The sequence below is a fragment of the Pristiophorus japonicus genome, chromosome 6, assembly GCF_044704955.1.
Source record: "Pristiophorus japonicus isolate sPriJap1 chromosome 6, sPriJap1.hap1, whole genome shotgun sequence".
Taxonomy (NCBI): Eukaryota; Metazoa; Chordata; class Chondrichthyes; family Pristiophoridae; genus Pristiophorus; species Pristiophorus japonicus.
Window position 1 is genome coordinate 159,479,886 of NC_091982.1, and position 59,720 is coordinate 159,539,605.

Here is a 59,720-nt window from a genome sequence, read left to right on the forward strand (position 1 = left end):
GTACAGTTCCTGTATATCTCCTGTATACATTGCTCAGTTCCTGTATATCTCCTGTATATAGTGCACAGTTCCTGTATATCTCCTGTATATAATGCACAGTTCCTGTATATCTCCTGTATATGATGCACAGTTCCTGTATATCTCCTGTATATAATACACAGTTCCTGTATATCTCCTGTATATAATGCACAGTTCCTGTATATCTCCTGTATATGATGCACAGTTCCTGTATATCTCCTGTATATAATACACAGTTCCTGTATATCTCCTGTATATAATGCACAGTTCCTGCACTCTCCTGCATACAATGCTCAGTTCTTGTATATCTCCTATACTAGTAATGTGCAGTTCCTGTGTACAGAGTACAGCTCCTGTTGCTGGCCCTCTGCCTTTATTTACTGACTGTGACACGAGTTGAAGTGAGAATCTCACTGCCGTAGACTAACAACCTGTTGTTGTGTTTATAACTGTGCCGATCACACCCTGTAACCATCGCTGACAGTCACCTACCTGAATGTCACAGCCACCGACACTGGTCAGCCACTGGAGAGACGGTAGGTTCCCGGTGGCAGCGGCATCGTGGGTCGGAGTCGCTCCATTTTTGGCTCTTTTGTTCGCGGGCAGCTTCGCCTGAGTGATGAGGAATTTCAGACAGTCCAGCCGGCCGGCCCTGGCTGCGTGGTGGACCGGAGAGGCCCCCAGGTGGTCCTCGATGTTCTCATTCAGTGAGCCGCTGGCATCCAGGCTCTTCAAGGTTTCCAGGTCCCCATCCTTGGCAGCAAGGATGCACCGGTGAGGAACCATCGCGGTGCACAACAATGAACATTTGTCTCGCTGCTGACTCCTGCCCCCAACTGAGAGCTGGCTTCTGTCAGCACACTGACACAGGACGGCTCAGTTACCGGATCGGGTGTAGTCACATAGGGAGGTTAAAGGTACAGTGCAATGTTCAGCTCACAATAAAGCTAATTACACTGAACTGGGGCTAACTCCTGCCCTCCAGCTCTGACAGCATCTGACTTGCTGACAAACTACTCAAAGAAGGCGCTGATCGTCTGGTTTTTTTATGAGAAGGAAGGATACTTGCCTCTCTGCCCTAAGTAAGATGCAGCCAGTGTTTCTTCTCTCTCTATATCAGCTTTCCGTTCACCCCTCCCTCTCCAGTTTATCTGCCATGCTGATAGCAGGTGCCGGGGGGAGGGGGGGGCAAGAGGCAGTGAAGCATCAACTACTGGTCATATTAGCCAGTCCTGCGGCTCTTGAAACAGGCAGCCCAGCTTGGTGGGATTTTCTTCCTCAGCTGCACCCGGGAAATCAGTGCTCCCCAAGCACAGTGAAGAGGAAGAAAGGGGTGTCGACCCATTGACTGAAACTTTAATCTGGAGGGGGGACAAAAGCAGGGGGGGCTAGTAGGTGGTTGGGAAACCCGTGTAATGTATGCACCTGTGAGTATGTTCACAGGTTTCTAGAGCTGTTGCATTGTGAGAGGCTTAGCCAGTCACATGATGTCCACAAGACTCAATAAAACCTCAGCCAGTTGGGTTCGGGGATCCACGATGAGGCAGGTGGTTGTGAGCCTGGTAGATGAACTGGTAATGTGTAGTGTGATTGCTAAACCTTTGCTAATAAACCAACTTGTTCTTCATAGCAATGTGTTGCTATGAATTCTTAAGCAAAGAACCTATGAAGCAAATACATTACACCGGTAGACCGGGTTTTCCATAGTTCCTATCGAATTTAACGGCAGGGCACAATTGCATTTCAAAGCTTTGTTTCCCAGTCACAGCCAGCCAGATTAAGAGGCTGGTTGGCTGCGGGGCGGGTAGGCCTGCAGCTCAAGGCCCCGAGAGGAGGGGGAGAGGGATCAGATGGGGCCTTGGGGAGGGATGAAGCTTCGGGGTCGGCCGGAGGAGCATGGGGGGGAGGGCGGGAGTCCAGGAGGGCAATTGGAGGACTCGCGGGGAGAGGTGGCTGATCGCGGCGGGTGGGTGAGGCCAGATCCAGGAGATTAATGTAAAGGCACTTACCTCCTAGATCCAGCTGTCCTCACCTACTTTAGTTGGCGGGTTCCCCAAGGCCTGAGAAACCCGACCAGCCAGAGTTAAGTTTGTACTGATGGTTAAATCTGAGGCATGCCAACCTCATTATAATATTTAAATTGGTGACCTGTCACCTGCCGCACCTCCCCCCTCCCCATTAAAACTCAAAGTGGGTGGGTTGGGGGCGGGATTCAGTTTTTTAACACTTTAACCTCCTACCACATCATTTCCCCCTATTATGTCAGATCTCTGCCCCCCTGGGCCCCTTCCCAACAGAAACTAGACTGACAGCTTAGACTGGATTTCAACACACGTCCAAGTGAGTGAAAGGACAGTGTGTGACCCACTGTACCACCCAGTCCCAGAGTGTGAAAGGACAGTGTGTGACCCACTGTACCACCCAGTCCCAGAGTGTGAAAGGACAGTGTGTGACCCACTGTACTACCCAGTCCCAGAGTGTGAAAGGACCGTGTTTGTCCTACTGTCCCTGGGACATTGTGCCTCATTTAGTTTTTGTGACAATCATAAAGTGATTACAGGGAGAGGCAGGAATGGAATTGTTTGGTATTTGCACCATTTTCTCCCTCACAATAAGACTGAGAATGACCATAATATGATTGCTTGGGCTGTTTATTGCAGGTAGTGAGGATGATCTCATTCCTGGACATTAATAATTAACAGAGCATTCCCATGGGCTTAATCAACTTTTTATTGTACAATCACTGGCTATTAACCAATTTGATAAGATAAGATTAAATGATTATATAACCACAGGCAGGTCAAAGTCTGCAGAATAAATTTGCAACATCACGGTGCTATTTCCTTACCTGTTGCAAAATTGTTTAGACAATTTGAAGTGTTTGTACAGAACAGAACCTAGCTGTAAGATGACTGGCACCATTCTCACATGGGCACTAAATGTGAAGCCAAGAAACAAACCAATGACTCTCCCCTGCCAGTTCACGCAAACCTGGTATCAGATCCGAGAGTGTCAGCTGTGACTCAGTGAGTAGCACACTCGCCTCTAAGTCAGAAGATTGTGGGTTGAAGTCCCACTCCAGAGACTTGAGCATGTAAATCTAGGCTGACACTCCAGTGCAGTGCTTGAGCTTCTTTCGGATGAGACAACAAACCGAGACCCCGGTGGAGGTAAAAGAAGAGCAGGGAGTTATCCCCGGTGTCTTGCCCAATACTTGTCCTACTGTGGGGAAATCGCGTAGTCATGCCCCAGATGGGCAGAGAGGTGTTCATCAGAAAACTCCACAATGAGCACCCGGGCATTGTCATGATGAAGGCAATTGCCAGGTCACACGTTTGGTGGCCAGGGATAGCCGCAGATCTGGAACTTTGTGTTCGCAGGTGCAACACATGTGCCCAGCTGGGCCATGTGCCCAGGGAAGCCCCCCTTAGTTCCTGGCCATGGCCCGTCAAGCCTTGGTCATGCATCCATGTGGACTACGCAGGTCCTTTCATGGGGAAAATGTTTTTGGTTGTAGTAGACGCCTACTCCAAATGGATCAAGTGTGTCATTTTAAATTCAAGCACAGCCTCTGCCACAGTAGAAAGTCTACGGGTAATGTTCGCCGCCCACAGTCTACCGGACGTCTTGGTCAATGACAATGGCCCGTGCTTCACAAGCACTGAATTCCAGGACTTCATGGCAGGCAATGGAATTAACCATGTCAGAACGGCACCGTTCAAGCCGGCCTCAAACGGCCAGGCAGAACGAGCAGTGCAGATAATCAAACAGGGGATGCTCAGAATCCAAGTGGGTTCCCTACAAACCACTTATCACGCCTCCTGTTGGCCTACAGATCCCGACCACACTCGCTCACAGGAGTTCCACCCGCAGAGCTGCTAATGAAAAGGACGCTCAAAACCCGGCTATCCCTTATACACCCCACCATGAAATAAATTGTCGAGAGCAGATGCCAGCCACAATATGACTACCATGACAGGAATGCGAGGGCGCGATGTATTGATGTAAATGATCCTGTTTTTGTCCTCAACTACGCTGCAGGGCCCAAATGGCTCACAGGCACTGTGATTACCAAAGAGGGAAATAGGATTCTGGTAGTTAAACTTACCAATGGACAAATCTGCCGCAAACATGTGGATCAAACAAAAAGGAGGTTCAGCAACCCCATAGAAGAAGCAGAGGAAGAACACGATGTAGAGTTCACTCCACCATAGGTGACCGAACACACGAACCAAAGGGAGGAGAGCCCAATCACTGTGGGCAGTCTGGATAGGCCTGAGGCACCGCAAACAGCAGACACTCAGGCCAGCGCCCAACAACCGGAGCCCCAACTCAGGCGCTCTACAAGAGAGCGTAAACCACCAGAGAGACTCAACCTGTGATCCCAATAAGACTTTGGGGGGGGGAGGTGATGTCATGTATTCAACCAGCATTGTAACCCATGTATAATCTGACCTAAGTTGTACACTGTGAGAACAATGGCCACTAGGTGGGAGACACTCCTAACCTGGACCTTCAGGTATAAAAGGGGGAGCTCCACCCACCTTCATCACTTGAGTGCTAAGGAGTAAAGGACAGGTCACAGACTGACCTTCTCTCAAGCATGGGCCTCGTGTGCATTTATACTGTATAGTAAGGATGTATCAATAACAAAAACGGTTTATCTGGTCATTATCACATTGCTGTTTGTGGGAGCTTACTGTGTGCAAGTTGCCTGCCGCGTTTCCCACATTACAACAGTGACTACAATCCAAAAGTACTTCACTGGCCGTAAAGTGCTTTGAGATGTCCAGTGGTCGTGAAAGACACTATATAAATGCAAATCTTTCTTTCTTTAGAGAACAGAGCAGATTGAGTGGTGGATTAAGAGCAGTGACAAGACCTGTGACCATAGTTACAATATTCCCACTGGTAGACTCTCGGCTCACCTCGGCACCGCCTCGCACCCAGATACCTCTCTCGTTTCAAGGGAAGGTCATTCATCTCCACTTATTGACATGGAGCTGCATTCTTATGTATCGAAGCTCCTCCCATTCCCCATCCTGCCCACATCCCTCATTGCACACAGAGTTTAGTGCACAAGGTACCTGAATAAAAAGACTCTCGATAAGAAGAGAACACTGTAAAAGATGTCAACTCTGGCATTCTCAACTATTAAAAACAATCATTCATTGCTAATTTGTATTCAATGGTTAGGGTTAGAATTCTATTATCGATAGTAAAGTAACAACAGGTTTGTGTTCGGGTTATAATTACGGCTAGGATATTTTAAGCTGCACATTAGGGTTACAGTAAGGTGACCATTATGTTATTGTTAGGGCTGGAATTAGGGTTAAGACAGTAATAATAGATGTCAAAGTACCATTGCATTTGTGTTGATGATTTGGTTTGTATTGTTATTGATATGTTTAGAATAACTCCACAAGACTGAGTATTGTAAGCTTAAACTGATGTGACAATCTCTTTAATACAACTCGAGTGCCAAAGCAGCATGGCAGACAACCTTTTATACTCGCTTGCATGAGGTGTGCAGGTGGTCCTTCGGCCTCCAAGCGGTGCGCCCTCTGGTGGCAAGTCCTACACAGTTATAATGTTTGCATACATAACAATTATACTTTAACTCACTTTATTATCGTTAAAGCTAGGGCAATGGTCAGGATTAATGTTAGTGTTAGAGCTAGGGTTAGGGTTGGGGCTAAGATTATGGTTAAATTTAGGTCTAGGGCTGTGTGTGCAGTTAAAACATCATGGTTTTAGGTTTAATGCTAGCTTTTGGCTAGGACATTATTGGAGATGTGTTAAGGTTAAGGTAAGGAAATTATTATGATTAGAACATTAGAACATGTGTTCGGGTTAGGGTCAGGGTTAGTAAGGTTAGCAATTGTGTTTGGGGTAGAACACTGTCATAGATGTGTTCGGGTTGAGCTAGAGTTGGTGTTTGGACACTGTGTTAGGATAGGACACTATTATTGATGCATTATAGTTAAAGTTAGCACCTGAGCTTTGATGCATTAGAGTTTGGCCACTATTACAATTGTGTTAAGATCGTCGAGCTACAGTACGGGGACGACGCCTGCATCTGCGCACATACAGAGGCTGAACTCCAGGACATAGTTGACGTATTTACAGAGGCCTTACGCTAAACATCCGTAAGACAAAGGTCCCTCCACCAGCCTGTCGTCACCGCACAGCACTGCCCCACAGTCATCAAGATCCATCGCGTGGCCCTGGACAACGTGGACCACTTCCCTTATCTCGGAAGCTTCCTATCAACAAGAGCAGGTATTGACGACGAGATCCAACACCACCTCCAGTGTGCCAGTGCAGCCTTCAGCCGCCTGAGGAAAGAGTGTTTAAAGACTAGACCCTCAAAACTGCCACCAAGCTCATGGTCTACAGGGCAATAGTAATACCCACCCTTCTGTATGGCTCAGAAACATGGACCATGTACAGTAGACACCTCAAGTTGCTGGAGAAATAACACCAATGATGTCTCTGCAAGATCCTACAAATCCCCTGGGAGGACAGATGCACCAATGTTAGCGTCCTCGTCCAGGCCAACATCCCCAGCATTGAAGCACTGACCACACTTGATCAGCTCCACTGGGCAGGCCACATAGTTCGCATGCCAGACACGAGACTCCCAAAGCAAGCGCTCTAATCAGAACTCCTTCACGGCAAACGAGCCAAAGGTGGGTAGAGGAAATATTACAAGGACACCCTCAAAGCCTCCCTGATAAAGTGCAACATCCCCACTGACACCTGGGAGTCCCTGGCCAAAAACCGCCCTAAGTGTAGGAAGTGCATCCGGGAGGGCGCTGAGCTCCTCGAGTCTCGTCGTCGAGAGCATGCAGAAATCAAACGCAACCAGTCCCACCCACCCCTTCCCTCGACGACTGTCTGTCCCACCTGTGACAGAGACTGCGGTTCTCGTATTGGACTGTACAGCCATCTAAAAACTCATGCTAAGAGTGGAAGCAAGTCTTCCTCGATTCCGAGGGACTGCCTATGATAATGTTAAGATTGGGGCTGAGGTGAAGACTATAACTGGGTTTAGGACACTATCAGAATAATTAAAGAACGTGGCACACTCTTTTCCCCTTACTTGGTGCTTTTAGCAATACAAAATACAAGTCAAAAATTCAACATAGACTAAAATCCACTTTTGCCACAGTGGGATTAGAAACTACTTGTTATGTAAAGGTTCAAACTGAGTACTGCTTAACTAAGCAAGGTACAACTTTGGCTCTGCTTTACTTAGGCCCAAAGTGCCTGACTTTCAAAATGGCTGGCCTTTTATACCTCAGCAGCACCATGTGCGTGCTGCTCAGTGGCCTCCAACAATGACGCCATCTGGTGGCTTCAAACAGAATGTACATACATGACAATACCCCCCTCTGAGATCTTATCACAGTCTTTCACACGTTGAGATGGTCTGGTGCTTTGCGCTCCCGGGTTGACCGTCTCAGTTCGATTCCAGCCTTGGGTGCGTGTGCGGGGTCTGTTGTGGCTGATAGCTGGATGACTGACTTGTTGGGGGTGGCAGTGGCCATGTCAGGAATTGCAAGTCCATTTTTATTGAACAGATCCGTGATGGAAATTCTGGGTTCACTGATGACCCTTGAGTCCTCTGAAGACTGCTGGTAGATTGGTTGGTCGTTGATAGTTTCTTCGTCCTACTGTTCTGGCTCGTTTGTGTGCCTCAGCTTTGTCTGATCCATGTGTTTCCTCAAGTTTGCCCATTCTTGAGCTTAATAATGAATACTCCGTTGCCCTCCTTGGCCATGACCGTACCAGCGACTTGGAAGAAAGGACCAAGTGTAATGTAGCCAAGTTTGCTGATGATATAAAGATGGAAAAGCAATGTGTGAGGAGGACACAAAAATGATAAGGGGATAAGGGGTTATGGGGAGCGGGCGGGGAAGTGGAGCTGAGTCCATGATCAGATCAGCCATGATCTTATTGAATGGAGGAGCAGGCTCGAGGGACCAAATGGCCTACTCCTGCTGCTATTTCTTATGTTCTTATGTTCTTAAACTCCTGAAACTGCTGACTGGTGAAGCACGACCCATTGTCGCTCACCGCAATGTCAGGCAGACCATGTTTCACGAACATGACATTGAGATTCTCTATGGTTGCCGTGGATGTGCTGGCTGACATGATTAAGCATTCTATCCACTTCGAATAAGCATCCACCACCACTAAAAACATCTTGCCCAGGAAGGGACCTGTAAAATCTACATAGATCCTGGACCAAGGTTTGGATGGCTAAGACCACAGACTCAGCGGCGATTCCACTGGTGCTTTGCTGAGCTGTATGCAAGTGTTGCACTGATGCACGCATGCTTCCAGCTCAGAATCAGTTCCTGGCCACCATACATGAGACCTGGCAATGGCCTTCATCATCACTATACCAGGATGTGTGCTATGTAACTCATGCACAAACTTCTCTCTCCTTTTCTTGGGCATTACAACGCGATTGCCCCACAATATGCAATCTGCTTGAATAGACACTTCGACTTTGCGATGAATGTACGGTTTGGCCTCCTTGCACATTTGCTTAGGTATGGCAGACCAATCCCCTTTGAGGATGCAACCCTTTATCACTGATAAAATAGGGTCCTGGCTGGTCCAGGTCTTAACTTGTTGAGCCGTGACAGGGGTTCCTTCACTCTCAAAAGCATCCATGATTAACATTAGATCCGCCAGTTGTGGCGTTTCCACCTCCGGTGTGGGCAACGGCAACCGGCTCAAAGCATCGGCACAATTCTCTGTGCCAGGGTTGTGGCGAATGACATAAGCATAGGCAGATAATGTCAGCTTTGGATGCGGGATGAAGCGTTGGTATTGATATCTTTGCTCTCGGAAAACAATGAAATGAGCGGCTTGTGATCAGTCTCTAATTCGAACCTCAGACCGAACAGGTACTGATGCATCTTTTTAACAATGTACACACATGCTAAAGCTTCTTTTTCTACCATGCTGTAGACTCTTTCTGCTTTAGACAACCTTTTGGCGTTATGTTGAAGTTTCCTCGACCCATTGGCTTGTTGGAGTACGCAACCAATTCCATATGATGATGTGTCACAGACCAAAACAAAATGTTTACGTGGGTCATAATGTACCAGCAGCTTGTTCGAGCAAAGCAGATTGGTGGCTTTCTCGATAGCTCTGTCTTGTGATGCGCCCCACACCCAGTTGTCGCCTTTTCTCAATAGCATGTGCAGTGGTTCTAGTAAGGTGCTCAATTTAGGTAGGAAATTACCAAAGTAGTTGAGTAGAACTAGGAATGAATGCAGCACTGTCATGTTCTGCCACTTGGGTGCATTCTTGATGGCCTTGGTTTTCACGTCAGTAGGTCTGATGTCATCAGCCACGATTTTCCTCCCGAGGAATTCAACCTCTGCTGCCAGGAAGACGCACTTCGAGCGTTTCAGTCTGAGTCCCACTCTATCTAAACGCAGTAGAACCTCTTCCAGGTTGTTCAGATGTTCCTTGGAGTCACAACCAGTGATCAGGATGTCATCTTGGAACATGACGCTTCTGGGAACGGACCTCAGTAGACTTTCCATATTCCTCTGGAATATTGCTGCAGCCGAGCGAATTCCGAAAGGGCACCTTTGTGCGTGTAATGCACGTAAGTCTCTTTTACGTCTCGACCAACTCCTGTGTCATATAGACCGACGTCAAGTTCAGTTTTGTGAATGACTCCCCTCCGGCTAGCGTCGCAAACAAAATCATCAGCCTTCGGTAACAGGTACTGATCTTTTTACGGTACATTGTTGATCATAGCCTTGTAGTCTCCACAGATTCTGACTGTGCCATCACTTTTCAGCACAGGAACAACGGGGCTGGCCCATTCATTAAATTCGACCGGTGATATGATCCCTTCACGCTGGAGTCTGTCCAGTTCAATTTCGACCTTCACCCTCATCATATACGGCACTGCCCGAGCTTTATGATGGATGGGTCTTGCATCTGAGTCCACGTGGATCTGCACCTTGGCTTCCGTGAAGTTGCCGATACCCGGTTCGAACAGTGAGGGGAACTTGCTCAATACTTGGGCACATGTATCGTCCTCCGATGACAACGCCTTTATGTCGTTCCAGTCGCATCTGATTTTCTCCAACCAGCTCCTGCCGAGCAGCGTTGGGCCATTACCTGGAACAATCCACAACGGTAACCCATGAACTGCACCATTATATGACACAGTAATTTGTGCACTGCCAATCACCTTTATCTGTTCTTTGGTGTACGTGTGCAGCTTGCCGTTAACAGGGCTCAGCCTGGGCCTCAGAGTCTTAATATCCCACAGCTTATTGAATGTCCTCTCGTTCATGATCAATTGACGCGCCCCCATGTCCAGTTCCATTGATACCAGTATCCCATTAAACTTCACATTCATCAAAATTGGTTTACTCTTGGTTATAAGGAGTACAGTCCATACACTTCCTCCTCTGGCATCTCGCATTGCGTATCCGGATCCGCGCTAGTCTGACTCTCATCCTCCACGTGGTGTGTCGCAGCTTGCTTGCTCATCTGCAGACACTTGCGCTGGAGATGCCCCACTCTCAGACAGCCTTTGCAACTATATTGCTTAAATCGGCGCTGCTGGTGCCGATGATTTCCCCCACAACGTCAACACGGAGAAGTCAGAAACATTCCCGCTGGCGGACTTTGGGCAGCTGCAGGTTTCACGAACACGGCCGGATAGGCCCTGCCATGTGCCGCTCTGCCGAACGCTGAGTCAGTCGCATTCACAGTACTTGCCGAGATTCGGTTCTTCACCGCTATTTGCTTTAGACTCCTGTCCGTCGTCATACATGATTGAGCGATCTGGATGGCCCTTTTTAAATCCAACTCCTCCACCGCCAGAGGTTTGCGTAGAATCACCTCGTGTTTGATACTGATAACAAAGAAGTCCCGCAGCATGTCTGCCAACACCGTCCCGAACTTGCACGGTCCCGCTAGACGTCTCAGGTCGGCAACGAATTCCACCGCGCTCTGGCCCTCCGCTTGAACATGTGTATAAAACCTGTATCTTGAGATGATGATGCCGTCATCTGGCTTGAGGTGCTCCGGTACCAATGTACACAACTCCTCATACGTTTTCTCTGTTGGATCACTAGGCATGAGTAGATTCTTTATCAGACAGTAGATCTTTGAATCGCACAGAGTGAGGAACACGGCCCGGCGCCAATCTGCATCATCGACCCCCTTCATTTTGTTAGCCACGAAGTACTAGTTCAAACAGCTCACAAAGTCTGCCCAATCTTCTCTCTCCACGAATCACTCTAAAAATCCAATCGTGCTCATTTTGCAAAGAAAGGTTCTTGTACTCTCCTCGCCAAATGTTATGTATGCAATTCAGGTTCAAACTGAGTACTGCTTATCTAAGCAAGATACGACCTTAGCTCTGCTTTTTTTAGGCCCAAAGTGCCTGACTCTCAAAATGGCTGGCCTTTTATACCTGAGCAGCACCATGTGCGTGCTGCTCAGTGGCTGCCAACAATGACGCCATCTGGTGGCTACAAACAGAAGGTACGTACATGACATGACTGAAGTGGAATGTGAGTGCTGAAAGCAGGATAGTTATTTTCACAGTAGCTCTGAGGGCATGGACACTGATATTAATTGGGGGTGACTTTCCATGGGGATTCTCCTGTTCGTCTGGGATAACTGCAGCGGAAGAATTACAGAAATCCCAGAGAAATGGTATGAATGCCACTTACACCATATTCCTACACTTTCCGTGGCTCTTGCGATGAAATTACTGGGGATGAGCGGAAGACACACCACCCCCGCCCCCCTTTATTTGATGCATTTTGAGCCCTACTTAGAGCTGTTTAATAGTATTTCTCTTGCAAGAGGCTACAAATAGTTTAAATGTGAAAATAAAAGTAGTTGTAGGGACTGCAGTAAAATTTAACAGGGTCCAGTTCCTTCCTTGGGTAATCAGACACTGTTCACAGGTTCACATGATACATCATGTTAATGTGGGAACTGAAACCTTTTTACAACATGCAGCGACACTAACCTCAACTGGCGGTCCATTCGACATGCACAGGGCAAAACTGGATTATCATCACATTGCTCCATGTCCCATGGCATTCCAGGGGCAGGGGAGTGATTGCCAGAATTAACCTTGTCCTGGTTTAACGATTTCAAACAGGCAACTTTTCATTTAAAGTAGGTGTGGTAAGGGTGAGTCAATATCAGTGCAACAAAATTGATACGTCCTTACTGCACAGTATAAATGCACACGAGGCCCATGCTTGAGAGAAGGTCAGTCTGTGACCTGTCCTTTATTCCTTAGCACTCAAGTGCTGAAGGTGGGTGGAGCTTCCCCTTTTATACCTGAAGGTCCAGGTTAGGAGTGTCTCCCACCTAGTGGTCAGTGTTCTCACGGTGTACAACTTAGGTCAGTTTATACATGGGTTACAATGCTGGTTGAATACATGACATCACCTCCCCCCCAAAGTCTTATTGGGATCACAGGTTGAGTCTCTCTGGTGGTTTATGCTCCCTTGTAGAGCGCCTGAGTTGGGGCTCCGGTTGTTGGGCGCTGGCCTGAGTGTCTGCTGTTTGCAGTGCCTCAGGCCTGTCCGGACTGGGCTCTCCTCCCTTTGGTTCCAGTGTTCGGTCACCTGTGGTGGAGTGAACTCTATATCGTTCTCTTCCTCTGCTTCTTCTATGGGGTTGTTGAACCTCCTTTTTGTTTGATCCACATGTTTGCGGCAGATTTGTCCATTGGTAAGTTTAACTACCAGAATCCTATTTCCCTCTTTGGCAACCACAGTGCCTGCGAGCCATTTGGGCCCTGCAGCGTAGTTGAGGACAAAAACAGGATTATTTACATCAATACATCGCGCCCTCGCATTCCTATTATGGTAGTGATATTGTGACTGGCGCCTGCTCTCGACAATTTCTTTCATGGTGGGGTGTATAAGGGATAATCGGGTTTTGAGCGTCCTTTTCATTAGTAGCTCTGCGGGTGGAACCCCTGTGAGTGAGTGTGGTCTGGATCTGTAGGCCAACAGGAGGCGTGATAAGCGGGTTTGTCGGGAATCCCCTTGGAATCTGAGCATCCCCTGTTTGATTATCTGCACTGCTCGTTCTGCCTGGCCGTTTGAGGCCGGCTTGAACAGTGCCGTTCTAACATGGTTAATTCCATTGCCTGCCATGAAGTCCTGGAATTCAGTGCTTGTGAAGAACGGGCCATTGTCGCTGACCAAGATGTCCGATAGACCGTGGGCGGCGAACATTGCCCGTAGACTTTCTACCATGGCAGAGGATGTGCTTGAATTTAAAATGTCACACTCGATCCATTTGGAGTAGGCGTCTACTACAACCAAAAACATTTTCCCCATGAAAGGACCTGCGTAGTCCACATGGATGCATGACCAAGGCTTGGCGGGCCTGGCCAGGGGCTAAGGGGGGCTTCCCTGGGCGCATGGCCCAGCTGGGCACACGTGTTGCACCTGCGAACACAAAGTTCCAGATCTGCGTCTATCCCTGGCCAGCAAACGTGTGACCTGGCAATTGCCTTCATCGTGACAATGCCCGGGTGCCCATTGTGGAGTTCTCTGATGAACACCTCTCTGCCCATCTGGGGCATGACTACGCGGTTTCCCCACAGTAGGCAATCGGCCTGAATCGAGAGTTCATCCTTGCGCCTGTGAAATGGTTTAAATTTCTCAGGGCATGCCCTGTACGTGGCTGCCCAGTCCCCATTCAGGACACATTTCTTGACTAGAGACAATAGCGGGTCTCTATTTGTCCAGACTTTAATCTGACGGGCTGTCACGGGTGAGCCTTCGCTTCCGAAAGCTTCAACAGCCATGACCATCTCAGCACCATGCTCGGTAGCCCCCTCAGTGGTGGCTAGTGGGAGCCTGCTGAGTGCATCGGCGCAGTTTTCGGTGCCCGGTCTGTGCCGAATTGTGTAGTCATAGGCAGCTAACGTGAGTGCCCACCTCTGTATGCGGGCCGATGCGTTTGCATTTATGGCCTTGTTGTCGGCCAAAAGGGTTTGTGATCTGTCTCCAGCTCAAATTTCCTGCCAAACAGGTACTGGTGCATTTTCTTTACCGCATATACACATGCGAGCGCCTCCTTTTCTACCATCCCGTAGCCCCTTTCTACCTGGGACAGACTCCTGGAGGCATAAGCTACCGGCTGTAACTGACCCTTGGCATTGACATGCTGCAACACACACCCGACACCATAGGACGACGCATCGCACGTTAACACAAGTTTCTTACATGGGTCATATAGCGTTAACAGATTGTTGGAACATAACAAATTGTGTGCTCTATTAAAAGCCCTTTCCTGGCTGTCCCCCCAGACCCATTCGCGACCTTTGCATAGGAGCACGTGTAGCGGCTCTAGCAGCGTGCTCAATTTGGGAAGAAAGTTACCAAAATAGTTCAGGAGCCCCAGGAACGAACGCAGCTCCGTCGTGTTACGGGGTCTGGGTGCTCTCTGGATCGCTTCCATCTTGGATGCAGTAGGGCTGATCCCGTCTGCTGCTACCCTCATCGCCAAGAATTCTACCTCTGGAGCTAGGAAGATGCACTTCGCCTTTTTCAGTTGCAGACCTACCCGGTGCAGTCTGCGTAGCACCTCCTCCAGGTTGTGGAGGTGTTCTTCAGTATCGTAACCCGTAATGAGGATGTCGTCCTGAAAAACCACCGTCCCTGGAATCGACTTGAGGAGGCTTTCCATATTTCGTTGGTAGATCGCGGCGGCCGAGCGAATCCCGAACGGACATCTGTTGTACTCAAACAATCCCTTGTGTGTCGTGATGGTGGTCAGCTTCTTCGACTCACTCGCCAGCTCCTGGGTCATGTAAGCTGAGGTCAGGTCCAATTTTGAAAAAAGTTTGCCACCGGATAGCGTCGCAAAGAGGTCCTCCGCTCTCGGTAGCGGGTACTGGTCTTGGAGTGACACCCGATTGATGGTGGCCTTGTAATCGCCACATATCCTGACCGACCCATCCGCCTTGAGCACCGGCACAATCGGGCTCGCCCAGTCACTGAATTCGACTGGCGAGATGATGCCTTCCCTCAACAGGCGGTCCAATTCGCCTTCTATCTTTTCCTGCATCACGTACGGCACCGCTCTGGCCTTGTGATGTACTGGTCTGGCGTCCGGGTTTATGTGAATCACTACCTTGGCCCCCATGAAAGTGCCAATGCCGGGTTGAAATAATGAGTCAAATTTGTCCAGGACCTGTGAGCATGATACTCACTCCACAGAGGAAATTGCATTGACATCGCCCCATTTCCAGTTCATGACAGCAAGCCAACTCCTCCCCAGTAGTGCGAGACCGTCCCCTGGGACAATCCAGAGTGGCAACCTGTTCTCTGAATCTTTGTGGGTCACGACTACCGTGGCGCTGCCTAGCACCAGAATGATCTGCTTTGTGTAAGTCCGTAGCTGTGTGTCAATCGGCGATAATTTTGGCCTCCTGGCCTTGGATGCCCACAACTTTTCAAACTGTTTGATACCCATCAGGGACTGGCTGGCACCCGTGTCTAACTCCATTGATACTGGGATGCCATTGAGGAGCACTTTCATCATTATCGGTGGCGTCCTGGTGTATGAACTGTATACGTGCTCCACATGAAGTCGCTGAACTTCAACTTCCAGTGATTTTCAGTGTCCATTTCCGCAATTTCTGCAGGTATTTTGCTCATCTCTGCAAACTCCGGCTGAATGTATGCCTCCACGCCTCCAGCATGAGTTACGGTTTGAAACAAAAGGTCCCTTGCCAGTCGATCGTCCCTGACTGCCCCTGTTATTGTCCTTGAGTGCACCATTAACAGGTGTTGATGGCCCCATTACTGGCCGCATTGTCCCTTGCAATGGCGTGAATCACTGTTCAGCTTGCCATTGTCTCTGTCAAACTCCCCCTCTGGGTTCAACTACATGTTGGGGCATGCCTGACTGCCCTTGTCTGCCTGGAGAACTGTGTGCTGCTTTAATAATGTTGAATCTCTGTCCCAACCATTCCTTAACACAGTACCTCTCGTCTGTTCTGCTAGTGGCCATGCTCGCGTGGTTTAAATCCCAGTTTCTTGTCACCATTGATACGTCCTTACTACACAGTATAAATGCACACGAGGCCCATGCTTGAGAGAAGGTCAGTCTGTGACCTGTCCTTTATTCCTTAGCACTCAAGTTATGAAGGTGGGTGGAGCTCCCCCTTTTATACCTGAAGGTCCAGGTTAGGAGTGTCTCCCACCTAGTGGTCAGTGTTCTCACGGTGTACAACTTAGGTCAGTTTATACATGGGTTATAATGCTGGTTGAATACATGACATCAAAATCTTAGAACAGAGACCTGCTCAAGGGTCACACCCAACCATTAAACCTGATGTTTCCACTCTTAGACGTCGATCAGCCTGCTGTGCATTTCAAACACTTTGGGTTAGAAATTCGGTTGCTTAGCGCCCCTGGAAAGGGTCAGAACAGAGAGGCTAAAGGGCTTGGAGCCGCAAGCACCGGCATTCATGCCGCTCGGTACATTCAGTACGCCGGTACCGGCGGCGTTGACCAGCACCGCCCGGGAGCATCGTGCCGGTGTGCAACATCCCCGCTTTCGACAGCGATTCGATATTAGGTTGCAGCGGCACCCATAGCACCCCGGGGTGCCATCGCCTGTGAAAGCCGGTGTGCATAGCTGTCCTGTGGCGCTACCTTCTCTGATTTATTTTTGCCATTTACCTGTATTTGGGGGGAGTAATTTACCGGGAATGTTTTTAATATTTTTTCCCCCGATTTTTTTCCCCCTCGCTTAGGGAGCTCTGAGGCCGGCTCTTCAGCAACGGATTTTCAGTTGCTCATGCGGCCTAGCTCCCGAAGAGAGGTGTGGAACACTTCCCTTAGCGCTCCGCTCCACACTCAGTGTCCCGCAACCGAATGTTTTGGCTGCCGCGCAAACCATTTCCCGGATCAAAATTTACCGTCCCTCCACCATTAGCGCCCTAAGAAGCCTCCGACCTAATTTCCACCCCTCTCTGTATTTGGACCCTGAAACTGCACAAGCCTAGATGTGACTATTGGTGATAATATTGGACACCGAACACATTCGTGTACCATCACTCTATCCGCTACTTTAATCCAGGCGCTAGTCCATTTAAAATAAACAGATGATCTGATGGCTTCAAGATCTGCCTTCCAACTGATCAGATTGCTTGACAACTTCCGATCCCAGTGAAAATAAAAGCTGATTCTTCTTGTCAACAAGCTCACACATGAAAGACTGAGCAAGAACGAGGCAGGACTAGAGAGTAAAGAGTGAGAATGAGAGGGACAGAGGAAGAGAGAGTCAGAGGACACAGAAAGAGAGGGAGAGAGAGAGAGATAGGCCGAGACTGACAAAGGAGAGAGGGAAAGAGATTTCAATGGAAACTTCAAAGGATTGAGGAATTATTACTGAAAGGTATCTCATTGGAGGACCATGGAGAGTTTTAAACTATAATTTTGAAAATGCCAAATAATTATCCAAGTGGAGGCCCTTTCCAACTTTCACCCCTTCTCTAAATACTCTCCCATCGTGTATTTTGAGCAGAGTGCTGTCAGATAAACTTCTTTACCTGTCCTCCCTCTGAGCCCTTTTTCCATTTGTAATATCCTATTCATAATTTATCAAATTCTTATACTGTAGGGTGTTCGTTTTCCACTCTACTTTGATTCATAGACCTCGGGAATTACAGGAAAGGATTATACGTAACACAATGTTTAGGCTTAACCCACTGTTAGTTTATTACACAAAAAACAACTAAAAATGACAGAACAAAACTTCTGAGAGAATTGCCCGAAGACTTACAATCACCTATCCAGTTAGTTGCTGGTGTTGTCGATTGTAGGCTTGTGTTCGTTGTTCCTTGACCGGTTGTTCCTCTCCGATGTTCCCTCTTTCTTGTCCTGCTTGTCAACCGTAGTCCTCCTTCTTGGTCTTCTTGATCTTTTTCCTTTTTGTCTTTCCCCTTGTCTGGACTTAAATGCTAGAGTCAATCTTCTCAATAGCCCTGCCTCAGTATTTTGGAGATTGTCTGGGTCATACCATGCTTCAACCTTTGCTCTGAGCCGTGGCAAACTGTTACCCATTATAGTTCTCAGCCAATGGTTTCTGGGTTCCCCTATTAAGCCTGCCCATATCAGATTTCCTCCAGTGGTCCTTAAATAAATAGGCCACAGTCTATCTGCAAATGTATCGGGTGATTCGTTTACTTGCTGCCCAGTCTGTTCTACTTGCCAGAATGGACTACCTTGACTGTACCCTAACGCTGCCAAGATTTCCTCCGTTAAGCCCTGTGGGGTTCCTCCCCCTAACTTGATGGCTGTTGACAAGCTCTGATATAGCTTCCCTTCCAGGGAATATTAACTTCACTATCTCCTTCTCTCTGCAGTTATTGCTACCCCCTATCTGCTCTATGTTGGCAAAATAAACGGAGGCATCCCCTCCTTGCTTTAATTTTGCCATACCCGTCAGCATCTCCTACAGCTGAAGCGGCATGTATGGGATCACATAGTCACTCTGTAATAGTTCCGGATCAACATTTGGTGGGAATGGACCGAACTTCTGCTGTCTTAAGGGACACATTGGTTTCGGGGGTCCCAGTCCCTCGGGAGCCGGCCGATGCTCGCTATACTGGGGCCCATCGTCTGACTCCTTTCCCTCTGGATCCCAAACTTCCTCGCCTTCCCCGGGTGCCATGAGACAAACCATCCCTTTGGCCCTGTCTAACTCTGCCGTTTACTGGCGGATCTTTTCTTTACAAGTCCGTGATCTGCCCTCTCATAACCCTGTTTCTGCGCTACCCGATATCTTTATCTTTCTTAGCTGTTCTTCTGCTTCGTTGGTTCTCTCGATGTGTCTTTCACTTTGCTCAATGTACGTCTGCAGCTGCCTTCTGCACTCGGTCACCTGACACTGCAAATATTCGAGGTGATTACGCAACATTTCTTCTTTGATACTTTGGTCCTGCTTTTCTCTCTCGAAGCTGCTTATCTCACCTTTTAATTCCCTATTCTCATCTTCCAGTTGCCATACCTTTTCTTTTAACAGTTGCGTTTGCTTCTGCAGGCACATGATCCAAATCACCTTCTCTTTTGACCGTTTGTGGTCACTACTAACTGTCCACTCTGCCGCTTTTTCCTGCGGATCTCCAGAGTGTAGCAGTTCTCGTATCTATGGCTCCGAAATGTCCAGTTTATTGCATATATATGCAGCTTCATTAGCCTCCATGGACTTCCTAAGACTAATCTTAGCCACTGGCTCTACCGCGTTTCGCTGCAGTGAGTCCATTTCCAGTGCCTCTGGCTGAGAAATGATTCCTGACGACCTTGGTCTCCCATGAGATCACCTCGCAGTGACCTGCGGTTTCTGTTACTCTGGCATCTCTCTGTGGCTACCCTAGTTGACACTCCAGCCTATCCGAGACTGTTTCTCTCCTCCGGTTGCCCTAGCCGCCCTTGAGATTACCTCGCTCTTCTCTGTGACTACTCCAGTCAACCCGAGATTACTCCAACCTATCCGAGACTGTTTCTGTCCTCCGGTTGCCCTGGCCATCTGTAAGATTACTTCTGGCCTCCAAAAGACCCTTTCGCAGACTATCTGCAATTACTTTTCTTGGTGGCTACCCCAGTCAACCCGGGATAATTCCAGTCTACCCAAGACTATTTCCGTCCTCCTCTGGTTGCCCTCGCCGCCCTTGAGGTTACTTTGGTCTCTCTGAGACCCCTTTGTAGACTACCTGCGATTATCTCTGGCCTCCCTGAGACCCCTTCGCAGACTACCTGCGATTGCCTTTCTCGGTGGCTACCCTAGTCAACCTGGGATTATGCCAGCCTACCCAAGACTGTTTCCCTCCTTCTCTGGTTGCCCTAGCCGCCCTTGAGATTGCTTATTTTCTACGACTACCTTAGCCGACCTGAGACTTAACCAAGCCTCCCTAGGGTTTCTTGTCCTTACTTTGTGACCATGATCCTATTCCAAACTCTGAGGTCCTGCCGCAGTCGCCATTTTCTGTAGGGTGTTCGTTTTCCACTCTACTTTGATTCATAGACCTCGGGAATTACAGGAAGGACTCCATGTAACGCAAAGTTTAGGCTTAAACCCAACTGTTAGCTTTATTACGCAAAAACCAACTAAAAATTACAGAAGAAGACTTCTGAGAGAATTGACCGAAGACATACAATCACCCATCCAGTTAGTTGCTGTTGTTGTCGATTGTAGGCTTGTGGTCGTTGATTCTGTGACCGGTTGTTCCTCTCCAATGTTCCCTCTTTCTCGTCCTGCTTGTCCTTCTGGTCCCTTCCATTCCTCTCGTTCCATTGTTTTCTTCCTTCCATTCCTTGTTCCCCTTTTGAGCTGCTCTCAGCTCGAACATATATATCCATTTTATGAATAAATCTCCTGCTGGGCTGGGTCTTCCGTTAACGGGTCTGGATCAGTTTCATTGTTTGTAGTTATCCGTTTTACTGGCTGCGGTGAAGGGTTTGGGTGGCTACACGGAGTTGATAGGGCAAAAGATAACTCCTTATCTTTAGTACCCCGTTATCCACAAATGCACGCCTTGTGGGACCCTTTGTTGTCCTGGTTTCTCGTAGACTTGTAGTCTCCTAGGGAACTGTTTTTCCCCCTGTAGCCAATCAATCCACGGGCTCCTCTGCCTGATTGTTTCAAACCCTTTGTCCCTTTGTATAATCAGGTCTAGCTCCTGACCGCAGAGATTGTATCGATCGGTGATGAGTCACCACCTGCCCCAGGCTGGTGCCATTTTTCCTGCCCAGGCAGTCCCAAAAGTTTCTTTAAACCATTTTTAGTTTGTGGCCTCTTCCTGTGTCTTTTATGAAAATGTGTAAACCTTACAATACATTGAGAGGAGAATCAGTATCACCAACAGCCTAGTTCAGGTGGTAGTCTCTCAGTACCAGGTTAGAATGCCGGATTCAAATTCCACACCTGACAAGGGATTAGAATTTAGACTGACATCCCAATGCTCCCTTGTGGGAGGTGCTGTTCTTTAGTTACGTTGTTAAACTGAGGCCTCTGATGGGTATTAACCCAAGGCTGCGACTGACTCCAGTGATGGCTATTAACCTAATATTGTCATTGCCTGCTGCCGTGAGTGTTAATCGAGGCCGCAACAGCCTGCGGTGGTGGGGTTGAACCAGAGGCCACAGCTGCCTGCAATGGTGAGTGCTAACCCTTGGCTATACTGCCTACTGTGGTAGGTTTAACTCAAGGTCATGGCAGCCTGATGTGGTGCGTTAACTCTAAACTGCGCTGGCTTCTGTGGTGGGTCCTAACCTTTGGGGGGAAGAGGGGAAATCGAGGGAGGGGAAGAGGAGAACCGAAGGTGGGGACTTTGGAGAGAAAAGGAAAATTGCAGATCCTTTCATATTCTTCCTTCTCAAATATTTATCCCCTTCCCTTTTAAATGAAGTTTCCGTCTCGACCTCAACAGTGACGAAGGAATCCATGGTCTACTAGTCACGTGTTCAAGAACCTCTTGGTTCTTCCAGTGAGAATCCTTTATTTATATTCTCTCGTTACTCTTTTGCCCACCAATGGAAACAATATTTACCCACAGTAAGGTCCCCAGGTTTCATTTACCCCCTGAATCTAGCTGCTCCTCTCTCAGCGCCGCTCCCACTCACCACCTTGCTGCTGCTCCCAGCTCTGCAGGTTAAAGTTGGTCCCCACTCCCACCCTATTCTCCCCACCGCTTGAACCTCAATCCACCGACCCAGTCTCCCCTTCTCTCCCCCATCCCCAGTCTCCCTCCCACCCTCCGAGCCCCATTCCCCAGTCTCTCTCTCCCCCCCGAGCCCCATTCCCCAGTCTCCCTCTCCCCCCGAGCCCCATTCCCCAGTCTCCCTCTCCCCCCCAGCCCCATTCCCCAGTCTCCCTCTCCCCCCGAGCCCCATTCCCCAGTCTCCCTCTCCCCCCGAGCCCCATTCCCCAGTCTCCCTCTCCCCCCAAGCCCCATTCCCCAGTCTCCCTCTCTCCCCGAGCCCCATTCCCCAGTCTCCCTCTCCGTCCGAGTCCCATTCCCCAGTCTCCCTCTCCCCCCGAGCCCCATTCCCCAGTCTCCCTCTCCCCCCCAGCCCCATTCCCCAGTCTCCCGAGCCCCATTCCCGAGTCTCCCTCTCCCCCCGAGCCCCATTCCCCAGTCTCCCTCTCCCCCCCGAGCCCCATTCCATAGTCTCCCTCTCCCTGTCAGCCCCATTCCCCAGTCTCCCTCTCCCCCCGGTCCTCATTCCCCAGTCTCCCTCTCCCCCCCAGCCCCATTTCCCAGTCTCCCTCTCCCCCCGAGCCCCATTCCCCAGTCTCCCTCTCCCCCCCGAGCCCCGTCCCCAGTCTCCCTCTCCCCCCGAGCCCCATTCCCCAGGCTCCCTCTCGCCCTGAGCCCCATTCCCCAGTCTCTCTCTCCCCCCGAGCCCCATTCCCCAGTCTCCCTCTCTCCCCAGCCTCCCTCTCCCCCCGAGCCCCATTTCCCAGTCTCCCTCTCCCCCCAGCCCCATTCACAAGTCTCCCACTCCCCCGAGCCCCATTCCCCAGTCTCCCTCTCCCCCCGAGCCCCATTCCACAGCCTCCCTCTCCCCCCCAGCCCCATTTCCCAGTCTCGAGCTCCACACCAGTAGAGGAGAGGTGGCCTACTTTAAAGCCTTGATCTGGTCCTCAGAAATACACCTGAAACCAATAATTATTGGACTTCAAATGCTCCTAAACTATCACATGAAACTATGGGAAACTCTGAATCGTCAATAATAAGAATTAGAAGAAGCACTTGATAAATGCATAACCCTCCTTCCTCTGCAGCTTCAGTTACCCCAATTACGTTGGATATTAAGTCCTCAGGTGAGAGAGCCAATTCCCTGACCTCCTACCTAAGACTCTCCAGCAGCCCCCTCCCACCTGTTGCCTGCACACCAGCCAATCGTGGTTGTCTGCAGTGGTGGTCATGCAGTGACATCACCAAGCCGGCAGCGTCTCTGAAGGCCACGGGCCAGTGAAGTGGGCATTAATCTGATTCCATGGGCCTGCTGAGGTGCGTGTTATCCAGAGGCCACGGGTGCCTGACACATGGGGGTGGAAATTTGGTCGCGCCTCAGTTGCAGTGTTAACCAAGGCGGAGCAGTAATTTTAGCGCCTTGAAAAAGTTTGCGCCCTCTGCCGAGAAATTTTCGGAATCAGACGGAGAGCTGAAGTGTTACCCACACTTCTGTTGCTTTGTGCTTACAGATGATGAAGGGGACGCTAAATCACCTGACCTGAGGCGGAGGAATGGGGGTGTTAACGAAAATGCTGGCGCTAAATTTTGCCGAACTATTGCGCATGTTCTGAACTCCGATTCAGATCCCGGAAAAGCCGAGTGTTAAAGGCACAGCAAGGTAAGTATGCACACGGTAAGTATGAACTCCAATTCCTCAGTGTCTTGAGAGCGGGAAAATGGAATGGCAGCAAGTGCACCGCTTTCCAGCCACAACCTTTGAGGCCTTGCTTGAGGCAGTGAAGAGGCGCAACAATGCACTACATCCTAGAGGTGGACGACGGCCATCGCCAAGGGTCTTCAGACGGCTGTGGAGTGAGGTGGCCCGGCACGTCTCTGCCCGCAACACACCGGCCAGGACAGCCACACAATGTGTCAAAAGGTTCAACGACCTCACGTCGTCAGAGTGAGTACCCTTTCCATTCACCTTGCAATACATTCATATGAGCATCACAATGTAAAGGCTTTACACTGCCCACCCCTTCTCTATGTCTACCAGGACATGCTCCTCATTGCTGGAGATATGCTAAACATTCTCTATTGCCTCACCAGAGATGCCCCGTCCATCCAAGCATCTCTCACCTTCTAGCTCCCGACTCAGCCTGAGGACACCCACCAACACCTTCTAACCCTCCATATGCGGTCACAGGCCTTCAGCCTCATACTTACTCGTAGCTCTTTGTCCCCAAATCTCACCTTCGACACATCCACTGTGCGCTGCCACGCAGGCTGAGATGCCCCCTCATGGGCGCACCAGTCGGGGCAGTGGTGGTCGGCGAGGCAGAGTCCCCACTTGACACTGACGTTCTGTGAATGAGATGGGCGTTTCCTGTGAGACCCCTCACCCTTTAGCCCACATTCCTTACAACACGTAGCTCCAAAATAACGATGCCCCCTCCTTTTTGCCTTCCTCCCCAGCTGCTACCCACACTTGTGTTGCTTTGTGTTTACAGATGATGAGCCACATGAGCGGCAGCCTGCCCCTCAGCCGTCTTTGTCACATGAGGAGGAATATGAGGAGGAACTGGAGATGAGTGTGGCCACAGAGCGGGACTCGTCCTCAGTGCCAGCAAGTGGAGAGACCAGCTTGGTGGAGGAGCCCCCATTCCTGGGGTTTTCAGATCTGGACACTCCTGACCCCAGTGGCCTGCAGCAATGCCCAGCAGGAGGGGAAGCTCGGGGGCCAGCTCTCTGGAGGATAAGTTAGCCCAGGAGTCCTGCTCAGAGTCAGGCAGATGTGGACATGAATTGGGAGGCTATGTCCAGGTGCACCGCGAGCTTATGGGTGCATTGGGGAGGGTGCCGCAGAACGTGGATGTACTTGCTATGAGTGTGGTGCAGGCCGCCTCAAGCATTGCCCGTGCCTCACAGCAGTCCAATGAACCCATCCTTGCCCAGCTTAACCGGAAAGTGGGCTCAATGAGCGACAGTGGGGTCTCAGAGGTGATGGCGGGTGCCATGGTTGATGTGGCAGTAGTCATGACATCACAGGCCGAAGCCACGCAAGGTCTTTGTGATGTCATGCAGTCACTGGTTGCTGGCATGCACTCTCAGACTGCTGCATTTCAAGTTCAGTCTGCTTTGGTGCAGTCTCAGCGTGATGCAATGCAAGCAATGACCGCTGCCATCCTCTGGCATTCCCACAGTCGCACGGGAAACAGACAGTGTCGCAGCAGAGCAGCAATCTGTGTTCGCACATATTGCTGCTGATGCTCTGGCTCCGCCCCTGAGGCGTGGCAGTGGGCCGCTGGAAATGGAAGATGCTGCCACTCCACCTTTTCACCCGCCACGGCCTGCAACCCAGCCATCCCACACTGTTGCCGCCCATCCTGAGGCGGTGCAGTCAGCAGCCGGGCCTTCCATGGCCACAGCTGGTCCAAGCTGTTCTCGTAGGCCATCTGCCCTGTCTCCCTCAGACACAGAGCAGCCCTCAAGAGGCCTTGCTGCAGACACTGAGGCCACATTGAGGAGGAACAGCAGGCGTGGGAGGGGAGTGAGACAGAGAGGTGGCAAATGCCTGCGGAAGACACACTAATTACATGTGTCCTCATGGGAATATGTCGCTGTTGACTACAAATGCTTGCCAAAAACTCTTTGATGTTCTTGCACGCCTGCTACTGTTATAAGGGGCTGTGACTAAGATGGCACAAGGTTACTGTTGCAAAATGAGAACTGGCAGGGGCGTTTGTACATATGTTGTTGATGGTCATTATTTATTCTGGTGTTTGAAGGGACATTAACTCCACCTATTATTAATTGCGGTTGTGGGGTTTTTGGGGTTGTTTTGAGGGATGTAAATAAATAAAATGTTACTTTGACCGTTTCCTTCAGCCTCTGATGTATGACTGTGGACTGGTGATGAAGATGTGGCATTATCATTGCACAATGCGCGCTCATTATAAGCTGCATCACTCAGCTCCCTCCATTTAAGCAAACCGATGTATTATGAGCCACTGTCGCATGGCCCTTGCACCGGTACCATTGGCATTCTGCCTCTTCCGTGATTGATTATGGTCCTCCTCGTCTTGCTGGACATTCGGTGCCTCGCCAGACTCCTCTTCCTCATCCTCCTCCTCCTCACCATCCTCCTCTTCCTGAGGTGGACCTGTGATCCCCACTGGCAAGGCCTAGGCCCTCATGAGGGCCAAGTTGTGTAGCATGAACCGCGGCACAATGAATTGTGAGACCGGTTGAGGGGAGTATTGAAGGCTGCCTCCAAAGCGGTCCAGGCATCGGAATCGCTGCTTCAGCATCCCTATTATCTGTTCGATAATGTTGCGGGTGGTGGCATGGCTCTCATTGTCGTGTTCCTCCGGGTCTGTGGTGGCTGAAACAGTCGAGGCACAGTGCTCTCCCGCAGGATAAATGCATCATGTGCGCTTCCAGGATAGCGGGCATTCACTGTGAGGATGCGCTACATGTGGGAGTAACATCCCTTTCTGTTTCTGAATACCTCTGCATTTTGGAATGGTGCTCGCAAGCCAGCATGCGTGCAGTCAATTGCTCCTTGAACCCTCGGGAAGCCCACTATCTTGGTAAACCCACATGCGCTCTCATTCTGTTGCTCCCTGGTCATCGGGAAGTTAATGAATTCCATTCTGCATTTGTAGCGAGTCTGTGTGATGTTACGGATGGAGTGATGTGCATGTCCCCTGATGCAGCCTGGAAGGAGCCGGAGGCATAGAAGGTGAGTGCCACCATGACCTTCACTGACAGGCAGCGCAGACCTGGTGCCGATGTGACGCTGCAGGTCTGCCTGCAGGAGATGGCATATCTCTGTAATTACCTCCTTTCGGAAGCACAACCTTCTGACACATTGCTCCTCGGACAGGTCCAGGTATGAGCGTTGCCAAGAAAGCCGTGGGGGGTAAGGCCTTCTGCCCTGACATCTAGGGGCTCTCCTCCTTCACCCGCCGACATGGCCAACAGCCCTGCTCTGTTGATGCCACTTTACTGCCACCTGGCAGATAGAGTATAATGTTGGAAAGTGTGTGGTTATGCACTTTGGCAGAAAAAAATCTAAGAACAAGTTATTATTTAAATGGAGAAAACTTGCAAAGTGCTGCAGTTTAGTGGGACCTGGGGGTCTTGGTGCATGAAACACAAAAGGATAGTATGCAGGTACAACAAGTGATCGGGAAGTCCAATGGAATCTTGGCCTTTATTGCAAAGGGGATGGAGTATAACAGCATGGAAGTCTTGCTACAGTTATACAGGCTATTGGTGAGGCCACACCTGGAATACTGCATACAGTTTTGGTTTCCATATTTAAGAAAATATATATTTGCTTTTAGAGAAGGTTCACTAGGTTGATTCTGGAGATGAGGAGATTGGCTTATGAGGAAAGGTTGAGTAGGCTGGGCCTCTACTCATTGGAATTCATAAGAATGAGAGGTGATCTTATCGAAACATATAAGATTATGAGGGGTCTTGACAAGGTGGCCACTGATAGAGGAGACTAGAACTAGGGGTATAATCTTAGAATAAGGGGCTCCCCATTTAAAACTGAGATGAGGAACAATTTCTTCTCTCAGAGGGTTGTAAATCTGTGGAATTTGCTGCCTCAGAGAGCTGTGGAGGCTGGGCCATTAAATAAATTTAAGACATAGATAGACAGTTTCTTAACCGATAAGGGGATAAGGGGTTATGGGGAGCAGGCAGGGAAGTGGACCTGAGTCCAAGATCAGATCAGCCATGATCGTATTAAATGGCGGAGCAGGCTCGAGGGGCTGTATGGCCTACTCCTGCTCAAATTTCTTATATTCTTATGTACTAGAGCATGTAGAATGCAACGCTGGCAGCATAGTAATGTACCCATTAAAATTTTCAACTTCACTTGTTATCAAGCCGTACTGTTAGGTCTGTCTGCAAATTCAGGAGACTCACGCACTGTGCTCTGTGTAAACGTAGCACTGATTGTGACCTCGAGGGAAGCATATCCTCATCCCTGTGAGTAGCCACCAGTTAACAACTGTGGAAGGCTGTACCGACTGTTTTTTCAGACGTGATTATTCGCGATCGCTAAATGAGGCGGCCGGACCGAATTTAGCGAGCAGGGCACAAGCATGGGTGTTGCACCAGGACTGACGTCATGATCTGACTGAAAGTCAGCAGCCAGGCACTAGCGTTTGACGCCGCCAATAAACTTCTACTAAATGTTCCGGCGGGCACTGCACGCTGTGCACCTGGTCGGGAAGCTATTACACTCGCGATAACTCCCCTCCTGGCCGCAAATTGAGGCGCTAGATAACCCAATTTCCACCCCATTGAGTTTAAATCTGTGACGTTAAATTGTGGGATTGACTTCCAGAATAGCCCTCCTCTTACACTAAGGCAATCAAGGGATATGGTGATAGGGCAGGAAAGTGGAGTTGATGCAGAAGATCAGCCATGATCTTATTGAATGGTGGAGCGAGCCCAAGAGGCTGCATGGCCTACTCCTGCTTCTATTTCCTATGTTCTTATGACCTCCTGTTTATCACGTTAAGCAATCCTGCAGTGAGATCCCAAACGATGAGTTCTTGAATATTTTATTTGGTGCATAAAATTACATAAATAAAGTTAAAAAATATAAAGCAAAGAAATAGTTTGAAAGAATGTGCAGGAAGCGAGATAGAGGAGCCTCCTGTCAGATCTGGATTTCAATTTCAGTTATTGTAGATCACTCCAGTTATAAATGGTTCCATCTGAATCTGGTTAAAGCAACAACTTGCATTTATATAGTGCCTTTAATGTATAGATGTCCCAAGGCACATTATATCCAGTTCAATTTGACCATCCCTAGTTACAATCTGTAATCTTAAATATTATCAGCCATTAGGTCTCACTGTATTAATACTGCAGGAACTGAGATCGATATACTGCTAAATCATCAACTAATTTGAATAGTGGCCAAATTATGATGTTTTAAAGTTGACATTTCCCAGTTCCATCCAATAAATTCCAAATCAGAACAGCTCTCCTCGCCCCAGCTGCCCACACATGTTTCCAAGGATAAAAGTGAAATGGTTTCAATCAATATGTACAAATCTAAATGAGAACACTGTGTGTCACAGTTTCGGCTCCTATACATGTACCGTGCACAACAGCTAAAGGGAAATAGCTCATTCTATTCTGCTGGTGTACAACTTGATGACAGTTCTTGTACATGTATCATATACAGGAGGTAAAAGGGAACAATTCACTTCCATCTCATACTACATGGCTCAGTGACAGCTCCTGAACGTGTACAGTACACAGCAGAGAAACAGGGAATGGTTCACTCCTGCCTGGTACTTTCTGGCTTGTGTCTGTGTGTCAGCTTGTATACATGTACAATACAATTGCAGCAGAGCAAGTCTCCAGTCGTCCTGGTTCAACCCTTGCCACTGGATAAAGACCTAGCTCTGTCAAGCCCGTGTGGTGGCTGATGTGCAACGGTCACCACACATAAAAAAAATCCACGCACAGGCATCTTCCACCCACTCAACTGGAGTTCAGGACTGGAACATCAGGTCCTTCATTGAAACATCTGTGAACTCATGTAGAAGCAAGTCATCGTTGCTCAAAGGATCGCCTATGATGATGACAATACAGATTAGCAGGTAAAAGAAACGATAGGCTCCTAGGTGATGCAAGTCATAGATATGCTTATAAAGTACTTTCAGGTGTTTTGTGAAGTTAGTTGAATGTAGGGATGTAAGTTGCTGCAATATAACGTTTCACAATTACAAGCCAGGTCTGTATATAATAAAATAGAACCATGTTCATCAGCAGGAGGAAATTAATGTCTAAAACTATCTGGTTAAGTGGCACAGACTGAGACCTGTTGTACTTTCTGTCTGTTTGTTCTTTCCTTGAAATATAATTAACATTTTTTTTTTTAGTGATTCAGTGGTCTAATCTACAGTAGGTGAGGACGTGGGCTGTGATTCTGTCTACATTAGGTGTGGACATGGGGTTGTGGTCCAATCTACAGTAGGTGTGGACATGGGGTTGTGGTTCTGTCTACAGTTGATGTGGAGAAGGGTTTTTGGTCTAATCTGCAGAAAGTGTAGATATGTGGTCTCCTCCTTGATGGGTTACGAAGAGCATCCTTCATCAGTCACTAGTTTGGCAGTTTTGGACCAGACGAGCTGCATGGCCCCAATTCTGTCAGCATCCTGGACATGGTAAACCTGAAACTAAAGATAGTGGAAGAAAATGAATATTCAGTGTGATTTGCAGCTCATCCTGTGAAAATTGCAGCAAATGTGAATACAGGGACATCTACTGAATCGAGAGAGCTTTGGAAGATTATGACTGAAGTATTTGCAATTTCATCCTCTACTTCCTTTGAAACCTTGGGGTGGGAACCATCAGGTCCTGGGGATTCAAAGGGATATAATTCCACAGCAAACCAACTTTTTAACATAGGTTTCATTGTTTGTACACTCATCAGCGCAGCCAGTGAATAAGTCAGCAGTGCGTGTTTCAAGATCCAACTAGCTATTAGCTATCATTTGTTGCGGTAACTGTGGGGGCAATTTTAACCCTACTCACCCAGCTGAGATCGGGCAGGTGGGCAGTTACAATTGTCCACGTTATGTACCCGCCAGGATCCCACTGTCTGCAATTTCCATCTGCTCTCTTGAACAGGCAGCAATGACACCAGCCCAAAGCTGGTGGAACCTTCTTTACATATGCATGTATGAGTCCCAATGACATGAGTTTTAATTGAGATCTGAGCGGGGAAGTCCAAAGCATCCACACACAGAGAACAAAGGTGAATCCAGCACTGACCCTAACTCCTTAAACTCTGCAAGAATTCAAACATACTTCAATCTATGTCAGATTATTATCTGAATGGTGACAGATTAGTAAAAGGGGAGGTGCAATGAGACCTGGGTGTCATGGTACATCAGTCATTGAAAGTTGGTATGCAGGTATAGCAGGCAGTTAAGAAAGCAAATGGCATGTTGGCCTTCATAGCGAGAGGATTTGTGTATCGGAGCAGGGAGGTCTTGCTGCTGTTGTACAGGGCCTTGGTGAGACCACACCTTGAGTATTGTGTGCAGTTTTGGTCTCCTAATCTGAGGAAGGACATTCTTGCTATTGAGGGAGTGCAGCGAAGGTTCACCAGGCTGATTCTCGGGATGACATACGAAGATAAACTGGATCGACTAGGCTTATATTCAGTGGAAGTTAGGAGGATGAGAGGGGATCTCATAGAAACATATAAAATTATGACGGGATTGGACAGGTTAGATGCAGGAAGAATGTTCCCGATGTTGGGTAAGTCCAGAACCAGGGGTCACAGACTAAGGATAAGGGGTAAGCCATATAAGGACTGAGATGAGGAGAAACTTTTTCACCCAGAAAATTGTGAACCTGTGGAATTCTCTACCATAGAAAGTTGTTGAGTCCAGTTCGTTGGATATATTCAAGAGGGAGTTAGATGTGACCCTTATGGCTAAAGGGATCAAGGGGTATGGAGAGAAAGCAGGAATGGGGTACTGAAGTTGCATGATCAGCCATGATCATATTGAATGGTGGTGCAGGCTCGAAGGGCCGAATGGCCTGCTCCTGCACCTATTTTCTATGTTTCTATGTTCCAACACGGACTCTTCTCAGACGTTTTTTCAAACTTGCTGTAATGTCTTTTACCCTGGCACCAGGGAAACAACATATCAATGAGGACAAAGTATCATAGAATGATACAGCATCTGCCATGTGTCTGCCCATTTCGCCAGTCTGTCTATGTCCTCCCGAAGTCTATCACTATCCTCCTCACTATTTACTACATTTATAAGTTTTGTGTCGTCTGCAAACTTTGAAATTATGCCCTGTATACCCAAGTCCAGGTCATTAATATATATCAAAAAGAGCAGTGGTCCTACCCATGGTGAACACCACAGTATACTTCCCTCTGGTTTGAAAAACAACCGTTCACCACTACTCTCTGCTTTCAGTCGTATAGCCAATTTCATATCCATGTATCTACTACCCCTTTAATCTCATGGGTTTTCAGCTTACTAACAAGTAGATTATGTGGTACTTTATCAAACGCCTGATGAAAGTCGATATATAAACAACGGGCTGTAACTTGCGGCCCCTATGGGTACGTACAAGGTGCACACTCGCCCATAGGGGCCGCGCAAGTTCCGGGTTTAGATATGCGAAGCGCATGTGCTAAACCCGGAACTTGCGATCTGTCAAGCATTCCCAGGAAAAGGGCCTCTGCAGGTGGAGGGTTGCCCAGCTTTTACTACCGTAAGACTTTTAAAGAGCAGAAAAATATTTTTTTTCAATCATTATTACATTTAAAAACCTGTGAAATAAGGTAAGTTTATTTTTTGCCCCTTTAAAATGTGTAAATTTATTTTTCAAACAATAAAATTTTTGTTTTAAATATTTAATGAAAAGCCATTTTGATTCATTTTAAATATGTACATTTTTTAAATTTATTTGAAGAGAACGTGTATTTTTGGGGGTATTCTCATTCATACTTATGCGCTTGTCATAAATAGGGAATCCTCATAAGTATGAATGGGGATTCCCTTCTTTCACTGGTTGGGCTGGCCCATGTGATCCCAGGGTCCCTGCGAACTGCGTGGGCCTCGCCACAGGCCTACGCATAGAGGCCCCGGCTTGCAGGTTTCCAAACCTCCAGGAACATCAGGTAAATATTTTGCTGGTCGGAGACATCTGCTCACGGGAAGCCTCCAATTGCAAATTCAGGGCCATTGTCAACTGCACTACCCTCATCAATCCTCTCCGTTACTTCATCAAAGAACATAACCCCAAAAAGGTGGTCTATAACCTGTAACTGTAGCATTCCCCAATACTACCACTCTCCTATTCTTGTAGCCAATGGTCCCTCTAATTGTTTTTTGGGGTGCGCGGCCCCTTTAACGGGTTGCAGAGTCCATTCAGGTTCCGGCGCGTGCGCGGTTTTTCCATTTAAAAGCCGGTGAGCCGACTGCGCGGGACCTCCAGAGCGCTACGTGACCCAGCAACACCGCAGTTCAACAGAACATTGCTTGTAGCCCACCTCCCTCTCATCCCTCTGGGTAGTTGCTTGCTCCACTGTGTCGCAATGTTGCTCTGAGTTGCCGTCACTATCACTTCATACTTGTCCCACACTATGTACGTTTTTGACTGTTGCAGGAAATCTGGAGCTCACCCACCTTTCTCTTTCCCCATTATCCCTGCGTCCTGAGCTGTCCAGCACATCCTCTTGGGTGAGCACACTCTGGAGCGTACAAGCCAGAAAACCCTCACCCTCTCTAATGCTGTGGACTACGGCCAATTGCTGGTCAAGCACAGCATCCTCTGCTCCAAAGACTCAATTTTCCGACACTTAGTGCCTCCGTTTACACTGAGGATCCATTATGGCCCCACATATGCACAATCCAGGTACATCACAAGGTTTTGTTCCGCTGCCATTACCTCTGTATCTGACTGTCTAACTTGTATATAGCATAAGCCTGAGTTCTCACTAGCACCAAACTGTTACAAGAACCAAACTCTTCACCAAGTTCTGTCCGACTGCACCTTAAAGCTTTTCTCTCTCTAAGCCCGAATGTTTGCTGAGCTAAACTCCACATTACATAGGATCTTAAGAACATAAGAAATAGGAGCAGGATTGGGCCCTTTGGCACCTCGAGCCTGCTGCGCCATTTAATAAGATCATGGCTGATCTTCTTCCTCAACTCCACTTGCCTGAACTAACCCCATATCTCTTGATTCCCTTAATATCCAATAATCTATCGATCTCTGTCTTGAATATACTCAATGACTGAGCATCCACAGCCCTCTGGGATAGAGAATTCCAAAGATTCACCACCCTTTGAGTGAAGAAATTTCTTCTCATCTCAGTCCTAAATGGCTGATCCCTTATTCTGAGACTGTGACCCTTGGTTCTAGACTCCCCAGCCAGAGGAAACATCCTCCCTGCATCTATCCTGTCTAGCCCTGTAAGAATTTTGTATTTTTCAATGAGATCACTTCTCATTCTTCTAAACTCTAGGGAATATAGGCTTAGTCTACTCTATCTCTCCTCATAGGACAATCCCCCCATCACAGGAATCAGTCTGATGAACCTTTGTTGCACTCCCTCTATGGCAAGTATATCCTTGTATTATCTGAAAACTTGGATATATTACATTTGGTCCTCTCATCCAAATCATTGCTATAGATTATGAATAGCTGAGGCCCAAGGACTGATCCTTGCAGTACCCCACTAGTTACAGCCTGCCAACCTGAAAATTACCAGTTTATTCCTACTTTGTTATCTGTCTGTTAACCAATCCTCAATCAATGCTGGTATATTACCCCCAATCCCAAGAGCCCTAATTTTATTTAATAACCTCTTGGGTGGCACCTTATCGAATGCCTTCTGAAAATCCAAATACACCACATCCACTGGTTTCCCCTTATCTATTTTGTTAGTGTACAACCTCAAAAAAACTCAATGGGCCCAAGTTTGCCCCCAGGGTTAGAACGGCACACCTCCGTATGGTGCGCCAACTTTTTAGAACAGAAACGGCGCCTATTATTTACGTTGGTATTCTCCCCACAGTCCAGTCGATCCAGGCCCTTGGTGCAGCGCAGCAGAACGTGTGGAGGGCGGAGCTCGATCCCGGCGCTGAAAACAGTGCCGGGACCTCTGCACATGCGCAGTAGAGTGTACGCGCATGTGCAGTAGATCCTTGCAGCCCGGATCTGTGCGGGCTGCGTGGGAGGGGCCTGAAGAATCCTGCCCCTAGTGCTGGCGGAATGGGCTCACCGGGCATTGAAGATCGGGACTCGGGCTTCCCTCCTGTTCAGCTTCCCCCCCACCGCCCTCCCGATCAGCCTCCCTCCCTCCCTCCCGTTCAGCCTCCCTCCCTCCCTCCCGTTCAGCCTCCCCACCCTCCCTCCCATTCAGCCCTTCCCCCTCCTCACCCTCCCCTCCCTTCCCCCCTCCCTCCTCGCCCCCACGTCATCGGCAGGGCCAGCCTGCCCGGCATCTCACTGGGGGCGGGCCCTGCCCTAAGTGTCAGCGGCGGTGGCTCGGCTTCTTCTTCATCGGCGGCGGGGCCCGTTCAACCTCCCACGCCCCTCCCCCCGCCCGTTCAGCCTCCCCCGCCCACTCGCTCCCATTCAATCCCCCTCCTGTTCAGCCCTTCCCCCTTCTCCAACCCCCCTCAGACCCTCCTCCCTCCCCCTCCTCTCCCCCTCCCTCCTCCTCTCCTCTCTCCCCCCTCCTCTCCTCCCCTCCCTCCCCTCCTCTCCCCCTCCCCTCCCCCTTCTCTCCTCCTCCCCCCTCCTCTCCCCACTCACCTCCCCTCCTCTCCCCCCCACCTCCTCCCCTACCTCCTCCACTCCCCTCCCCTCCCCTCCCCCCACCCTCCTCCCTCCTCCCCCCTTCTCTCCCCCCTCCTCCACTCCCTCACCCCTCCCCCTCTCTCCCCCCACCCACTTGCTGTCAGAAACACAGAGAGAGACACTGACAGAGACAGAGAGACAGACACTGGCAGAGACAGAGAGCGAGACACTATCGGGGGGCGGGGGGGGGGGCATCCCAGCACACTGTTGGAGAGCTCCCGGTGCTGCAGTAGGTGAGTAGAAACTTAATTTTTTATTTATTGATTGATTTTTATTTTTTTTAATTTTTTGGTTGATTTATTGGTTGATTTATTGATGTTTTTATCATTTATTATTAAAGATCGCTCTTTATTTGTAAAAGTGAAGTGTTTAATGTTTGTAAACTTCCCTCTCCCCCCCCACCCCGCCCCCATCTCTCGCTCCCTACGCCTGATTTCTAAGTGTAGGCAAGGTTTTTCTGAGCGTACAAAAATCTACACTTACTCCATTCTAAGTTAGCTTGGAGTAAGTTTTTGCTGCCTAAACTATCAAAACAGGCGTAAGTGGCCGGACACACCCACTTTCAGAAAAAAAAAATCTGTTCTAAAATGAAACTATTCTAACTCACTAGAACTGGAGCAAACTAAATGCCGAGAATTGCAATTTCTAAGATGTTCCATCAAAACTAGTTGCTCCAAAAAAATAGGAGCAACTCAGGCCGAAACTTGAGCCCTGAAAGATTTGTCAAACATGATTTTCCTTTTATAAATTCGTGTTGACTCTGCCCAGTTTTTCTATGTGCCCTGTTACCATGTCTTTAATAATAGATTCTAGCATTTTCCTTACTACTGATGTCCAATTGGTCTGTGGTTCCCCATTTTCTCTCTCCACTTTCATCTGGCCTTTCACACTTTACTGGCCTGCCATGATTTTCCTCTAACATTTTGAATGTTATTCTACTTATTGGGAGCAATTTTCGCCTACCTAATGCCCTGTTCACACTCACAATCGGAGACCCTGCCAACATGATTTTCAAGTGACCCTCGGATTGAGCAGTTAGGAAGGCAGGAGCCTAATTTCAGGGCTGTAGGTTCTCATAGGAACATTAGCAACAGGAGTCGGCCATTCAGCCCCTCGAGCCTGCTCCACCATTCAGTTAGATCATGGTTGGTCTGTACCTCAACTCCATTTACCTTCCTTAGCTGCATATCCCTTGATACCCTTACCGAACAAATACTATCGATCTCGATCTTCAAAGCTCCAATTGTCCCAGCATCCACAGCCTTTTGGGAGAGTGAGTTCCAGATTTATTTGACCATTTGTCTGAAAAAGTGCCTCCTGATTTCATTCCTGAATGACCTAGCTCTAATTTTAAGAGTGCGTCCTCTTGTTCTTGATCCCTCCACCAGAGGAAATAGTTTATCTGTATTTATCCTATCAAATCCTTTTAACATTTTAAACACCTCGATCAGATCACTGCTCAATTTTCAATACTCAAGGGAATACAAGTCAAACATATTCAAACATATCCATGGTGTCAGCTGTAGCTCAGTGGGTAGCACACTCATCTTGCGGTCAGAAAGTTTTGGGTTCAAATCCCACCCCAGGGACTTGAGCACATAAATCTAGGTTGACGTTCTGGTGCAGTGCTGAGGGCTGTTGGAAGTGCTGTCTTTTTGATGAGACATTAAACCGAGGCCTTGTCTGTCTTCTCAGGTGCACGTAAAGGATCCCATGGCACTATTTTGAGGAGCAGGGGAGTTATCCCCGGTGTCCTGGCCAATATTTATCCCTCAATCAACAGAAGGAAAACAGTTTAACTGGTCATTATCACATTGCTGTTTGTGGGAGCTGGCTGTGTGCCAATTGGCTGCCGCGTTTCCCACATTACAACAGCGACTACACTCCCAAAATACTTCATTGACTGTAATGTGCTTTCAGATGTTCGGTGATCATGAAAGGCACTATATAAATGTAAGTCTTTCTTTCCTTCTTTTCCTGAGGTGCGGTGCCCTAAACTGCCCTACTCCAGATGGGGCCTGACCAAGACCCTGTACAACTGAAGCATAGTTTCCTCCCCCTTATATTCCAGCTCCCTGAAGATAAAGATCAACATTCCATTTACCTTTATGAACCTGTCCACTAACGTTAAATGATTTGTGTGCTTGGACTTCCAAATCTCTTTGCTCCCGTACAGTTCCTAATTTCTCACCATTTAGAAAATATTCTGATTCATCTTTCTTGGGTTCAAAGTGGATGAGCTCACACTTGCCAACGTTAAACTCCATCGGCCATAGTATTGTCCACACGGTTAGCCTGTCTATGTGCCTTTGCAACTATCTGGTCCCTTCTGCACTACTTACTATCTCTCCTAAATTGGTATCATCTGCAAACTTGGATTTACAGCTTTCTCTCTACCCCTTCATCCAAGTCAATTATCAATATGGTGAAGAGTTGAGGCCCCAGAACAGATCCCTGGGGAACACCACTTTTCACATCCTGCTCATTTCACTGTACTGAAGGCTAAGCACTGAGTACTGAGTGGTCTAACCAGAGGTCCTTAAAGGGACCATTGGAGGACACTCCTGAAACAGGTATGTCTCTTTTTTAAAAGATTTCGGAGGGTTCAGGCAGTGTATTAATATCAGTAGCCTTCAACTGCCATTCTCACTGAATTAAAAATGTAATTCAAATAGGTTCCAGGGATGTTTAGTGAGGAAAGATGAAATGTGCTAGAATAGGGGTTTCTGTACTGAACCTGTGCCGTACCTCAGCTGGGAGTGTTTGATGGGACAGCGTAGAGGGAGCTTTATTCTGTATCTAACCCTGTGCTGTACCAATGCTGGGAGTGTTTGATGGAACAGTGTAGAGGGAGCTTTACTCTGTATCTAACCCTGTGCTGTACCAATGCTGGGAGTGTTTGATGGAACAGTGTAGAGGGAGCTTTACTCTGTATCTAACCCGTGCTGTACCAATGCTGGGAGTGTTTGATGGAACAGTGTAGCGGGAGCTTTACTCTGTATCTAACCCTGTGTTGTACCTGCCCTGGGAATGTTTGATGGGACAGTGTATAGGGAGCTTTACACTGTATCTAACCCTGCCATACCTCAGCTGGGAGTGTTTGATGGGACAGTGTAGAGGATGCTTTATTCTGTATCTAACCCGTGCTGTCTCTGATTTGTGGATTTTTGATAGGACAGGAATGTTGATTAGTTTATCAGTCCTCCATATTCTCTCCTCAATCCCTTCCAACAAAAGACCCAGAAGTTTACCTTGTTTAGGATGATGTCAAAATAGGCGGTGTTCCAGTAAAGGCCCTCGCCGTCCTGGATCTGCAGTAACATCTTCACGTAACTGTCAAGGTGCCGGCGCTCCGTGGGAAGTAGGTGGGTCACATGTATCTGTAGGTATTTCTCGGGATTATCGGCGAAATCTGCCGCACTGTTGTAAATGGTTTGGAAGTCAAACTGGGGCTGAAAATCCTCGTGGAAAAGGTTGATCTCATGCATGAAGTAGTTGGGGAGATTCCTGAGGGCGAGGCACCGGAGCAGCACCACCACCATCCGATAAACAGACGACTCCAGGTCAAGCCAGTCTTCCGGAGCTGGAAAAAACTTCATGGCCCAGAGTAACACCATCTGGTAAAATCAAAAATGTAGCTGGTAACTGGAAAGAGTTTCACTAGGATTGCTCACGTTCACTGAGTTCAAAATAAGGCATTGCCAAGCATGGGACTTAAATAACTTTATAAACATTATGTAAGCTCAGTTATTACATTTTTTTTCTTTTTACTTATTCTTGGGATATTGCCCATCCCTAGTTGCCGTTGGGAAGGTGGTGATCACCTGCCTTCTTGAACTGCTTCAGTCTGTGTTGTGAAGGTACTCCCACAGTGCTGTTAGGGTGGGTGTCAAGAATTTTGACCCAGTGACGATGAAGGAACAGCGATATATGTCCAAGTCAGGAAGATGTGTAACATGGAGGGGAACTTTGAGGTGATGGTGTTCCCGTGCACCTGTTGCTCTTTTCTTGAAAAAGCTTCGGCAAGTTGCTGCATTGCACTGCCCTCTCTCTCCTTTAGATAGTCCACATTTAGATCCAGTGGAACAGACAACTCCTCTCATTGGTTGTTGCAATGTATTTGCACGCGTGGTTCTTTGATTAAGCATTCATAACAACATAAGAACATAAGAAATAGGAACAGGGGTACGCCATGCGACCCCTCGAGCCTGCTCCGCCATTCAATACGAACATGGCTGATCTGATCATGGGCTCAGCTCCACTTCCCCGACCACTCCCCATATCTCCTTATCCCCTTATCGTTTAAGATACTGTCTATTTCTGTCTTAAATTTATTCAATGTCCCAGCTTCCACAGCTCTCTGAGGCAGCGAATTCCACAGATTTACAACCCCCTGAAAGAAGAAATTTCTCCTCATCTCAGTTTTAAATGGGCGGCCCCTTATTCTAAGATCATGCCCTATAGTTCTAGTATCTCCCATCAGTGGAAACATCCTCTCAAGCCCCCTCATAATCTTATATGTTTCGATAAGATCACCTCTCATTCTTCTGAATTCCAATGAGTAGAGGCCCAACCTACTCAACCTTTCCTCATAAGTCAACCCCCTCATCTCCAGAATCAACCTAGTGAACCTTCTCTGAACTGCCTCCAAAGCAAGTACCTGTATATCCTTTCGTAACTATAGAAACCAAAACTGCACGCAGTATTCCAGGTGTGGCCTCACCAATACCCTGTATAACTGTAGCAAGACTTCCCTGCTTTTATACTCCATTCCCTTTGCAATAAAGGCCAAGATTCCATTGGTCTTCCTGATTACTTGCTGTACCTGCATACTAACCTTCTGTGTTTCATGCACAAATACACCCAGGTCCCGCTGTATTGCAGCACTTTACAATTTTTCCCCCATTTAAATAATAACTTGCTCTTTGATTTTTTTCTGCCAAAGCACGTGACCTCACACTTTCCAACATTATACTCCATCTGCCAAATTTTTGCCCACTCACTTAGCCTGTCTATGTCCCTTTGCAGATTTTTTGTGTCCTCCTCACACATTGCTTTTCCATCTTTATATCATCAGCAAACTTGGCTACATTACACTCGGTCCTTTCTTCCAAGTCGTTAATATTGATTGTAAATAGTTGGGGTCCCAGCACTGATCCCTGCGGCACCCCACTAGTTACTGATTGCCAACCTGAGAATGAACCATTTATCCTGACTCTCTGTTTTCTGTTAGTTAGCCAATCCTGTATCCATGCTAATATATTACTCCCAACCCCGTGAACTTTTATCTTTTATGTGGCACCTTGTCAAATGCCTTCTGGAAGTCCAAATACATCACATCCTCTGGTTCCCCTTTATCCATCGTTCGTTACATTATCAAAGAATTCCAGCAAATTTGTCAAACATGACTTCCCCTTCATAAATCCATGCTGACTTTGCCTGACCGAATTTTGCTTTTCCAAATGTCCTGCTACTGCTTCTTTAATAATGGACTCCAACATTTTCCCAACCACAGATGTTAGGCTAACTGGTCTATAATTTCTTGCTTTTTGTCTGCCTCCTTTTTTAAATAGTGGCGTTACATTTGCAGTTTTCCAATCTGCTGGGACCTCCCCAGAATCCAGGGAATTTTGGTAAATTACAACCACTGCATCCACAATCCTTGCCGCTACTTAAGACCCTAGGATGCAAGCCATCAGGTCCAGGGGATTTATCTGCCTTTAGTCTCATTATCTTACTGAGTACCACCTCCTTAGTGATTGTGATTGTGTTAAGTTCCTTCCCCCCTATAGCCCCTTGACTATCCACTGTTGGTATATTGTCCTCTACCATAAAGACTGATACAAATGGTATGTTGGCCTTCATAGTTAGGGGATTTGAGTATAAGAGCAGGGAAGTCTTACTGCAATTGTACAGGGCCTTGGTGAGGCCTCACCTGGAATATTGTGTTCAGTTTTGGTCTCCTAATCTGAGGAAGGACATTCTTGCTATTGAGGGAGTGCAGCAAAGATTCACCAGACTGATTCCCGGGATGGCAGGACTGACATATGAGGAGAGACTGGATCGACTGGGCCTGTATTCACTGGCGTTTAGAAGGATGATAGGGGATCTCATAGAAACATATAAAATTCTGACGGGACTGGACAGGTTAGATGCAGGAAGAATGTTCCCGATGTTGGGGAAGTCCAGAACCAGGGGACACAGTCTAAGGATAAGGGGTAAGCCATTTAGGATTGAGATGAGAAGGCACTTCTTCACTTAGAGAGTTGTTAACCTGTGGAATTCACTGCCGCAGAGAGTTGTTGATGCCAGTTCGTTGGATATATTCAAGAGGGAGTTAGATATGGCCCTTACGGCTAAAGGGATCAAGGGGTATGGAGAGAAAGCAGGAAAGGGGTACTGAGGTGAATGATCAGCCATGATCTATTGAATGGTGGTGCAGGCTCGAAGGGCCGAATGGCCTACTCCTGCACCTATTTTCTATGTTTCTATGTTTCTATTTGTTCAGAATCATAGCAACACATTGCTATTAAGAACAAGTTGGTTTGTCAACAAAGGTTTAACAATCACGCAACACATTACCAGTTCATCCACCAGGCTCACAACCATATGCCTCATCGTGGATTCCCTAAACCCAACTGACTGGAGTTTTATGGAGTCTTGTGAATATCACATGACTGGCTAAGCCACTCACAGCTCAACAGCTGAACAACTATTTTGTTGCAAACTTTAATACAAGTGCCCCCTGATTAAATGGGGGCACTAAAACCGACAGACTTAAATAAATTGAACTTTAGGCAGTAAATTTAAATCAAATTAAAATTTGGTTGCTGGGGGTGATGATGCACCCCAGTCCCTCCGGCGCCCACCTCTCGCAGAAGGCCGTGAGCATACCGGTGGACACCGCGTGCTCCATCTCCAAGGACACCCTGGCTCGGATGTAACAGCGGAAGAGAGGCAGGCAGTCGGGCTGAACGACCCCCTCGACCACCCACAGCCTGGACCGGGTGATGGTCCCCTTAGCCGTGCCCAGAAGCAGTCCTACGAGGAGGCCTTCCAACCTACCCGCTCCCCTCCACACTGGGTACCCAAAGATCAGTTGTGTGGGACTGAAGTGCATCAAGGATTTGAGGAGCAGCCCCTTCAGATATTGGAAGAGGGGCTGAAACTTCGCACATTCCACATATACATGGATCATGGCCTCCTCTAGACCGCAGAAATTAAAGGCGGTTTGGGAGCCTGTGAACCGACTTAAAAACTTATTGCACAGAACTGCTCCATGCAACACCTTCCAGGCCAAGTCCTCAATAAATCGATGGAGGACTCCTGCATAGAGAGCACTCCATTGGGGATCCCCGCCTCCTCCGGACGGCAAGATGGTGCGCCATGGCATATCCGGACGGCAGACGAGGATGGCAACGTGGAGAGTGTGCAAGAGCCGCTCGCACAGGAAATTCCTCCACGCAGAACTGAAAGGCACAGAGGGGATTTCCCGGACGAGGCTCAAGTTGTGTCAACAGCTCTTCAAATCTGTGAGCATACTCACAGGTGTATAGATTATAGCAGTGCTGGTGGATATCTGGTGGATATTGACTATGTAATTCATCTCACCAGACCGTTCCACCGATGGGTACAGCTTACCCACTGAGCCTGTAATTTGTGATGCCTGACTGGCAATAGAACCAACATGCTCTGGCCCATCTGGTACTCCTGGTCACAACAGTCTTCCTGGGAGCCCTGATTACCTTCTGAATTCTCCAATGCTCGCTCAGCAAACAGTCTGAACACGTACTCGGGCCATCCATCAATTTAAATACATCTCTCTCTTTGTTAGTTGTCCCTGACCCTTCTGCTCTGGTTAGTATTAGCGGACCCTACACGCAGCGTCCCTATAGCAAGTCAGATGGTCAGAAGCCTGTAGATCCTTGGGATACCACCCTGAGTAATTGCGATAACATTTTATCCTAACACTGGGGGCTCTGCTCGGTGTGTGCATGTGGCATCCGAGTTGAAAAATGGAGAATGCAGCAATGCAAGTTGAGAAGAGCTGTGCACTGACAGCCTCAGTTCCGCCTCCTCCAATCAGCCAATGAAATATATGACATAGAGATTTCCAGACAACCAATCGCAATGCAGTCCCCATAGTGGGCAAGGATCTGGCCATCCAAAGGAATGGTTGAGATCATCCAAATTATACATGAGCAAACTCATATGATCCATTTTGGGCTCCAGATGCAATTCTACATTTTATTTTCATTGATTTAAGCCTTGGATGATTATGACACTCCTTCTTTAAAAGAACTCTTACTTCAGATTCAATATACACTCACTATTTTTATACAGAAAAATATCACTCACCTGCAGCTGCTTAAATGTGAGTCCCCTCTTGTGTTCCTCCGGAAGCCAGCGATCAGTTTTAATCCGATCCAGGATGCACAGGCTGTCCAGACGATGGCCCCCATCAGCATCTGCTTTCTCCAGTAACTTCCACACCGGTCGTTCAAAACAATATCTGGATTTAGAACATACGACATGGATCACCTTCATGGAAGCATCTTAGCTCTTTTTAAGCAGACCTGAGATAGGAAGTGTTGTAGGGTTTGACATTAATGACCATTGGCATTCCCCCAAGCACCCAGATAGTGCACCCTGTGGTGATGGTGGGGGTGGTAATGGTTCTGGTGATGGGAGATCTATATGAATTGGTACTGAGTCTACTATCATATTCAGCAGAAAGTTGCCTGTAATATGTAAGAATATAATCCGGATCAGATATTTTAGGTCATTTGAGAATAGTGTAATAGCAAACACTTATTGCGTACCCTGGTTTGGATCTATCGTGTTTCAACCTGCAAGATATTACAAGATATTGCAAGATGCCACAACCTGAATTGCGACTGGATATTGCTACACACCATGGCATTAGATACCAGCACTACTGCTCACCTTGATGATAGATCCCAACACTGGTACCATGGCAATGATCATCAGCCCACATTGGTTAGGCTGATCACCAGGTCACTTCTGAGACGATCCTAAATATAGCATTTTGTCTGCTCCGAGGCTAACCATGCCAAGGGATTTAACCTGGACCCTGGCCAGTAAAGGAGACTTCACAGCCTGGATTCTGGACATCTCACAAAGTGGCAATTTAATCTTAATAATATCATCCAGATTTCCACACAACTAATTGCAATGCAGTCCCCAAAGTGGGCAAGGATATGCCCATCCAAAGGAATGGTTGAGGTCATCCAAATTATACATGAACAAACTCATATGATCCAGTTTAAACCATGTGATTCTTATAAAGATGTAAATAACTAAAGAGTATGGTATGTGAGCTGTTCAAAACGGAACTTTCTGTCTGTGAAGTTAAACAACTTCCAAGAACAAAGGCCAAGCTTCCCCAGAGGTGGCTGGGGTACAGGACAAAATACAATATATTCTCAATATTGAAGCCATCGATTTCCGTTCTTTCATCTCTAACACATTACTTCAAATCCAAATCATACTGAGGATGCTGAATTGTGTTCTATTTGCATCATAAACTGCAAAAAACAAAGAACTTTTCATGGAAACGTGGAAAGAATGAGAGAATTTGACCCCCAAAACACTGGCAAAAATCCCGGAATCCTGAGTAATGAAAATTAGTCACTGTAAATCAGAAGCCCCAATTATAATAAGGGAAGAAGCCACATTTACCTCCATCGGTAGTAAGTCCCATTGCTGATATCAATGTTCTCGGGTGTGACCTGCTTAGTTGTCTCTGGAAAAACCTTCTCATTCTGATTTCCATCCCGAAGAAACTTCTCTATTGCTCTCCGAATCACTGGAATGATGTTAACTCGTAAGGACTTCATCCCATTTCTTAGAACCAGTGTTAATCGAGGACCGTCAAAATTTAACAAAGAAGCATTCACATCTCCTGTAGAGGTAAGAGATTACACTAAACTCAAGCAAGATTATTTGATTAAACTTATTACACTTTCTTGAAGTAGAGTCACTGTAACAGACTACCGTCTGGCTTTAGGCAAAGACTGCTGACATCAAGTAGCATTATCACTAGAATTTCTTATTTCCTACAAGTGCTCGAGGTTAGTCGCAGATACACATCACTCTACATTTCACATTTACAACAATCTCCAACAGGAGCGTTACCACACAAAATTTGACATCAAGCCACATAAGGAGATATAAGGACAGATGAGCAAAAGCTTGGTCAAAGAAATAGGTTTTAAGGAGCGTCTTAAAGGAGGAGAGAGAGAGAGATACAGAGGCAGAGATTCAAGGAGAGAATTCCATAGCTTCGGGCCGAGGCAGTTAAAGGCTCGATATGGGGGAGTGCAGAGATCTTGAACGGCAGCAGAACTGGAGGAGGTTGCAGAGATAAGGAGAGGTGAGGCCGTGGCGGAATTTGAAAACAAGAATGATAATTTTAAAATTGAGGCGTTGCCGCACCGGGAGCCAATATAGGTGAGCAAGCACAGGGGTGATGGGTGAACGGGATGTGGTGCGAGTTAGGATACGGGCAGCAAAGTTTTGGATGCGCCCCAGTTTACAGAGTGCAAGGAAGGAGGCTGGCCAGCTGAGCATTGGAACAGTCAAGTCTGGAGGTAACAAAGGCAAGGATGAGGATTTTAACAGCGGATGACCTGAGGTAGGGGTGGAGACGGGCGATGTTACGGAGGTGGATATCGGTGGTCTTGGTGATGGAGAGGATTTAAAGCATTATAATAGATCATAAACCCCAAAGCTGCGCCTGTATCATTTGTGAAACTTGTTCTACCTGTAAGATCTACACCACAAAGTTTGTCAAAGTCTTGCCATCTTTAGAATTGATCCAGACCAGACAAAGGGACAAGAATGTGAGGGTCTCTATGATGGGACAATTAGAATATGCTGGAGTATTTTCATTTTCTTTCTGGCACTTTACTTCTCATCCAGATAAGACATTGAGGATGCTGAAACGGTGGGACTGTACTACAAGCACCAAATCTAGTTTCAGGGCATTATGGGAGCAAAATTGCCCTTTTTTATAGGCCTATTAGCGCCTCCGGGGAGCGCTAATGGGGCACAACGAGGTTATCGCCCGGGAGAAGGGGTCAGTAACGTCTCCGGGGAAATTGTCCTGGAGGTTTGGGGGGCGTTGTGTCGTTAGCGCCACGCCCTGCAATTAGTGCCCCGGGCTGGCGCATATGGCGATGACGTCATCACCGAGTGCGTCGACCCCTTTGCGCCCCGCGGGGTAAATTACCCCTTGGGCGGCGAGGATGCGCCAGCTGATGTCAGTACCAGCTTAGTGGGTCGCACAGCTGGCGGACATCCGCTACCGGGGCGCCCCTTAACGGGGAGGTCATTTGTGCCATGAGCTGCCGTATTTTTCTGTCGGCCAACTCTTCTGTCGACCCGACAATAGTGGCCCTCGCCTTGACCGGGCCGCCATCCTGCAGCGCTCCGCTTTGGGTGCCGGGCTGTTGGCCCGATCAAGGGGGCTCCTGGTGGCCCAGTGGCGGCTGACAAAGGGACTGCAGAGCGCATAGCGGCCCGCCCTTTAACTGAACAGGAGGGGCGCTCTGCCACATCAGTGCTATGTGGACCATCCGCGTACTGCTGACATTGCCAACGGGGTACTGAACTCTGCAGCACGGCGCTGGACTCACAGACGCGGAGCGCCTCTGATAGCGCTCCACCTCCGTTGAGGGGTGAAAGGGCCGAATTCCCCGCTGAGTCGGAACTTCCGGGGCGGGCGATAAATGTCCCGGCCCCGGAAGGTTACTGCCTCCAAACGTATTGGGGGCATGGGCTAATTTCGCCCCCCATAAGTTGTGAGGAAAGAAAGAACATATCGTCTTATCACATCCTCAGGACATCCCAAATGCTTCACAGCCAATGAAATACTTTCCAGTGCAGTTACTGTTGTTAGGTATACAAATGCAACAACCAGCTTGTGAGTAGTAAGATCTCACAAACGGCAACTGAATCACAATGACTCGATGATCTGTTTTTGGTGCTGACGGTTGAGAAAGGAGAATATCCTGCTCTTCTTGAAAAGGTGTCATGGAATGCTTTGCCCAAACTGCAATCAAAGTAGCACAGAAACTGGGCAAATAGCTGTCAGTGTGAAATGTACAAGTCTAATGCCATGGTAACAAAAGCCTTGGATGGCAATGCCAATAAATAGCATTTTTAAATGCAAGTTTTTGAATTTGTTCCTTTAAATTTGGCCCAATAGACACAAATTTCATTTAGTCTTTTTAGCTGTTTCTGCAAAGTACACATTTCACTCTGGCAGGCTGAAATCAATTAATATGCATTTGAGTTTTGATTCCTGTCAAGCAAAAGAGAGTTCAATATGTTCATTATTTAAATGGCCCAATAATTCTATTTTGATTCTACTGACCCAAGCAATGCTGTTTTTAAGCACTACAGCTGCGTGCCAATCTATTGTAATAAAAGGAGTGAGCTGTGAATGTCTATTGTTCTGACATGTCTCCTCAGACTCTCGACAGGTAGTTTATATTACGTAGCACAGATCAAAGAACCAACTGGTGGTTTTGATTGACGTGCCTCAAAACGTGTGAGACAGCGCAGGTTCAATAATCGGCCTCCTGTGATGGACATCTGTATGGTTGTCAGTTTCAAGTGTTGAGATGACAACCACACCCAGATCAGCAGTCAGTGTGAAGCTAGCATTGAGACTGTGCAGTCAGTGGCTCCTTTCTAGTATTTCACCATCTAAGAAGTGAACAACCATATCCACATGTTTAGAGATACATCTTACATCGGATTACACAGGATATACAGCACAGAAACAGGCCATTCGGTCCAACCAGTCCATGCCAGTGCTTATGCTCCACTCGAGCCTCCTCCCATCTTTCCTCATCTAACCCTATCAACATAACCCTCTATTCCCTTCTCCCTCAGATGATTATCTAACCGCCCCTTAAATGCATCTATACTATTCGCTTCAACCACTCCCTGTGGCAGCAAGTTCCACATTCTCACCACTCTCTGGGTAAAGAAGTTTCTTCTGAATTCCCTATTGGATTTCTTGGTGACTACCTTATATTGATGGCCTCTAGTTTTTCTCTTCCCCACAAATGGAAAAACTCTCTCTGTCATCATCGGCAGTCCCTCGTGTCATGTATCCTACATGGTTACTGCTTGCACTATTACAAGGTGTGCCACCAGAGGGCATCGCAGTGGGAGATTTGTAGGTTACCTGTACAAGTGTGCCTGGCCTAGTATAAAAGGCAGGCCACCAGGTATGATCCTCACTCTGGAGTTATCAATAAAGGACTAAGGTCACTACAGATCAAGTACAACACATTGCCTCGTGGAGTCATTATCAGAGCATCTAAAGACATAACAATTGGCGATGAGATTACGGACCTTCACACGAAAATGGCTACCCTTGGTACGTTGCAGCAGTTCGCCGATGGTGATGATTGGGATGCCTTTGTGGAGAGGCTCGACCATTTCTTCACAGCAAATGACCTGGCAGGCGACAACCTGGCCACACTAGCTGATAAGCGCAGAGCTATCCTGCTAACCAGTTGTGGGACCACCGTCTATGGCCTCGTCAGGGACTTGCTGGCACCAGCGAAGACAATGACCAAGACGTACGAGGAGCTCGTAACGCTGATCCAAGAGCAACTCAAACCCAAGGAGAGCATCCTCACAGCCAGACATCGGTTCTACACCCATCAATGGCCCGAAGGCCAGGAAATCGCGAAATATGCTGCAGACCTCAGGAGGCTGGCGGCATTGTGTGAATTCGGCAACCACCTCACCGAAGCGCTGCGGGACATTTTTGTCATTGGAATCGGCCATGAGGGCCTTCTTCATAAGCTACTATCTGCGGATAATACAGTCACACTGCAGAAGGCCATCTCTGTGAGCCAGGCATTCATGACCTCGACCTGCGGCTCTCGGCAGATGACTCACCCTCAAGACTCAAACCCGGCAAGTACTATGCACAGAGTGGCGCCTTTTAGAGGCTGGACTGTAGAACGCGAACCTTCTCAGGGAAGAGGGAACAGGCCCCCGAGTCCCTTAACTCAGAGTCCGCCGAGGGGGCTAACTGAGTAACTCCATGCTGGCGTTGCGGAGAGAATCACAGGGCTCACCGGTGCCGCTTTAAAGACTATGTGTGTAAAGGCTGCAGCACAAAGGGCCACCTCCAGCGAATGTGTAAGAGAAATATGACTCACTGTGTCGATGAAGAGTCTGCTGATGGCCATGAATCCAGTGCGGGTTATGAAACGATAGTCAGAGAGGCAGCTCAGCCCCACGACGAGGTATATAGCATGTTTACCTGCACCACCGAGTGTTCCACACTGAGGATGGAAGTCGAGATAAATGGTGTTCCAGTCTTCATGGAAGTGGACATGGGGACAAGCCAGTCAGTAATGAATCAAGAAGCCTTTGAGAGACTATGGGACAAATGAGCTGAACGACCCAAGTTGGTCCCGGTTCAGGCAAAGCTGCGCACCTACACCGATGAACTTATCCCAGTCATTGGTAGTGCGAATGTAAAGGTAATCCATGATGGCGCGGTGTCCAAGTTACCTCTGTGGATTGTTGCAAGTGATGGACCAAAGCTACTCGGAAGGAAGTGGATGGAGAAGATCCATTGGAAGTGGGAAGACTTCAACCTTCCAGCGAGGAGGATGCTCTCTGTATCTACTCTATCAACACCTTTCATGGTTTTAAAGACTTCTATTAGGTCACCCCTCAGCCTTCTCTTTTCAAGAGAAAAGAGACCCATCCCGTTCATCCTTTCCTGATTGGTGTACCCTTGCATTTCTGGTATCATCATTGTAAATCTTCTCCAGTGTCTCTATATCCTTTTTTAAAATATAGCAACCAGAATTGCAGACAGTACTCCAAGTGTGGTCTAACCCAGGGTGTGTGGTCTAACCAGGGCAAGTGTGGTCTAACCAGGGGCAAGTATGGTCTAACCAGTGCGAGTGTGGTCTAACCAGGGCGAGTGTGGTCTAACCCAGGGGCAAGTGTGGTCTAACCAGGGGCAAGTGTGGTCTAACCAGGGGCAAGTGTGGTCGAATCAGGGGAAGTGTGGTCTAACCAAGGCAAGTGTGGTCTAACCCAGGGGCAAGTGTGGTCTAACCAGGGGCAAGTGTGGTCTAACCAGGGGAAGTGTGGTCTAACCAAGGCAAGTGTGGTCTAACCAGGGGCAAGTGTGGTCTAACCAGGGGCGAGTATGGTCTAACCAGGGGCAAGTGTGGTCTAACCAGGGGCAAGTATGGTCTAACCAGGGCGAGTGTGGTCTAACCAGGGGCAAGTGTGGCCTAATCCAGGGGCAAGTGTAGTCTAACCAGGGCAAGTGTGGTCTAACCATGGCAAGTGTGGTCTAACCAAGGGCAAGTGTGGTCTAACCAAGGTAAGTATGGTCTAACCAGGGCGAGAGTGGATTAACCCAGGGCAAGTGTGGTCTAACCAGGGTGAATGTGGTCTAACCAGGGGAAAGTGTGGTCTAACCAGGGGCAAATGTGGTCTAACCGGGGTGAGTGTGGTCTAACCCAGGGCAACTGTGGTCTAACCAGGGTGAGTGTGGTCTAACTAGGGGCAAGTATGGTCTAACCAGGGCGAGTGTGGTCTAACCAGGGGCAAGTGTGGCCTAATCCAGGGGCAAGTGTAGTCTAACCAGGGCAAGTGTGGTCTAACCATGGCAAGTGTGGTCTAACCAAGGGCAAGTGTGGTCTAACCAAGGTAAGTATGGTCTAACCAGGGCGAGAGTGGATTAACCCAGGGCAAGTGTGGTCTAACCAGGGTGAATGTGGTCTAACCAGGGGAAAGTGTGGTCTAACCAGGGGCAAATGTGGTCTAACCGGGGTGAGTGTGGTCTAACCCAGGGCAACTGTGGTCTAACCAGGGTGAGTGTGGTCTAACTAGGGGCAAGTATGGTCTAACCAGGGGCAAGTGTGGTCTAACCAAGGCGAGTGTGATCTAACCAGGGGCAAGTGTGATCTAACCCAGGGCAAGTGTGGTCTAACCAGGGGCAAGTGCGGTCTAACCAGGGCGAGTGTGGTCTAACCAGGGCGAGTGTGGTCTAAGCAGGGGCAAGTGTGGTCTAACCAGGGCAAATGTAGTCTAACCCAGGACAAGTGTGGTCTAACCAGGGCAAGCGGGGTCTAACCAGGGCAAGTGTGGTCTAACCAGGACAAGTGGGGTCTAACCAGGGCAAGTGGGGTCTAACCAGGGCAAGTGTGGTCTAACTCAGGGCGAGTGTGGATTAAGCAGGGCAAGTGGGATCTAACCACAGTTGCCCTTGACCTAGCTCAGGGAGAAGAGTTTGATTTTATTAAGGAGAACAGTAAAGTATATAATTATTGTCAATATACTGTTCATTTTCCTGCTGCATGTTAATGATTAGTCTGAACTTGGGTGTACACTGAAGATGAAATCTGTCTTGAGTGATAGCGCAAGATGAGCTGGAGATTCACTATCGCCCATTTTGTGCTCCGTCCAAGATGAATTTCACCCCATTCATGCTGCCTACTGTAGATGGGGAGACTCACGTGGGAACATAGACTGGATGACATTGACAAAGCTTCTCTGCTTCATTGGTGCTTACAGGAATGGTTGGTAATGTTGAACCAAGTACAATATCTAGCATGACTTCTCTGATTACTCAGGGGAGACCAGTCTTTCCATCTAATAGCCTGGTACAGTTAACAGTTTGTTTAACATTCTCTTCTAAACAGCCTTGTTTTGTGTGGATGGACTGGTCTCACCCCCTTCTTAGGCCTACAACATATATTGTAATTCACCAACTGCCCAGTGCCTTCTTTACGATGTACAACTTTATCATCACATTGACATATGTTGTCAACTGTGCTCTTCTTGGATTTTGCTAGCTACCTGACCCCTGAGAATGACCTGGTCTGTAAACTTTCGCACTCCTAGTTATTTGACCAGAAAATCCAAAATTCTAAAGGGCCGATTGTAACCCTGGCTGCCTGCTGAAACCGGATGGGCAGGCAGTTGAAATCTCTGCAGCAACTTACCCCCACCGATCTCACTGCCTTCCTACCGGTTGCAATTTTAACCTGCTCTTTTGACCAGGCGAGAGGGACAACCACCAAGAAGCTCACCAATAGCGCAGAACACTGTAAGTTCTGAAGAAGCTTGGAGCCACCCCAAGAACTCCCCGTTACATTTTGAAATGAAGCTTGCCCCCCAAGCAGCAACACAAGACGCTTGCGCCTCCCAACACAAAATCCAGGGCAGGTACCACAATAAAATTCCCAATTCTCTGCTCCTGCTGTGCTTCATCGGCGTCGGTGGTGCAATTTCAGGACCTAGATTCCAGATCTGGTATAATTCATTCTATTCAGGGATTGGTGGGGGTGTGTGTGTTGGTATTTGTGAACGAATTACTGCCACACTGACTCACTTTCAAATCAACACCCGAAACACTGCGTAATCCCAGTGCTTCACCCAGTTTGAAACCCGCTTCATCAGACTGAAAGAGGGATACATTCATTATCTGCGTTTTGTCAGAATGAAAAGAGGGCAGAGTACCGTGTAACTAAGGCGAAACTCAGATTCTCATCCTTCATCCCCCTTAATTACAGCCTGAAACTGGGATGGTCAGCAAGAGCTGAATTAGTCACTGGCTGAATTAGTCAGATTCAAACTGAATTATGAAATAAAATCAGAAAATGCTGGAAACTCTCAGCAGGTCAGGCAGCATTTGTGGAGAGAGAGAGACAGAGTTAAGAACTGGAAGATGCTAGAGATGAAATGTTTTTAAGCAACTAGAGAGCGAATGAAAAGGGGGGTGGTGGGGGGGACACAAAAGGAAAAGGTCTGTGATAGGGTGACGGATAGGAGAGGTTAAATAACAAAAGGGGTGATAGTACCAAGGTAAAAGAAGGTGATAATGGGACAAACATGGAAACAAAACATGGGTCTAGAGGAGGTATACATGGTTACAGAATGTCTACGGGAAAATGAGGGTGGTGGTTAAGATCTAAAGCTGTTAAACTCAGTGTTAAGGCCAGAAGGCTGTGAAGTGGCTCGTACAAAGATGAGGTGCTCAAGCTTGCGTTGAGCTTCATTACTCAAACTGAATTATTCAGCTTTCAGCTGTCATTGAAATACAGGTGCAAATGAGCTGTTCTCCGATTGGTTGAAAGAGATTCAGTTTTGCGTTATTTGCTTCAGGTGCGATGTACACTTCAGTCAGGTGAGATCTCAGGTGTCAGAATGCCGAACTAAACAGACTCTCAACTCCCAGTGCTGCCAGGTCAGCTCCCAGCAACTAAACCAGTTTGACAGAGTTTCATCGTAAGTCGTGTTGCCCAACCAGCTCTGATTGTACAACCCACAAAGCGGAAAATCAATATTAACCTTGGGGTAGGGGGAGGAATGTTTAGGCAGCTGCTGGAGCAGAGAATTTTCCTTCATCCAGTTTTTATCAAATCAATTCAAAATTATCAAATGAAATTGAAACAAATCAACACACCAACCCAGGAGGACAGGGTTGGAGATCACTGTATTTATGAATTATGGAATCACGGAACCCATAGCACAAAAGGAGGCCATTCGATCCCTCATCCCCGTCGATGCTAGCTATCTGCTGTAATCATATCTCCCACCCGTTCCCCATCCTTTTATAATATTCCTTTTCAAATACTGACCCAATTCCCTTTCCAATGCTGTTATAACCACTGCCTTAGATAGCCACGTGTGGTTAAGCATTCTATGTTCTAATAACCCACTCTGTGAAAAAAATATTTTAACTTATCCCTTCATCCTTCTGATAATAATCCTCAGTCTATGCCTGTTTGTTACCCACTTGCCAACCAATGGAAACAAACTTTATCTATTTGCCAACCAATGCAAGAACTCTCAAAACTTTTCATCACTTTGAAAACCTCTATTACATAACTTGTACTTTCTCTGCTCTGGTGGGAAGGTCCAATTTTTTGTCTTGCTTGATAACTATAACCTTTCTTTCCTGTTATCATTATATTGCAGTTTCTCTGTCATATGGTCACAGTAAAAGGGCAAATATAATTGACCTGATTGAGCAGTGACTTTATTCCAAAAGTAATAAGGGCATTAAGCTTTAATTTTCAAAGGCATGTCGGTCGCATGAAGCTTGACCTACATTGACTGCCAGCCCAGCAATGCCACGATTTTAAAATTCTCATCCTTGTTTCCAAATCTCTCCATGGCCTCACCCGTCCCTATCCTTGTAACCTCTTCCAGCCCTACAACCCTTAGAGATCTCAGCCCACCTCCAATTCTGGCCTCTTGCACATCCCCAATTTTGATATCATCATCATCATAGGCGGTCCCTCGAACGAGGATGACTTGCTTCCACGAGTTCACAGGTGTTTCGATGAAGGACCTTGGTTGACTTATGAGGAAAGGTTGAGTAGGTTGGGCCTCTACTCATTGGAATTCAGAATGAGAGATGATCTTATCGAAACGCATAAGCTTATGAGGGGGCTTGACAAGGTGGATGCAGAGAGGATGTTTTCAAGGATGGGGGAGACTCGAACTAGAGGGCAGGATCTTAGAATAAGGGGCCGCCCATTTAAAACAGAGATGAGAAGAAATTTCTTCTCTCAGATGGTTGTGAATCTGTGGAATTCGCTGCCTCAGAGAGCTATGGAAGCTGGGACATTGAATACATTTAAGACAGGAATAGACAGTTTCTTAAACGATAAGGCGATAAGGGATTATGGGAAAGTGGAGCTAAGTCCATGATCGGATCAGCCATGATCTTATTGAATGGTGAAACAGGCTCGAGGGGCCGTATGGCCAACTCCTGTTCCTATTTCTTATGTTCTTATGTTCTAGGACCCGATGTTCTAGTCCTAAACTCCAAGTGAGGGGGTGGAAGATGCCTGTGTGTGAATGTTTTTAACATGTGGTGACCGTTGCACATCAGCCATCACTTAGGCTTGACAGAGCTAGGCCTTTATCCAGTCAGTGGCAAGGGTAAACCAAGACGACTGGAGACCTGCTCTGCTGCATGGACTTAGCGCGCACACATATCGCAGTGTGGGCTGGCCCGTGCTGCCCCTGGGCCCTCGGCTCTTCTGGGCCCCGTGCCCTCATCTGCCGCACCTCCGCCACGATCTCTCACCGCTCCTCCGCCATAAACATTCACCGCATCTCGCCACAAACACTCGTCGCTCATCCGCCCCGACCTTCCCACTTCTCTGTACCTGGGTCCTGCCAATGTTCCTGCTCACGCTCCAAAACAGCGACAGGGTTTTGATGACGTCACCCAGTCGCCCATCTCAAAATCGCCACACACTTGGAGCAGCTCGCGCTGGAGGTTGAAGTGGTACGCCGCGGAGCTGTTCTCTCGCAGGTCAGGGGGCCACGATGTCCCAGGCCCACCGCTCCAACTCTTTTATAGCTCGACCTGTGGAGCTGTTCTCTCGGGGTCAGGGGGCACATTTGTTTTTAACAAGTAGAGTTAATGTTTCGGGTCGATGACCCTTCGTCAGAACTTGGAGCAATTTTAATAACGGCACCATTGGCAGCTGTGCCTTCAGCCGCCTGGGCCCTCAGCTTTGGAATTCCCTCCCTAAACCTCTCCACCTCTCTCTGCTCCCTTAAGACACACATTAAAACCTGCCTCTTCGATTAAGTTATTGGTCATCTGTGCTAATATCTCCTTATGTGGCTTGGGGTCAAATTTTCTTTGATAACGCTCCTGTGAAGCACCCTGGGATGTTTTACTACATTAAAGGCTCTATATAAATGCAAGTTCTTGTTGTATGGTGCAAGAAGAAATGCAGCAGCATGAATAGTAAATGCGGAGGACCGAGACAGATTTTGGAAAATGCAAACAGGTGTGGGCATGTATTTCCTGTGGAATAACGAGCAATGGGCGTTTACCACTCAATGGAAAAGCACTGAAGGGTTTGAAAGAACAAAGGGATCTAGGGTTTCAATTGCATCATTCTCTTAAAGTGTGAGCACAGGTTAATAAAGCCATAAAAAAAAGGCCAGGAGCATTTGGGGCTTTATAAAAAGGGGTATAGAGTACAAAAGGAAAGAGATGAATAAAGTCATATACGGCAATGGTTAGACCATAATTAGAGTACTGAGTACAGTTTTGGGTACTCCATTATAATAAAGGTACTAATGCCATAGAGAGTATACAGTGTAAATTCACCACAATGGCCAGGATAATGATAGTAAATGATAGTTATGAGGAGAGACTTGAGATACTGGCACTAGAGCACAGATGCTAAGAAGAGATTTTGTCAATGACATTTCAATTATAAATGGTTTTGATTTGAAGAATCTGAAGTCGGTGACAAGGAGTTGTCAATTTACAATTGTCATTGAGAGTGAGGAGAGGATAGGAGAAATATCTTTACTCACAGGGTTATTCCAGCATGGGATGTATTATTTAAGAGAAAGAAAAAAAGATATGCATTTATATAGATCCTTTCACTACCTCAAGTTGTCCCACAGTGCGTTACAGCCAATTAAGCACTTTTGAAGCATAGTCACTGTTGTAATGTAGGAAGAAGATTGGAGCGTGAAAGCAGGAATGGGGTACTGAAGTTGCATGTTCAGCCATGAACTCATTGAATGGTGGTGCAGGCTCGAAAGGCCGAATGGCCTACTCCTGCACCTATTTTCTATGATCCGGGGCTATGGGGACAGTACAGGGTATTGGGATTAGTTCTGGATTGCTGTAGCAAAGTGACAGGATGGGCTAGAGGGCTTCTTGCTGTGCTGTAAACTTGCACGGTTCTTAATCCAGCCTGGATCCATTTAAATGGCATTCCTTCTTTAATGCCCTATTAGAAAAGTAGATGTGAAGATTACTACCTTCCGGTTGGTATTAGCTGAACACCAAAGCAGAGAGCCAATTGCGTGAGGCAATCCTAAAGTAGTAAGGATCAGATACACTGAGAAGGCTGTGGTATAACAAGCAAACCCGCCCACCCACCCCTTCCCTCAACGACTGTCTGCCCCACCTGTGACAAAGACTGTAATTCTCGTATTGGACTGTACAGTCACCTGAGAGCTCACTTTGAAAGTGGAAGCAAGTCATCCTCGATTTCGAGGGACTGCTATGATGATGACATTATCTTTATCCTGTGCTTATCCATGTAACTACTGATAGCTATTGTCTTGTGGTTTGATTGCCAGAGCAAATAAGAGAAGAGATAAGGGGTGACCCTGACAGGACCTCAAAGTAGAGTCAGTAAAGGTGAGTTAACAGAATGTCACCCTATGGCTATATGGCTACAGGTTCATGTATTGGTATGTATGAACAATGAAGAATAGAGGAGAATGTGGATCACTACTGCAGACCAATCAACTCTCAACCTATTTGCAATCAGGTAGTGGAGAAGGATAACACAAATGACTAAAGGATAGCCAAAGGATAAACATATGGTTCTCTGTTATACAAGGTACCTACACACTGAGGGGGTCACTATCAATACATCAACATTTCATAATTCACTGGGGGATATCCATTACCCTCTACATACAAGACCGGACCCTGAGTGGATCGGTGCTGTATAGCATCCATTAACCCTTATATAGACTATCAGACCACTGGGTAGTTCAGCATTCTATATTACACTGACAGTGCCCATTAACCCTTATATACACTATCAGACTCCTGGGTAGTCCAGCACTCTGTATTACATTGACAGTGCCCATTAACCCTTATATACACTATCAGACCCTGGTTGGATCAGCGCTCTGTATTACGCTGAACTCTGGGTCTTTACTCATTGGTACAGCTCAGTAGTACTTCTGGCCATGTATTCACCCACTGAGTGGGTAGTATTATTGCCAAGTATTTATTTAAAGAGAGTGAGAGAGGGGCTCTGACATCTGCTCCTTACCTGGGCTAAGAAGGAAGTTCTGCTCACAGTAAACAATGGCTCCTTTAAGAAGCTCCTTCAGAATATTGATGACTCTGCCGGGGACGATGTGCCCACTGCACTGGGATGACTGAGGAAGCGGGTGGAATATGTCACTTTCAGCCCATCTGCTTTCACCTTCCTTTGGAATGGCCAGATAAACAGACCCCTTTCGTGGTGGGTTTTGATGATTGATTCCATCAACAGTATAGGGAGTATCGCAGCTCTCTTCGACCCTCAAGGACAAATCGTTGAACCACAGAGGTACCTCCATGTCCAATTCGTCAAACTCTGTCCTGAGAGTGTAGTCGAAGCAGGCGTGTTCCCTGGAATAATCCACCTGGAACCTGTAGTCCTGCTGCTGGACCCTGTCAAGAATCGTGAAGAGAATGTCTTCGCATTTCTGTATTTCAATTATCTTCACATCTTGGTGGGATTTTATCCCCAACAGGTATCTATGGTACCAGCCCAGCTTGTCCCTGTTTGACCACATGCTGTCAGTCTTGTTACGGATTCCTGTAGTCCTGTGGCTCTTGCTGAGTGTCTCTGCTCACTGCTCGTACAGCCTATGAGTGTGTCAAGTTAAAATAAACAAGGGCTTTTTGGTAGCTCTGGGAGGGGTTTGGGAGTGTCGCAGCTCAACTAGAATACTGTAATACCTGTAAATTAGGTCCAGTCAATTTATCTGGGAAGACAAAGAATTGATGGAGGGGGAAAAAAAAACAAGGAGGGGTGCAGCCAGAGGAAAGCTTTAACTGAATGAATGGAAAGACAGCACTGATCTTTCATCTCTGAAACCGGGGCTAACCCCATCCCAGACTGATAGGATGAACGACTACTTTGTGTGTCTGCTGTAGTGAGGGAAGGGACCAGGGTTTGAGCAGTTAGCAACGGATTTAACCCTCTTGTCAATGGATTCATGTTTTCAGTCTAAAACTGCCCCTATTTCACCACTAATTGACACTGATTGGCACTGCCTGAAAGGGTGGAAACAGATTCAATAGTGACTTTCAAAAGGGAATGGGCTAACTACTTGAAGTGGAAAAAAATCGCAGGCCTATGGGGAAAGAGCAGGAGAGTGGGACTATTTGGATAGCTCCTTCAAAGAGCTGGGACAGGCACGATGGGCCGAATGGCTCCCTTCTGTGCTGCATCATTCTATGATTGTCAATCTCACTGTGAGAGGCGGTGGGACATGTGGGAAATGGAAAATGTCACACAGTAAGGGGCTATGCTGATGTTCAGGTTCAGGCATATTAGAGGAAGAATAGAGGGAGCTTTAAAACTATCCCTCCTCGTCCTTCTTAACTTGTTTGCAGCCTTTGACACGGTTGATAACTCTATCCTTTTCCAACGCCTCACCACTATCGTCCAGCCTTTAATGTCTCAAAGCACTTCACAGAATTATGAGATAAAACAATTGGGCACCGAGCCGGGTAAGTAGAAATTAGAGCAGGTGACCAAAAGCTTGGTCAAAGATATAGATTTTAAGGAGCGTCTTGAAGGAGGAAAGAGAGGTAGAGCGGCTGAGAGGTTTAGGCAGGGAGTTCCAGAGCTTGAGGCCTATGCAACAGACGGCACGGCCACTAATGGTTGAGCGATTACAATCAGGAGGGCAGAATTAGAGGAGCACAGACATCTCGGAGGGTTGTGGGGCTGGAGGAGATTACAAATATAGGGAGGGGTGAGGC

At 47.7% G+C, this 59,720-nt stretch overlaps 2 protein-coding genes across 2 annotated transcripts in view; both read right to left on the minus strand.

The window, feature by feature from the left end:
• espnla (espin like a) overlaps positions 1 to 804 on the minus strand; it is a 122,521-nt gene extending 121,717 nt beyond the window's left edge. The window contains exon 1 of the mRNA XM_070884042.1: positions 511 to 804. Coding sequence (XP_070740143.1) covers positions 511 to 804 — 294 coding nt within the window. The remainder of the gene's footprint in view (positions 1 to 510) is intronic.
• A 27,517-nt stretch (positions 805 to 28,321) lies between these two features.
• On the minus strand, positions 28,322 to 58,591 carry LOC139265273 (protein mab-21-like 4). Its single transcript, XM_070882225.1, has 5 exons — positions 58,012 to 58,591; positions 44,840 to 45,062; positions 43,496 to 43,649; positions 38,389 to 38,754; positions 28,322 to 29,970 (listed from the first exon to the last, which is right to left on the minus strand). Exons 1-5 carry the CDS (start codon positions 58,520 to 58,522, stop codon positions 29,869 to 29,871), a joined length of 1,356 nt encoding a protein of 451 aa, XP_070738326.1. The 5' UTR covers positions 58,523 to 58,591; the 3' UTR covers positions 28,322 to 29,868.
• Positions 58,592 to 59,720: the final 1,129 nt, after the last annotated feature.

Excerpts from the sequence above, each read along its gene's own strand:
- LOC139265273 (XM_070882225.1), bottom strand. The coding sequence starts at position 58,522 with ATGTGGTCAAACAGGGACAAGCTGGGCTGGTACCATAGATACCTGTTG. Across the intron at positions 38,755-43,495 it reads TCACATTTAAGCAGCTGCAG|ATGGTGTTACTCTGGGCCAT; the intron begins GTGAGTGATATT and ends TGATTTTACCAG. Across the intron at positions 29,971-38,388 it reads TTGACATCATCCTAAACAAG|TTTCAGGTTTACCATGTCCA; the intron begins GTAAACTTCTGG and ends CACTATCTTTAG.